This window comes from Haematobia irritans, chromosome 4 (genome assembly GCF_050003625.1).
Source record: "Haematobia irritans isolate KBUSLIRL chromosome 4, ASM5000362v1, whole genome shotgun sequence".
Taxonomy (NCBI): Eukaryota; Metazoa; Arthropoda; class Insecta; order Diptera; family Muscidae; genus Haematobia; species Haematobia irritans.
Genome location: NC_134400.1, coordinates 110,100,137 through 110,162,672, shown reverse-complemented (window position 1 = coordinate 110,162,672; position 62,536 = coordinate 110,100,137). Strand labels below are relative to the sequence as shown.

General features: G+C 33.0%; 1 long non-coding RNA gene across 2 annotated transcripts; it reads right to left on the bottom strand.

The window, feature by feature from the left end:
- Positions 1 to 11,610: 11,610 nt before the first annotated feature.
- Positions 11,611 to 37,580, bottom strand: LOC142233995 (uncharacterized). 2 transcript variants are annotated; one of them, XR_012721536.1, is made up of 3 exons: positions 37,384 to 37,580; positions 37,023 to 37,245; positions 11,611 to 11,687 (listed from the first exon to the last, which is right to left on the bottom strand). It is a non-coding gene; the product is annotated as an uncharacterized LOC142233995 (long non-coding RNA). The 2 variants fall into 2 exon arrangements; XR_012721535.1 differs by having other exon boundaries at positions 11,611 to 11,664; positions 37,384 to 37,579.
- Between the last annotated feature and the right edge of the window lie 24,956 nt (positions 37,581 to 62,536).

Here is a 62,536-nt window from a genome sequence, read left to right as displayed (position 1 = left end):
ATATATATATATATATTGGAATGCCTAATACACCGAAATAAAGTAAACTGTTTTATAGGAAGAATAAAACAAACTCGAACGAAAATTCAACTAAATTGTACTCAATCGTACGAAATGCATCATTTGCTTTAGTTCATTTTGAACTTATGTGTGCGGTCATTGAACTTTATACCCACGGTTAGTTCATAAAATGTTTGAGACATTCTTAAAAACACGAAAATTTCATTAGGCTGTGGAAAATTTCCCAAAAAATAATAAAATTTAACTACAAACAAATATTTTTTTTTTTTTGCAATATAAATAAGTTGAATTCAGCGTTAGTTTAACTACGGAAATTTTTTTCTGTGTACGAATGTTTTTTATACTTCCTGTGCAAAATTTCACGTAAATCAGAGTTAAAATTTTATCTCTGTGGTCATTTGAGTGTACATCCGTCGAAAGTTATATAGGGGTGCTATATCTAAATCTGAACGTATTTCAACCAAATTTGTCATGTATAGTAAGAATGTTAATTCTACTCCCTGTGCAAAATAAATCGGAGTGAAATTTTGGCCTCTGGGGCCACATAAGTGCATATCGGGCGAAAAATATGTATGGGAAATATATCTATTTCTGAGGCCGATTTCTTCCTAAATCAATTGGATTATATTCTGACTAGGGATGCCAGATTTTGAAGAGGCAAAAAGAGCACATTCAGTTTATAAAAAGAGCACACTTTTTCAAATAAAATAAAAACACTTAATTCCATAAAAAAGGTTCATAGCATATCATATACATAAAATAAACCACTTTCAACTCAAGCTAATTTTCTTACAATACTTTATAAGTCATTTGTTTGGTGTTTTTGTGAAAAATGTTATTGGAAGAAGTTTGTTTAGAACAGAGTACAAAGTGAAGAAGCAACATCGGCGTGCTCTTCTTCGACTCTGATATATAAAGTAAAACACTATTTAATTAGAAAATAACGGCATAGGAAAATCTCGTACCATTTATTGAATCGCGTTGGAGTAATGTATGTTGTGATTCATACAAAGAGCACAAAAAGAGTACTTAACTAAAAATAGAGCACTTTTACGTGCTCTTTTAGCTTATCTTGTTTTAAGATCACATTTTGTAAAAAGGAGCACGTCTGGCATCCCTAATTCTGACCCACAACACATACCCGTGCCAAATTTGAAGTCGATTGGACTAAATTTGCGACCTGCTCTTTGATTACAAAAATGTGTTCACAGACAGACGAATATGGCTAGATCGACTCAGGGGCTGACCCTGAGCATTATTGCCAAAGACACCATGTGTTTATCTCGTCTCCTTCTTGGTGTTGCAAACTTATGCACTAACTTATAATACCCTGTTCCACAATGTGGCGCAGGGTATAAAAAACTAACAGTTAGTGGTTTATCCTCTCGTTAAATATCAATCTGATATTAAACTCATTCACAGCAATCTTTTCCCTTTGGAGCAGTGACAGAATTGCTTTATGCTTATCACTGCACTTAACGAATTTCTAGAAGTTTACTATTGTAGGCACGGCAAGTGCAAAATTTCTGAAGAAGTTTGAAACATGTGAGCGATTTCATCAATTCGTGATAAGAGTGCAATACAATATTCATCATGTGATATTAACTTATAATAAATTACAAATACAATTTTTTTATAGTATAGAGTTCGTTTCTTCTAATTTGATAACAAGAATACTAACAAACTTCACAAAATATTTTTATTGCAAACAAAAGAGGGAACGATTTAACAATCGATCATCCCTGACCAAATCAGATATTTAGCCGCATTTCCTATCAAAATGCTTCATATTTTGTGATGATAATATTATGTCACTAATACGTAAGCAGGTTATTAGAGTGAAACTATACAGAGATGGTCCGAAATACATTTTTTTCTTATAATGTATAAAATGTAGTAAAAGTCACAAACTGATGCAAGTTCCTTCATCAATATTTAAGAATCGAACATAGTGTCCACAAAAATGCTTCTCCTGTGCATGAACAATTCCAAGTATGCAAACAATTTATGATTTTTTATGACTTGGGAAACATTTTATCGGCTGATGTGTAATTGACAAATTCAAAATTTTGCGAATTCGTAAACCAGAACCAGAACTTTTTGCGAATTCGTAAACCAGAACAGAGGAGATAACTTCTATAACGGTACATACTAATGTTCTTTCTGTCGATTACGATTAGTACATATACAAAAAATGTTCGTTGTCAATCGAGCAAAATTGTTGTTGCAATTATTAATCATTGCTAATGGAAACACGAGTTGTTTGACCACAACGAATGAGTGTCATACGTGCTTGTACCCACACCATAGAACAAACACTTTCGTATATTACTCAACAATTGCCGATTGCAAGTTGCGAAGTTACTACGAGGTAATCGGTTTCTGCTATTATTCATTAGCTACCCAGTAGGAAAAGCGTCGTGTTACAGGCGTTACAATGTACCTAATTTAGGAGCCAGTAGTGATGCCACACAAATGCAAACTCTATTTCAAAATAACATTGGGTTGTCATTGGGGGCCAAGGCCTTGCCCTCTCACTTCTTGGCACAAGTAGTTGTTATTGATGTAGGTCGGATGGTATTGCAAATGGGCCATATCGGTCCACTTTTGCGTATAGCCCCCATATAAACGGAACCCCAAATTTGGCTTGCGAGGCCTCTAAGAGAAGCAAATTTCATCCGATCTGGCTGAAATTTGGTACATGGTGTTAGTATATGCTCTCTAACAACCATGCAAAAATTGGTTCACATCGGTTCATAATTATATATAGCCCCCATATAATATATGGTATCCAACATGCACCTACCATGCAGGAATTGGTTCCTATCAGTCCATAATTATATATAGCTACCATATAAACCGATATCATCCGATCTGGTTGAAATTTGGTACGTGGTGGTAGTATATGATATTTAACAATCATGCCAAAAGTGGTCCATATTAGTCCATAATCATTTATAGCCCCCATATAAACCGATCCCGAGATTTGGTTTTGGAGCCTCTTGGGGGAGCAAATTTCATCCGAGTGAGTTGAAATTTGTGGATGACAGTCTTTCGTAGAAGTTTCTACGCAATCCATGGTGGAGGGTACATAAGATTCGGCCTGGCCGAACTTACGGCCGTATATACTTGTTAGATTTATCGTTTTTGTTTATAATGATTTCCCCAATTGCTTAATGTATATTGACATAGAATTTATTGTTATTACAATTTAATTTTACCTTTATAAAATTTCTCCTGAAAGCGGTGTCGAATTCACGACCATTGACTTCATAAGCGCACACTGTACCCTCTCGGCTACGGTCGGCTGTGCTTTGCACAGAGCTAAAGGCTATTTTAAATGTAACATACATAAACACATTATCCTACGAATTCCATGAGAGCTGTGTTAACAGGTCTGTTATTAGAGACGGCAACATAATGACTAGTGATGCTGCCTCCACCAAAGAAGCATTGTACTTCCCACGCTACAGTTTTTAGAAACCGAAAAATATTCACTACTCATGACTATCTGCATTGCAAAATCAGGAACTTTATAACGCCTAAAAACAATATATGAATTTCGAAAGCACAGACAAATGTTTTTGATCAAGTCAGTTACTAATAAGAGCGATTAGGTTAGGTTAGGTTAAAGTGGCAGCCCGATTAAGATTCAGGCTCACTTAGACTATTCAGTCCATTGTGATACCACATTAACCAAAAGTACCTATTACTATACTAAGAGCGATAGTATGATATTTATATTTATATTTATGTTTTTATATTTATATTTATTGTTATATTTATATCTATATTTATATTTGTATTTATATTTACATTAATTAATTTAATTTTTTTTTACATTTTTCTTTCTCATCAGAGATAAAAGCCTTTATGAGATCTGGTTCGCACAAATTCTTAAAAATTTTTATAGTCCATCATTAGCCTATAAATAGGGTTTAGCAATTGTTTTCTTACCAGGATTCAACTAAAAACAAGTAAGGAAAGTCTAAAGGCGGGCGGGCCGACTATAATATACCCTGCACCATTTTATAGATCCACATTTTCAATACCATATCAAATCCGTCAAATGTTTTGCGTGCTATATATAGAGGTTTTTGTACCAAATATATACATTTAAACTGACTCGATCTGGACAAATTTTTTTAGAATTCTACAAAATAGATTTAAAATTTAAGTCGTCTAATGCCTTGTAATGGAACACAATGTTTGTAAAACATATGAGAAACATTTAAACCTGAAGCAATTTTTAGGCAACTACACAAAAGTGTACACAGAAAAAAATTTCCGTAGTTAAACTAACTCTAAATTTAACTTGTTTTTATTGGAAAAAAATTTATTTGCTAGTAGTTAAATTTTATTATTTTTATCGAAGTTTTCCACAGCATAATGAAATCTTACTTTTTTTTTTCAAGTATGTCTCAAAAATTCTATGAACTCAACGTGGGTATAAAGTTCAATGACCGTACACATAAGTTCAATATGAACTAAAGTAAAAGAAGATTTTCCTACGATTCCCAAAAATAGTAAGGATGAACTACTGTATAGTTAAAATGGTCATTTTTTTCTTCTATGAGAGGATGTAATTTCGTGAACTGCAGTTAAAAAGTACAACAGGGCATTAAATTTTCCTGGTTTTAACGACTGAGAAATGGGCGAAAGACAATGGTCTTGGGGTAAATCCTGCAAAGACAGAATTAGTCATGTACTGCAAAGATCGCAAAACTCCCACGGTTAGGCCCATTTCCTTAGGGGGCATTGAAATTCCCTTTGGTGAGTGTGCAAAATACCTTGGCGTTATTTTGGACAGGAAGCTGAACTGTATAGTTAAAATGGTCATGATTTGGCGCCAATGATTTTCTTCTTTACTTTTGGTTAATTTTTCTTCTATGAGAGGATGTAATTTCGTGAACTGCAGTTAAAAAGTACAACAGGGCATTAAATTTTCCTGGTTTTAATGACTGAGAAATGGGCGAAGGACAATGGTCTTGGGGTAAATCCTGCAAAGACAGAATTAGTCATGTACTGCAAAGATCGCAAAACTCCCACGGTTAGGCCCATTTCCTTAGGGGGTATTGAACTTCCCTTTGGTGAGTGAGCAAAATACCTTGGCGTTATTTTGGACAGGAAGCTGAACTTTAAGCTTAATATTGAAGAAAGGGCGAGAAAAGCAACGGTAGCTTTGTACTCGTGCAAAAAGGCAATAGGAAAAAAGTGGGGACTAAAACCAAAAATTGTGCATTGGCTATACACGGCAGTGGTTAGACCTATAATGCTATATGGTGTTGTAGTCTGGTGGCCGGCACTTCAGAAACCGACTTGTTTAGATAAAGTTCAGCGTATGGCGTGTTTGTGTATCTCAGACGCATTCAGCAAGACAGGAACAAATTCCCTTAATGTCATGCTGCATCTATTGCCTTTAGACATTTTGGCCAAACAGTCAGCTGCAACAACGGCTGTGCGGTTGCGCGAGCTATCGCTGTGGTCGGAAAAAAGATACGGTCACAGTTCGGTCCTCAAAATAGTGCCAGATGTGCCTAACGTAGTGGATTACACTTTGGCGAGTCCACTTTTCGACAATAAAGAATATATAGATTTCTACACTGATGGCTCCAAATTGGATGGACAAGTGGGGTTCGGAGTATATTCTACTGATCTGGAACTTCGAATAGCGAAAAGATTACCTAATCACTGTAGTGTTTTTCAGGCTGAAATATTAGCAATAAGAGATGTGGCGAATTGGCTGAGAAGTAATGTTCCAAAAAAGGTGGGCATTAATATATACTCAGACAGTCAACCTGCAATAAAATCCTTGGACTCTGTGTTTCTCAACTCGAAAACGGCCATCGACTGCCGCAAATCTCTCAATGAGATAGCTGAGCAGTACAATATTCACCTAATATGGGTGCCTGGCCATAGGAACATACCGGGGAACTGCGAAGCGGATGAGGCTAGGCTAGGGACTACCTTACATATTCCAGGTGAACTAAAATCTGTTGGTATGCCCCTGGCTACCTGCAAGCTCATGCTGCGTGAGAAGGCTGTTATGATGGCAAATGTTCGATGGGAGAATTGCAAGGGTTGTAACGACACCAAGCAAATATGGCCCCATTTCAACTTAAACCGCACACTAGATATGCTAATGTTCTCGAGACGTCAGATATCACTCCTGATATCTGCTGCCTGATAGGCGATTTTGCAAAAACTATTGGCGCGAAGTATAATGAATATTGTATGAGCTGTCATGATGCGGAGGAAGAGGAATCAATTAAACACCTCTTGTGTAAGTGTCCTGCATTTTGTGTAAAGCGCAAGCAACTTTTAGGAGCATATAGCTCCAGATTACTGGCGGATCTGGAAAACATTAACTTAAGCAGTCTGCTAATGTTTTTGGAACAATCTGGTTGGTTCAACGAAGAAAAATAATCGAGAAGGTTCAGCGGTTAAAACTAGAAGTGCCTATATGTAATAGGTACTTCTAGTTAATGTGGTATCACAATGGACTGAATAGTCTAAGTGAGACTGAATCTTAATCGGACTACAGTTATAATTGTTCTCCTTGTGCAAAATTTCAACTAAATCTAGGTAAAACTATGGCTTCTGAAGCCATATAAGTGCATATCAGGCGAAAGATATATATGGGGGCTATATCTAAATCTGAACCGATTTCTTCCAATAGGGTTCTATTCTCATCCAAAACATAAACTTGTGCCAAATTTTAAGTCGATTGGACTAAAACTGCGACCTAGCCTTTGATCACCAAAATGAGTTCACAGGCAGACGGAGGGTCTGTCATTGGCATTATTGCCAAAGACACCATGTTTCTATCTCGTCTCCTTCTGTGTGTTGCAAACATATGCACTAACTTATAATACCCTTTTCCACAGTGTGGCTCAGTGTATAATAAGTGTCGATTCTTTTTTAAATAAAATAAATTGAATGAAACACAAGCCTTCTCGTGTAAGTTGAAATGTCATTAGTAGTCGTTCCGATGTGGAGCTTAAAACAGGCATTATAATAGACTTGATTTGAGAAGCTTTAGCAAATTTTTAAAAACAGAGATGTTAAAGCACCTTATCATGTAAGCTGTGTTGGTAGCTTCATTGACGCTTTTATAATGCGCATTTTCAGCTCTTATAAATGCAGGGCCCACAAATTATCCGACTGGGTAACTACAAGTACCTATGTATGTATTACCTTATCTTCGATAATGTTAACTATTGGGGATGAATTTGCCAAAAAACGGAGTAATCAACTCGTAGATCTGAGGAGTGTACGCGACTGATCTTATTGCATTTGCAATAAAAAGTTATCAGATTAAATAAAACAATTTCAGATAGCAGGGAAAATATTAAGATAAAAAAATTGAATAAATATGAATTTCATATTATAGGTTGAAAACAAGTAATGAAACAAAGGTCTCTGGAAATTTTTCAAAAAATTTTCATTTTCAGGTACAAAATTTAATGAAATGCAAATAAAAATTCTGACTCTTGTACTACGAACAAGAAACATGAATATAGGCAAGCGGGCGCCCATATCTAAATCGACTCAGCAGGTGATTCGAAATCGATCGGTATGAAATGTGGATCAATAGTAATCGATATTTATTGTTATTGGCAAATTTTTAACTTCATTCTTCCTAGAATGTCGCAACCAACCTACCTATTAGGCCTAAAACATTGAATCGGCTTCTTCAACATAGAAAACATGTCTCAGATGTGTTCGTGTGCAATAAATTGTCTACGTTAAATTAAGATAAAAGCCCAAATTAAACTGACATGTTTCGTCACATCATAACAAATCAAATGTAATGTTCTTAACTGTAATATGATATCAGAGATATCTTTTGCAGGGAAAACAAATGTCAATCGTGCTCTCAAAAAAGTTTGTTGGATCCAAAGATTTTGACCTTCCCTTTTTGGTGTTGATTCTGCACAAAAGATGGTGCTTCTCTAAAATAAAGACATATTATACACAGAACAAATATCACCAAAATATTTCCAATTAAGAAGTTGATTGAAGTTGACAATTTTTTCAATTAATAAATTAATTGATACAATAATTTTTTTAATCTAGATAGAAACATTAAGATTATTAAGTCAATGATTGAAAATTTTAAAATTTTTAATTAAAAAATTAATTGATACAATTAACTTTTTGGTCAAACTCGGAAAACTAAGTCACTTAAAAAAAGTTGTCGTTTTTCTTTTTTTTTAATTTGTAACTAAAAATGTATTTCAAACAATTTTTTAATCAAACTAAAAACACTAAGTCAGTTATAAAAGTAATTGAAAATAGTTACGTTTTTAATGAAAAAATTAATTGAGTTTTGCATTCAACATCAATTAAATTTTTAATTGAATCAATTAAAAAATTTGAAATTTGCTAATGAAATCAATGGGAGCCACCGTGGTGCAATGGTTAGCATGCCCGCCTTGCATACACAAGGTCGTGTGTTCGATTCCTGCTTCGACCGAACACCAAAAAGGTTTTTATACGGTGGATTATCCCATCTCACACTGAAAAAAAAGCATACCCGGTTCCAAAGATTTTGTCTTTACTTTAAAAAATTTGGTATTGATTCCGAGCCAAAGAAGCGGAGAATACAAGTAAGGATACTTTTAAGACACAATTCTCTTTTAAGTTTAGGTTTTGTGTACTTGCTTCTAGGAAGCAAATTTTAATTTTTCGCTTTCTCGGCTTTTTTTCTTCATATGCTATCAAAGTCCTTTAAAAACGAGTTAACGCAACTTTATTTTCCAAATTAGGACTCGAATTCCAGTAGAAATTATACTATGTTTGAAGTAAAAAACTTCTTTAAAATAAAGTTTTGAAAAACATGTCCTATATTTGAACGATTTTTTGCTTTGTATTCAAGATGCAAAAAGACAACAAATTTAAAAACAATTTAATTAAATTTAAAGAATTTTTCTGAATTATTAAAGTCAAGTTGACCTTAGCCTATACATTTTTTCTTTCATGTTAAGATACCCATTTTTAAGTCAAATCACTTAATTATAAGGACAATACGAATTCATTGAAAAGTTTATCGACTTTTGGACAAGGAAAATAACTTTATTTTAGAGAAATGCGTCTTCTATGCTAAGCAAAATTTGTATTCGTATTTTAAAGACATGAAATCTTTGACCTCACGACAATATTTTTTTCAGTGCAGTAATGCTGGTGACATTTCTGAGGGTTTCAAAGCTTCTCTAAGTGGTTTCACTGCAATGTGGAAGGAGGTCCCTTGTCATTGAGCTTAACATGGAATCGGGCAGCACTCAGTGAAAAGAGAGAAGTTCACCAATGTGGTATCTCAATGGACTGAATAGTCTAAGTGAGCCTGATTCATCGGGCTGCCACCTAACCTAACCTAATGAAATCAATTAATTTTTTATTCAAGTATTTTTTTTAATTTCCAATTAAAACGGTGATTGATACTATCATCGTGATTGAAGACATTTCAATTAAAAAATTAATTGGATCAATTAATTTCGTGATTGAATCAGAAAAAATTGTATGTAGGGAGCTATCTACACAGAAAAAAATTGATCGAAGTTGAAATTTTTTTCAATTAATAAATTAATTGATACAATGAACTGTTTTAATCAAGGTAGTTAATTATGTCAATATTTCACCATTTTTTATCCAAGAATATCTCAATTAATTTCAAGGCCACTTTTTTGAAAGTTTTTTTTTTTTGTTTATATTAAGGAAAACTTACTTCAAAAACATACGACTTTAACGAACGGACGCAAATAAATTTAAAGCAGAAACGATGAACTTTCTTTTAATTTTTTTTATGTGAAAGAAATTTGCCTTTAATATCGTGTACATTGCTTGTCCTAAAATTAAGGATGTCTTGGAACGGTTTCCTATTTTTAAATGTTTTTCACCTTTAAGGGCAAGTCTCAAAAAGTCATCACATTTAAGAACGTCTCTATTTAATAATTATTTTGGATTTACTGAAGACCAGTTTGGCTCATTCAACGAAATTTTATTTTTTATTAGTTTTCACATTGTCTTTAATGAAAAGTATATCTAATTTCGGTTAAATACAAAGTATAAATATCACAGAAATACATGTTACGAAGAAATTTCATACGAATTTGAAGGACACAAAATCTGATCTGATTACAAAAGTACTTTTTTCAGAGTGGATACAAAGTTTCCAGTGATATTTTTTCAATAATAGTTTAACTACTCTTTGTATTCCTAATTATGTAGTCCGATATCTTGTATTGTTCGTACACTTTCGTCTTTACTCTAACGTATTTGGTATTGATTCCGAGCCAAAGAAGCGGAAAATTCAAGAAAGGATACTTTTAAGACACAATTCTCTTTTAAATTTGGGTTTTGCGTATTTGTTTCTAGGAAACAAATTTTAATTTTTCGTTTTTTCAGCTTTTTCTCTTCATATGCTGTCAAACTCCTTTAAAAACGTGTTAACCACAACTTTAATTTCCTAATTCAGACTTAACTTCCAGTAGAAATTAGGCTATGTTTCAAGTAAAAACGTCTTCAAAATATAGTGTTGAAAACACGTCATATTTATGAACACTTTTTTTTTGCTTTGTAGTCAAGATGCAAAGACAACAGATTTAAAGATTTGAATTTAATTTAATTTTAAAGAATTATTAAAGTCAAGTTCACCTTAGTCAAAAAAAAATGTTATGTTATGATACCCATTTTTAAGTCGCTTAATTATAAGGACACAATGACTCCATCAGAGAAATGCGTCTTCTTTGCTAAGCAAAATTTGCATTCATATTTTAAGGACATGAAATATTTGGGCGCACGACAATATATATATATATATATATATTTTTTTTTTCAATGTACGATAGCGTGATTTTCTTCTTCTTATATTAGGTTAGGTTAGGTTATGTGGCAGCCCGATGTATCGGGCTCACTTAGACTATTCAGTCCATTGTGATACCACAGTGGTGAACTTCTCTCTTATCACTGAGTGCTGCCCGATTCCATGTTAAGCTCAATGACAAGGGACCTCCTTTTTATAGCCGAGTCCGAACGGCGTTCCACCTTCTTCTTATATTAATTTTTTACGATGATATCAGAGAGAATAAAAATACAAGAGGACGAAAATTTCTCTTCTACAAAAACAACAAATTTAATGGAATGAAAGCATTTATAAAAAAGAACATTTGTTACTACAAAGTATGTTTTACTAAATCCTATTTTCTTTACGTTTCGTAAAGTCAGCAGAGAACTGAACTGGGTGACGCCGACCCAAACTGTATGATATTTGAAAGAAGCGCCGACAAAACTGAATGATATTAGAGAAATTTTCCTCATGACTGCCACCTTCTGACGCAGTTTCGCTTCACAATTTCGTTCTCTTGTGTTTTTATTCTCTCAGATGATATTATTCCTTACGTTACCACATTTTCATGTCAGTGGAAATGACCTCTATATAATATTTTTATTCCAGCCCTAAGGTATGCAATAATTTTTAAAAACATTTTTGAATTTGATTATTTTCAGAAGCTGTTTATGAAAAGCTTTTTTGAAAGTCTTATAACATTATCCCATTCAAAATCAAATGTTAACAAAATATATTATACACTTACCGCATCTCATCGACCGCCAATGATAGGTACCATAATGCGAACATGTTTTCTAAAAAAGAAGAATACAAAAAACTACAATCAATTCAATTTCAATTTCATTTTATATTGTTTTAAATTATATGAGAAAATATTAGCTTATTAGAGGAAGACAATAATGAAGATTATGTAAACTATATAGATATGAAATTTTGCAAAAATTTTAGATATGAAATTTTCAGAAAATTTTCTATAGGAATGAAATTCTCAGAAAATATCCTATAGAACTGAAATTTTCAGAAAATTTCCTATAGAACTGAAATTTTCAGAAAATTTCCTATAGAACTGAAATTTTCAGAAAATTTCCTATAGAACTGAAATTTTCAGAAAATTTCCTATAGAAATTAAATGTTGACAAAATTTCCTATAGAAATGAAATTTTGACAAAATTTCCTATAGAAATGAAATTTTGACAAAATTTCCTATAGAAATGAAATTTTGACAAAATTTTCTATAGAAATGAAATTTTGACAAAATTTTCTATAGAAATGAAATTTCAACAAAATTTCCTATAGAAATGAAATTTTGACAAAATTTCCTATAGAAATGAAATTTTGACAAAATATCCTAAAGAAATGAAATATTGACAAAATTTCCTATAGAAATGAAATTGTGACAAAATTTTCTATAGAAATGAAATTTTGACAAAATTTTCTATAGAAATGAAATTTTGACAAAATTTCCTATAGAAATGAAATTTTGACAAAATTTCCTATAGAAATGAAATTTTGACAAAATTTCCTATAGAAATGAAATTTTGACAAAATTTCCTATAGAAATGAAATTTTAACAAAATTTCCTATAGAAATGAATTTTGTCCCATAATATTTGGTCGTGTTAAGGATAACTGGTTTGTGGTTAATCTTTCCATATAAGACATTTGTATACCCATTCACTTTTAGTTGTCAAATTTTAATAGCATTTATTTTTCTAGAAAAGGAGGTTGGGCCGATGGAATCATCCGTCACATTCATTTGCTAGCTTTTCTTTCTCATTGCCGTTAAATTGACGTAATATCATTAGTAATTGTTTTTTGTTAAGAGATTGAATGAGTTGAAAAGAAAATGTCAAATTTGTGATCTAAGGCAAATTAATATACGATACACTTGTGCTACTATACAATTATTCAAACATATATTAGAGTGAAACGGCGATTATGAATTTCGGGCGAATTTCAATATTTTCAAGATCAGTTCATATAGTGTCGTTCGACAGTCGAATGTAGAATAGATATTGGTTTTATATCAGATTCTGGATCTACAAAATACCTTCGACATCATTAACTTTTACAGATTCGAGGAACTCACAACGATTTATATGATTATAGTGGATTAAAGTGGGTCATTTTTATAATTTATGTAAAAAGGGAGACTGTAACAATTTGTGGTATGTAGCTGAAGTGTACAATAACTTAGAGTGAAAATGAGTCACCCTTGTCGAAATCATAATATCTATAACAGAAACGTTTTAAATAAATTTAAAAAGTTGCTTTTCATTATAGCCTCACATGGAACCATTTACGTTCAAACGAATGAACAAAAAACATGCTGGGTTCCAAAGATTTTGTCTTTACACTAATGGTTTTGGTATTGATTACAACCCCATGTTAAATTTATCGCTTTTGCGCCAATTTTGCACCACTTCCGGATCCAAAAGGAACATTTTCACTATTTTTTTTGGCGGCGCTTTTTTTGCTGGGGACAATATAACAACACCAAATCAATTGTGCGAGCGTGTTGATTAAAATTGATTTAAAAGAAATGAGAAAACTAAACTTTAGCCATCTAACTTAACTCGGTGTAATTAAAGTTAAATGAATTAATTTATAATTACAAAATAACGCGGATTCGTCATTCTAATAGTCAATGTTAGTCAAAGTTATTGTTGAATAATGGAATAGTGTTTTCCATTATTCGTCCAATAATAAAGAAGCAAACTCAGGAAAGTCAACTGTATAATGATAAAGGGTAATTTTTTATCTATTATCCTTTGGCAACACTTGCATAAATAGCTAATGCACGTTTCGTGTTTTATTTCACTGTCAAACATCTTCACGTTCGCCTATAATTTAACCATTACAAATTATTGAATATTAAATTATCATTTTATTTATGTTAAGAATATTCATAGCGCGCTTCTTTTCAACGGGTATGTAAATAAGTAAAATTGTCGATTGTGGTGTGAAGATCAACCAGAAGTAGTAGTAGTAGTAGTATCTTTATTTCATAATTTTCATTTATATATACATGTTATAAAATTTTTGATTTTAAATTTTAGTTACTTGTTACAAAAAATAAATAAAGCGAAACAAAGATTTACGGCTATGACATATTGTCGTCAGCCGGAATTTAATTTTAAAAATTTGTGTATGACTAGAAGGGTTGCACATATACGAATATGGTAGTAAATTAGGAATACTCTGACATAATCAGCTTCCTGTATGTAATTGACGCTGTAATATATTTGACCAAATTTCTCCAGTCATTATCCCCTCTTCCATCTAGGATTTGTACAACTTCTTGCTCGGACAAGTATGTTTTACAAAAGAGTTGTGTCCGCTGGCCTCTAAAAATTGGACAAACACGTTTGGGATATTTGGCTTCCTTTGCGAAAAACCATAATTTTGGATTTACTTGCGTTAACCACTAAATTCCATTGCAGTATTCCTCTAATTTATTAATCGTAGTTACAAGGGCACTAGGTTCTTCAGCTATTTTATACTTCTTTGAGACCTATAAAATCGCCTTTCTTACTAACAGAAGAGCTGTTTTTTGTGGGTTCAAGTCTCTATCAATTGATATAGCTGAGCCTGATAGGCCTTTTGTATTATTTAGTACTTCTCTTAAATCATTTTCTTCTTCAAATTCAACTATGACAGTCTGTGAGTTGTTTCTCTCGAAAAGAGATTTTGCCGATTTAATCTGCGGACTAATGTTCAATTTTTCAGAGCATATTTTTCTAATAACTTCTATTGCTGGCTTTCCATTTGTTTTTCTTTTGTTAGAGTTTTTTGAATTGCTTTGAAAAGTATACACTTTTATCACCAAAAAAATTCGTTTGTTATAACATTTTTAGTTTTTCAATAAAAAAAAGTTATTTTTGAACCAACAACACAGACCATTTCGTTTATATCAAACACTGTTCTTTTCTTTTCTGACTTTTGGTCTTTAATAAGACACATTTTACAGTTCATAGTAAAAATTTAATATAGTAGAATGTAATGTTGTAATGTAATTTTTTCGGAATCTTCCGACTATATCTGGAATATATGTAAAAAAAAAACCTTTAGTGGAAGCAGGGATCGAACCCACGACCCTTGACATGCAAGTCGGACGTAGCAACCACTGCTCCACGGTGCCCAACTAAATGTATTTTTCTCTTAAATAAAGTTTGTTTAATCGGTTCGTGGGCGCCGCAAGCTATGCTATATAAATATAACTTATATGGGTAATTGTCTATTGATGACAATAACGTCTACATAGCTCAGTGGATAGTGTGTTGGCTTACAAATTGCATGGTCCGCGGTTCGATTCTCCGTCCAGGCGAAAGGTAAACAAAAAATTTAAAAATGTATAAAATCGTATAATTTCTTCTACATTGTTTGTATTACAGAAAAAGGTGCTAAGAACTAAAAAAATTCGTGGAAGTGAGAAAGATGTGAGGGAAAATGTAATTAGCCAGGACAATTTTTTTTAGTTAGTCTTTATGAAATTGTTTTTACGTCCTGGAAAAGAATAAACGTTTATCACAAAAAGTATATACTTTTCTTCCAAATACACTTCCTTCCAACGAAAAGCAAATGAGAAACGAACTTTGTTTGTCTAAAATTTCGTTTGGGAGGAAAGAATTATTTTTTTGCGTGCATGCTATAGTTTGGAAGCTTTCTTCCAGTTTATTTTTCATCAGTTCCAGTTCTTGCCTCAACCAGAAGTACTGCCATAGCTACGAATGCATCCAGAAAAAAAGCAGTTTTTTTAATTTTATGGGCTGTTGGCATCATTGGACCGAACTTCTTAAAAATGATGCGAATCGTAATGTAACTAAACAAAAATGTGTTCGTGAATGTGCGTGAGTAAAATTTCTTCGAAATCAGGCTCACGAAAAAATTCACGTTCACGATTAAAATCACACACACATTAAAATTCACATTCACGAAAACATTAACGCGCACGATAGAATTCACGCACTGAAAAAAATATTGTCTGTTAATTTGTTGTCTTTTTGCATCTTGACTACAAAGCAAAAAATCGTTCGAATATAGGACATGTTTTTCAAAACTTTATTATTTAAAGAAGTATTTTACTTGAAACATAGCATAATTTCTACTGGAATTCGAGTCTTAATTTGGAAAATAAAGTTGTCGTTAACTCGTTTTTAAAGGACTTTGATAGCATATGAAGAAACAAAGCTGAGAAAGCGAAAAATTAAAATTTGCTTCCTACACTCAAAAAAAGTTTACTTGGATTCAAAGATTTCGACCTTCCTTTAAGGATTTTGGTTTTGATTCCGAGCGAAAGATGCGGGTTCTTTAAAATAAGGATTTTTTGCACCCTATCTGGCTTTGAATCTAGGATCCATAAAATTAAAATTAGGGTACAGATCTCATTTAAGGAATTTTCATTCTATTTTTCCGGTATATTAATAAAGCTATACACGTACAACAAAATGTCAGTATAAAAATTCAAATTGTGACGGATACTTTGAAGTAAAAAATATTTTCTTAATTCCAAAAAAAAACTTTAAACTAAAGATGGTAAATCCTCAAAATAAGTCTTAACCTATATTTGAAGGGTTTTTATCTTAAATATAAAGATTCAATATTTCACTTAATTTAAGGATGATTTCTTTAAATCAAAAATGTTTTCCTTTACTTTAAGGAAAATTTGCCTTAGTTTAAAGACTTGCAACTTTAACGACTTTTGCAAAATGTGTGTCCTAAATTTAATGAAAAAATTGTTGAAGCAAAGATTATAAACTTTCTTTTAATTAAAATTTCATATTTTTAAAGAAATTTGTCCCTAATAGTGTGTAAATTGCCCATCCTAAAATTGAGGTTGCGTAATCTTTAATATCGCGTAAATATTTTTTTCAGTGTAGAAGCCAATTTAAATGAGAATTGTGTCTTTAAAGCATCCTTACTTGTATTCTCCGCTTCTTTGGCTCGGAATCAATACCAAATTTTTTAAAGTAAAGACAAAGTCTTTGGAACCGGGGATGCTTTTTTCCAGTGCGAACACGATAAAATTCACGCTCACGGTAAAATATAGGCACAAAAAATCACACTCACGAACAAATTCAATTCGTGAGCGTGAGGATTTAAACATTGTATGTATAACGTGAACGTACACGCAAAAAAATAATTCTTTCCTCCCAAACGAAATTTTAGACAAACAAAGTTCGTTTCTCATTTGCTTTTCGCTGTAAGGAAGTGTATTTGGAAGAAAAGTATATACTTTTTGTGATAAACGTTTATTCTTTTCCAGGATGTAAAAACAATTTCATAAAGACTAGCTCAAAAAAAAAATATTATTTTCTTGCTAATTGCATTGTCCCTCACATCTTTCTCACATCCACGAGGATCTTTAGTTCTTAACACCTTTTCCTGTAATACCAACAATGTAGAAGAAATTATACCACTTTGTAAATTTTTAAAATTTTTTTACCTTTCGCCTGGACGGAGAATCGAACCGCGGACCATGCATATTGTAAGCCAACACACTAACCACTGAGCTATGTACCTGTTATGGTCATCAATAGATAAATATCCATATAAGTTATATTTATATAGCATAGCTTGCGGCGCCCACGAACCGAATAAACAAAGTTTATTTAACAGAAACAAACATTTAGTTTGGCACCGTGGAGCAGTGGTAGCTACGTCCGACTCTCATGCCAAGGGTCGTGGGTTCGATCCCTGCTTGGGCCAAAGTTTTTTTTTTTTTTTACATATATTCCAGATATATTCGGAAGATTCCGAAAAAATGTTCAACATTACATTGTACTATATTAAATTTTGAACTGTAAAATGTGTCTTATTAAAGACTTAAAGTCAGAAAAGAACAGTGTTTGATATAAACGAAATGGACTGTGTTGTTATTTCAAAAATAACTTTTTTTATTGAAAAAATAATAATTTTGTAACAAACGAATTTTTTTTGGTGATAAAAGTTTAAATTTTTCGAAGCAATTCAAAAAACTCTAACAAAAGAAAAACGTTTTCGGTACACGTTTTCCAAACGTTTTTTTTCTTTGCGTGTAGGTGAATGTGAATTCCTACACACATGTCGTGCGTGAATGTGCACGAGTACACGGTTTCTAAACTTTTTTTCTTTGCGTGTAGATCGTGTGATTTAACGCCTTTAGGCTATTTTTTGTGTGGGACTATGTTAAAGCTCAGTCTATACAGAAAAACTTGTTTTAATTAAACGCATTGGAAGACAATATTGAAGCATATATTCGTGAAATATTGGCCGAAATGTTGCAAAAAGTATGCGAAAATTAAACTAAGCGGATAGACCGCAATCAACATTTGTATGAAATAATCTTCAAATATTCAATTATGTTATATCGGCAAATAATTATTTCAAGCATTTTTCTAAATTTGTGTGTTTGTGTGTTTTTCTGAAAATTTTCCTATAGCTCTTAAAAAATCACCTTTTACAACTTGACTCAGTAATTCGCCAAAATTACGTAATATCGTCACATCTAGCAACCCCTTTTACAAAACATAACGCTGAGTATCACGACAGCAAATGAGTCAATTTTGTAGGCAAGTCAATGTCAAAGTCGTTTTTTATACCCTGCGCCACACTGTGGAACAGGGTATTATAAGTTAGTGCATAAGTTTGCAACACCCAGGAGACGAGATGGATACATGGTGTCTTTGGCAAAAATGCTCAGGGTGGGCTCCTGAGTCGATATAGCCATGCCCGTCTGTCCGTGAACACATTTTTGTAATCAAAGTCTAGGTCGCAGTTTTAGTCCAATCGACTTCAAATTTGGCATAAGTATGTATTTTGGCTCAGAATAGAACCTTATTGATTTTGGAAGAAATCGGTTCAGATTTAGATATAGCTCCCATAACAGGTTGGCTGATAAGTCCCCGGTCTAACAAAGAAAAACACACAGAAAATCACTGTTGATGGTTTTTCCCTTCTCAAGATAATCGATAAAAATTATTCCATGCGCATCCCAGAGGCCATTACTTTGCCAGCGGTCTTTTGAATCTTTCCACGCTTCGGAGACGGTTCACCGGTCGCTGTCCCCTGAGCCGACTGTCGATTGGACTCAGGAGTGTAGTGATGGAGCCATGTTTCATCCATTGTCACATATCAACGGAAAAACTCGGGTATATTACGAGTTAACAGCTGCAAACACCGCTCAGAATCATCAACACGTTGTTCTTTTTGGTCAAATGTGAGCTCGCGCGTCACCCATTTTGCACAGAGCTTCCGCATATCCAAATATTGATGAATGATATGACCAACACGTTCCTTTGATATCTTTAAGGCCTCTGCTATCTCGATCAACTTCATTTTAGGTCATTCAAAATCATTTTGTGGATTTTTTTGATGTTTTCGTCGGTAACCACCCCTTTCGGGCGTCCACTGCGTTCTCCGTCCTCCGTGCTCATTTCACCACGCTTGAATTTTGCATACCAATCAATTATTGTTGATTTCCCTGGGGCAGAGTCCGGAAACTCATTATCAAGCCAAGTTTTTGCTTCCACCGTATTTTTCCCTTCAGAAAACAGTATTTTATCAAAACACGAAATTCCTTTTTGCTTCACAAAAGACGCTCTATCTCACAAACTAATTGACTTACAGACGTCAAATTTTGACACGAATCATTTGATGGTTGGTACTATATAAAAATAATATGCATTTAATACTAGCGACGCCATCTATGTGTCAGACCGGGGACATATCAGCCAACCTGTTATATATATTTCGCCCGATATGGACTTATATGGCCCCAGAAGCCAGAGTTTTACCCCAATTTGGTTGAAATTTTGCACTAGGAGTACAATTAGTAGTGTAGTCAAGTGTGCCAAATTTTATTGAAATCGGTACAGATTTCTATATAGCTCCCATATATTATATCGTTCAGCCGATTTACACTCATATGACCACAGTGGCCAATCTTTTACTCCGATTTAATTGAAATTTTGCACAGGGAGTAGAATTAGCATTGTAGCTATGCGTGCCAAATTTGGTTCAGATTTAGCTATATCTCCCATATATAGCTTTCGCCCGATTTACACTCATTTGACCACAGAGGCCAATTTTTAACTCCGATTTAGTTGAAATTTTGCACAGGGAGTAGAATTAGCATTGTAGCTATGCGTGCCAAATTTGGTTGAAATCGGTTCAGATTTAGATATAGCTCCCATATATATGTTTTTCTGATTTCGACAAAAATTGTCAAAATACCAACATTTTCCTTGTAAAATCGCCACTGCTTAGTCGAAAAGTTATAAAAATGACTCTAATTTTCTTAAACTTCTAATACATATATATCGAGCGATAAATCATAAATAAAATTTTGCCCATATTTTTTACTAACATTGTGTTCCACCCTAGTACATTAGCCGACTTAAATTTTGAGTCTATAGATTTTGTAAAAGTCTATCAAATTCTGTCCCGATCGAGTGATATTTAAATGTATGTATTTGGGACAAACCTTTATATATAGCCCCCAACACATTTGACGGATGTGATATGGTATCGAAAATTTAGATCTACAAAGTGGTGCAGGGTATAATATAGTCGGCCCCGCCCGACTTTAGACTTTCCTTACTTGTTTTGTACTGCAATGTTGTAAACAGAGAGCGAGAATCAAATCACACATACAAATATCAGCCCCAAAAAATGCAACATTTAGTTAAGCTTTATTTTTGTTTGAACTATTGGAGAATATTGTTATGATGTAATTGCTGTAAATAAAAGTGTAGGACGCACACATATACATATATCTAAATACGGCTGGACCCCTTTTTATTAAATATATAAATAAATATGGATATAAAAAAAAAAAAAAAAAAAAAAGGTTGATAGAACACAAAAAAAAGATTAACTAAATATCTACATCCAAAACCTGAAAAATAGAAGATCATAGTTTTTCATGAGACCTGTTTTAAATTGACAGACTTTCAATCATAACGCTAAGTTCTTTACCACCCATCGTAGGGTTAAATTTTTTCGTTACATCAAAAATTTTACGAATTTTATTACGTTTTCTCCTTTTCATGTAAAGTAAAAAAAAATCGGCTTAGGCCTTTTTTCATACCCTAAACCACATAGTGGTCAGGGTACAATAGGTTTGATCGGCCAAAAAATGTGCCTACCAGAAATATTGATTTTAGACCCCATAAAATATATACCGATCGACTCAGAATCACCTCCTGAGTCGGTCTAGCGCTTGGTGTCCGTCTGTCCATGTATTTGTTGTTCACAGGATTCCGGTCGCATTTATTAACCGATTTTGATGAAATTTGGTACAGGGAGTTTTTTGGACACAAGGACGAACGCTATTGAATTTGGAAGAATTCGGATCAAATTTAGATATAGCTCCCATATATATGTATCGCCCGATTTCGACAAATAGGGTCACGTTGCGCGTTTTTTCAAACGGATCGTCACCAAATTTGGCAAAAGGTAATCTTTTCCATCGCCCTTCAAGTCTGCAAAATATCATCCAAATCGGTTCAGATTTAGATATAGCTCTCATATATATGTATCGCCCGATTTTCCCAAATTTGGCCACAAAACCCTTATTTATCAACCGATCTTACTCAAAGTTGGCTAAATATAATCTTCTATAGCACTAACTATATGTGCAAAAAATCATCGAAATCGGTTCAGATTTAGCTATCGATCCCATATATATGTACCGCCCGATTTTTCTAAATTTGGCCATAAAACCCTTATTTATCAACCGATCTTAGCCAAATTTGGCTAAATGTGGTCTTCTATAGCACTAACTATACGTGCAAAAAATCATCGAAATCGGTTCAGATTTAGATATAGCTCCCATATATATGTATAGCCCTATTATCCTAAATTTGGCCATAGAACCCTTATTTATTAACCGATCTTACTAAAAGTTGGCTAGATCCAGTCCTCTATAGTACTAACTATATGTGCAAAATTTCATCGAAATCGGTTCAGATGTAAATACAGCTCCCATATATGTATCACCCGATTTTGAAAAATTCGCCCCTAATAACCTTATGTTTGACCATACAGGCCTCATTTCTTAACTGATCTTCCTCAAATCTTGCACAAGGTAACCTTTTGTGGTATTAATCAAACCCGCAAAATATTATGGAATTTGGTTCAGATTTAGATATAGCTTCCATATATATGCATCGCTCGATTTTCCCAAATTTGGCCATAGTACTCTTATTTATTAACCAATGTTACTCAAATTTCACATTTTGATGTACTAGCCGATCGTACTTATACGTACTTGTAGCTCTTACATAAGAATATTGCTCGATTTTTACAAATTTGTATTTATTACCCACACTAATTTAACGACTCTCTTTTTTAATAATGGGCTCAATATTAGTGACATACTAACTCCGTAGGTGCAATATCAACACAGCCAGTGGTGCTAGAAGTAGGGGAAATTCCCTATATGTAGGGTTTTTCTAATATTTAGCGTCTTGTAGGGACGTAGGGCCACAATGTAGGACGTTTTCACTCAACACAATTTGTAATCATTTTTACATTTTGGTGGCTCTAGAGGAGGAAATTAGAAGCCGGCATGGCTTGATCTTTAACAATGTGTGGTAAACTTTATTCCTGTAGAGAATTTTGTCAACATTTTATTTCTATAGAACATTTTGTCAAAATTGTACTTCTATAGAAATTTTTTTCAAAATATTATTTCTATAAAAAATTTTCTCAAAATTTTATTTCTGTGGAATTTTTTCTCAAAATTTTATTTCTATAGAATTTATTGTCAAAATTTTATTTCTATAGAAAAATTTCTCACAAAAATTTGTTTATAGAAACTTTTTCCAAAATTTTATTTTTATAGAGATTTAACAAAAAAGATTACTAATTTGGGTAGAATTCTACCAACTGTGGCAACCGTGGTGGTAATACAAATTTATATTCTAAGTTATATACGTTGCATATTCATGTTTTAAGATAATAAAGTACTTAGAACCATTTTTGTTTTGTAAAATTTTTTCAATTTAACGAAAAATATAGTAGGGAAAATTGTTTGGGAATGTATGGGAAAGTAGGGAACTTTTTTGTCCTTGTAGGGTAAACCGAACATTTTCCGTGGCAACATTGACTATGAGCTATAGTCAGATTAACACAAAGCACCCATAGACATGTACCCCTTAATTTTCTTAAATATGCAACTGCGGTTTATCTCCCAGACCTATATGTTACCCCACAAATGCTTATGATTACTAATTCTGTAATGGTGGTTTAGGGTATGATATAGTCGGCCCCGCCCGACTTTCTACTTTACTTACTTGTTATTTTAAACCATCGATATTAGACCTCACAAAGAACCATTTCCCATGCAAGTACTGCTATTATTTTGATCACAGGTGTATATAATTTTAACGCAAATCTATAAAACATAGATACAAGTTGAAAATTGTCTTTTTATGGTTTGTGGCGTTAATGATGTTTACAAATGGTGCAAGTGTATTTTTTTCTATAGCGCTGTCATGCCTCGTCATTCAATTGTACCAGCTATTCAATAAAAAAGATTGCCAGCCAATAAAAAAAAATAAAAGGAATTTCAATCGAAATTAAACGACAGACGTCCAACATTCATTTGGCAGGCTGAAAGGCAAGTTGTTGTCATTCTTAAGAATTTCGCCACAAATAATTTCGGCACACTGAAGCAAAAATATTTTGACTCTACGTGTTACAATCTAAAAATATCGGCTTATTGCAAATGAAACGCATTTTTTGCTTGATTTTCAAATTCATTTTTCACTCTTCTCTTCGTTTAATTTTGGTCGGTGTTGTATTTGCTCTCGTAATTGTATAGCAAATATTTCACACAAAAAAAATGAAATAAGATAATCTTGTTTGTTTTTATTTTTGTTTGCCGTTGTATTCTACCGGCAAATATTTGTTTGTGTGATAATTTGTATAGGGATTTGTTGAGAGTTTCACCTAGCGACGTTCTTTCTTTAAGTTATTATGGCTAGAAACATAGTCCATGAGTACTGGAGTCGGTTGGAATACCTTTAGAGAAAGCTATTAGAATGAAGAATGAATGAATAAAAGAACTGCATTGATTGCGAAGACACGTAGAATATGTTACTTCACTAAAGGTGTACACGTGAATAATTTTGTACTCACTTTCATAAAAAACAAGTAAGTAAAATAGAAAGTCGGGCGGGGCCGACTATATCATACCCTAAACCACCCTTACTGAATTAGTAATCATAAGCATTTGTAGGGTAACATTGATATAGGTCTGGGAGATAAATCGCAGTTGCATATTTAAGAAAATTAAGGGGTACTTGTTTATGGGAGCTTTGTCTCAATCTGACTATAGCTCATAGTCAGTGTTGCCATGGAAAATGTTCGGTTTACCCTACAAGAACAAAAAAAGTTCCCTACTTTCCCATACATTCCCAAACAATTTTCCCTACAATATTTTTGTTAAATTTAAACAAATTTTGAAAAAACAAAAATCCATAGAAATAACATTATGAAAAACTTTTTTATAGAAATAATATTTTGAAAAAAATTTCTATAGAAATACAATTTTGACAAAATTTTCTATAGAAAGAAAATGTTGACAACATTTTCTACAGGAATAAAGTGTTGATAAAAATTTCTATAGATTTGTGGTAATCTTAAAATTTTGTTAGATTTTTCTTTGGCTGTTGTTACCAGCCAGTAACGGTTAGTAAAAAAGTGCCACGTGACCCCATTTGTCGAAATCGGGCGATACATATATATGGGAGCTACACAGTCTCACACAAGTTTACATACGGTTAAAGAATTTATATTTTCATATATATATATATATATATATATATATATATATATATATATATATATATATATATATATATATATATATATATATATATATATATATATATATATATATATATATATATATATATATATATATATATATATATATATATATATATATATATATATATATATATATATATATATATATATATATATATATATATATATATATATATATATATATATATATATATAGTGTGTTGGCTTACAATGTGCATGGTCCGCGGTTCGATTCTCCGTCCAGGCGAAAGGTAAAAAAAAAATAAAAATTTATAAAATCGTATAATTTCTTCTACATTGTTGGTATTACAGGAAAAGGTGTTAAGAACTAAAAAATCTCGTGGATGTGAGAAAGATGTGAGGGAAAATGCAATTAGCAAGAAAACAATGTTTTTTTTTTTGAGTTAGTCTTTATGAAATTGTTTTTACATCCTGGAAAAGAATAAATGTTTATCACAAAAAGTACATACTTTTCTTCCAAATACACTTCCTTAAAGCGAAAAGCAAATGAGAAAAGAACTTTGTTTGTCTAAAATTTCGTTTGGGAGGAAAGAATTATTTTTTGCGTGTACATGGACAGACGGACGGACACCAAGCGCTAGATGGACTCAGAAGGTGTTTCTGAGTCGATTGGTATATATTTTATGGGGTCTAAAATCAATATTTCTGGTAGGCACATTTTTTGGCAGATCAAACTTATTATACCCTGACCACTATGTGGTTTAGGGTATAAAAATGGTCACCTCGCTTATAGTAACTCAACACTGAATAGCATCTTATGTTTGAAATTTATCTTTTAAGAGTGCGTAGATGCGAAAAAGAATTAAATACCGTCACCTGACGAGAATAAAGTGGTAGTCGTTAACATCATATACAGAAAAAAGTCCGTAGTTAAACTAACTTATTTTTTAAGTATGTCTCAAACATAGGGTTTTCTTTTTCCCGGACTTTTTCCATTCCCGGGAAAACGGGAATTTTTTTTCGAATTTCCCGGGATCCCGGTCAAAGGGAAATCTGCTTCGATGTGGCATATATTTGGACTTTTGAATAAATTAGAAATCGCCTAAAGCTACAGTTATAAGGCGCTGTGTGGGCCACTGACAATGTATTATTATGTTAATCGTTTATATCAGCCATAAATCATACTAAAATAAAATATCTTGTAATACACAAAAAACAAAAAACTTTTACAATAGTTACAATGGTCAGTCTCATCCGATATATTGGGATTTTTTACATTTCAAAAATTGTATGGAAATGATAGAAACTTTTTTCGATGTCACCATCATAAAACAGAGTCACTATACTTCACTATATGCAAATTTTCGATCAATATTCCCAAAAGAAATACACCATCTATATTTGATATTAGAGTAACTATCATAATAAATGTTGCCATTTTTATAAACACATCCTTGCCATAATTATGAAAATATTTTAAAATTATGCATTTGCAAAAGTGGCTATATAACATAAGGTAAAATGACCCATTGTTCATAAAGTTTCAATTAGTGTACCAGTCTATTGGAATGTCGGTTTACAGAAATATGACGATAATAAATTAGGAAGAGCAACCTTCTTTTAAACAATTGGGAGGCCTGGGCTAGAACCCACGACTATGTGTTTCGCACAAGGCAACTATTACTAATTGGTACCTAATTCAAATAGAAGAATGCAATTTCCAAAGTAATTGAACATCTAAACAAAAATATCAAAAACAATTAAATTATTTTGTATATTCCTCTATACTTAGTCTAAATTATACCCCATTCACATTAGACTCAAAATCTACTAAAAATGGATTTGAAATCCCTTATTTACAAAGAAAAATACAGTTAAAAATTGTTAAAGTAGATTTTGGAAGTGTAATGAGTATGATGATTTACCAAATGGTACTACAAATAATGTTTTTTTGTAGTATTTATCCCTCCATTTTATACAAAATGTTGTAAAGAAAAAATCGCGGAAATTCCCGTACTTAATTCCCAGGAAATCTGGAGCGAAAAAATAGCGACTTCCCGGGATCCCGTTCCCGGGGAAACCCCTACTCAAACACTTTATGAACGAAACGAGAGCATAAAGTTCAATGAACGCACACCTACATTTATATGAACGAAAGCAGAAGAAAAATTTCGTTCGATTCCCCAAAAAAATAAGAAACTACTGAGGGGTTAATATGATAATGATTTGGCTCCGATTATTATTTCTTTATCTTTAGTTTATTTTTGCCTTCATGAGAAGGAAGAATGGTAGTTAAAAATTAATAAAAACAAACTCAGGAAATTCTCGTTATTTTAACAACGCATTACAGCAACCTCACAAAATGGAATACATTTTAGTTCAATTTTTCGCACGCGGTAGTTCATTATTCCCATAAAACAGTTCACTTTTTTCTGTGTAAGGGAATTCATCCCATGAGCGTGATTATGTTCGTGAGTGCGCAGTTTGGTCTTAATGCATCTTGAACCGAAATTCCATTAAACTTTTTATTGAATTGTATTGAATTGAAATGTATTGAAGTGAAATGTGTTGAACTCAATGTATATTTCTATAAAAATTAGATCTAGTTTGTAAAGCAATGAATTAAGAACAATACAACACTGAATTAAGATTTTTGTAATGACGAGTGGCAACTCCTTTTATCTTTTTTATCCGCTCTTATTTTATGAGAAGGTTCCTGTCATGTAAAACAGGAAATATCCTTCTTATTGCAGCTTGAGTGTCGTCAACCAGATCACATCGTTGCCTCTCGTCGCCCATAGGAATCTCTCCCGTCAACCATAATAAATGTAAGTGACACGAAATCACACCTGTTTTAATTTGGGTTGCCGAGAGTATTTCGTCGAAGCAACTGGGGGTATTTGCTAGAGTTCCCAACTCTAACTTTTGTTATTTATTGGAACCTACACGCAAAAAAATAATTCTTTCCTCCCAAACGAAATTTTAGACAAATAAAGTTCGTTTCTCATTTGCTTTTCGCTGTAAGGAAGTGTATTTGGAAGAAAAGTATATACTTTTTGTGATAAACGTTTATCCTTTTCCAGGATGTAAAAAAAAATTCATAAAGACAAACTCAAAAAAAAAAACACATTGTTTTCTTACTAATTGCATTTTCCCTCACATCTTTCTCACATCCACGAGGTTTTTTTGTTCTTAACACCTTTTCCTGTAATGCCAACAATGTAGAAGAAATTATACGATTTTATAAATTTTAAAATTTTTTTTACCTTTCGCCTGGACGGAGAATCGAACCGCGGACCATGCACTTTGTAAGCCAACACACTAACCACAGAGCTATGTACCTGTTATGGTCATCAATAGATAAATATCCATATAAATTATATTTATATAGCATAGCTTGCGGCGCCCACGAACCGAATAAACAAAGTTTATTTACCAGAAACAAACATTTAGTTTGGCACCGTGGAGCAGTGGTTGCTACGTCCGACTTGCATGCCAAGGGTCGTGGGTTCGATCCCTGCTTCGACCAAAGTTTTTTTTTTTTTTTTTTTTTTAACATATATTCCAGATATGTTCGGAAGATTCCGAAAAAATGTTCAACATTACATTGTAGTATATAAAATTTTGAACTGTAAAATGTGTCGTATTAAAGACCTAAAGTCAGAAAAGAACAGTGTTTGATATAAACGAAATGGACTGTGTTGTTGTTTCAAAAATATCTTTTTTATTGAAAAAATAAAAATTTTGTAACAAACGAATTTTTTTGGTGATAAAAGTTTAAAATTTTCGAAGCAATTCAAAAAACTAACAAAAGAAAAACGTTTTCGGTACACGTTTTCGAAACGTTTTTTTTCTTTGCGTGTAAGTTCCACTCAACAACCAAGCACTGGTGTATTCACGAACCTAAGTTCATTGTTGTTGCAATACATTCGATGTCTTGACGAACCTAAGTTCACCTCTAAATCTCGCCAATAGGCATACTACACAAAGATAAGTAAGCTCTTCAGTTACTCACACATGATTAACAAAAAAATTTCGTTTTACGTGAAGGACAAGAAATACTGGGTAGTCGAAAAAGTCTCTACATATTTCTACTCAAACTTCAACTCATTTGTTTATATTAATAATTAACTTTATGTTCAATATTGTTCTACTATCTTTTGCCACTTGCCCGCTAGAAATATTACTCTATCAGTGTAAAACTTTTTGGTAGAAATTTTCTGTACCATAGTAAAACCAAGTAAGGAAAGTCTAAAGTCGGGCGGGGCCGACTATATTATACCCTGCACCACTTTGTAGATCTAAATTTTCGATACCATATCACATCCGTCAAATGTGTTGGGGGCTATATATAAAGGTTTGTCCCAAATACATACATTTAAATATCACTCGATCTGGACAGAATTTGATAGACTTCTACAAAATCTATAGACTCAAAATTTAAGTCAGCTAATGCACAAGGGTGGAACACAATGTTAGTAAAAAATATGGGAAACATTTAAATCTGAAGCAATTTTAAGGAAACTGCGCAAAAGTTTATTTTTGATTTATCGCTCGATATATATGTATTAGAAGTTTAGGAAAATTAGAGACATTTTTACAACTTTTCGACTAAGCAGTGGCGATTTTACATGGAAAATGTTGGTATTTTGACCATTTTTGTCGAGATCTGAAAAACATATATATGGGAGCTATATCTAAATCTTAACCGATTTCAACCAAATTTGGAACGCATAGCTACAATCCTAATTCTACTCCCTGTGCAAAATTTCAACTAAATCGGAGCAAAAAATTGGCCTCTGTGGTCATATGAGTGTAAATCGGGCGAAAGCTATATATGGGAGCTATATCTAAATCTGAACCGATTTCAACCAAATTTGGCACGCATAGCTACAATGCTAATTCTACTCCCTGTGCAAAATGGATGTTGCAAACATATGCACTAACTTATAATACCCTGTTCCACAGTGTGGCGCAGGGTATAAAACTAACTTATTGGAGGTAATGACCAAATCATGAACATTTGAACTACCATTTAGGAAAACATTAATTAATTTTTATAAAATTGAACTGACTTGTGAAAGACATTTTCTAATATGTGTAATTAAAATTTTCGTTACTAGAACGAAAAACTTTTATAGAATAGAAGTTACGATTAAATTAATGGTTTAATGTGGGTGTATTTAGTGAAGTCACCAATTTTTCCCTGTATATTAACAATGAAATTTATTTCTTCTTTGAAAGATTATTCACTGTGTAACCAGTACCGCTCTCATTCATTTAAACAATTCGAAATGGCGCCGTTTCAAAATAGTTGACCGCAACAAATGGCCAAACGTATAAACGGAATCATAAAATGGCATGAAAATTGTTTATTTCGTATATCATATGCAATGACCAATTGAAAATTGCAATGTTGAAAAGCACCAAAAAAGAAAACTTGAACAGATGTGAAAACATAAAGCCAATTCTCTTTTAGAATTTTGGCTACATAGAAACCATACAAAATAACAAAGCCAATTTGATTGAGAAGATATAATACACCACATCAAATATGTCACTCATGATTGGCATCTTTAAATTAAAGATATTTTGATCGATTTAAACCTCCATAAATTTTTATTTCAGAAAATACAAAATTCTACAAATAATTCTTAGCATATTTGTGAGGCTTTTTATTTGTAATGCAAATATTGAAGATCTCAAATAATTTCAATGATGAATTTACATCTTTATCTTAAGGACAAGTTGCCATATTTCATAGGTACACGATTTTAATGGAAAGGCGAAACGAGATTTCAAAACGATTTAGTGAACAAAACAAATTTACTTTTAAATAAATTTTCTTTATTTTAAAGAAATTTTGACTTAATATTGTGTATTTTATCTCTTAAAATGTATGTTACATAAATTTTAAGTCAATATTTCCTTCCTTGTTTTAAGTCAATATTTCCTTCAATGCTGTCAAGGTTCAATTGATGCATGGTCATAATACGGATAAAATTATAATCTCTACTATATAAAAATAAGTCGGGTTTTCCTTCCTGACGCTTTAACTCCAGAACGCATGAACCGAACTACAGAACGCATGAACCGAACGGAACGGTTTTGCATTCGTTGGAAAGGTTTCGGGCTCCCTAAGGTTTATAGCAAAGAAAAGTTTCGACGGAAAAGCGGGAAAATCTTTTTTTATATACAGCGCGATCTCGGATGCAACTTCACCGAACCGATTTCCACGGTTTTGCGTTCGTTGGAAAGATCTCGGGCTCTGTGAAGTTTATAACAAAGAAAATTCAAGAAATGTTTCAACGGAAAAATCTTTGTTTACATAAAGCGCACATTACAAAAATTTATATTTTGAATTCATCGCAGTTGCTTTTGTTATAAAATAATTTTATTTGTTTCACATGAAAAATGTGGTGAAAATAGGGTACCTCATTTTTTGATATCTGCTGGGGGAGGGGGACAACCCCCTTACCCGACTTTTTCAAAATTGGGCCAAAGTTCTCCGATTTGGATGAAATTTCCAAGGAAGGTTAGGGGTGATGTCTAGACAGAGACCCGCTACTTTATTTTGCGATATTTGGTCGCGGAGAAGGACCACCCCTCTATATGACTTTTGTTTAAAGTACAGTAAAAAAAACCAAAATTCTCCGATTTATTTGAGATTTACAGAGAACACGCCGTAAGGTTATGAATTTATTATGGGGTACCAAAATTTTTTAATATTTGGACGGTAAGGGGGACCTCCCCCTTGCCCGACTTTTTGAAAATTGGGACAAAATTATCCGATTTGCTTGAAATTTTCAGGGAAGGTTGAAGGGGGCGTCTAGGCAAAGAACGGTTAATTTATTTTTCGATATTTGGATGGTGAGGGGGGGGGGCTGGGTTCCCCTTTGTCCGACTTTTTTTTAAAGTACAGTGAAAACACTAAAATTTGTAGACTAACTGAAATTTTACGGAGAACTTGGGGAGATTATGAGGTATACGTTTTTTAAATATTTGGTCGGGGAAACTAAAAAGGCACAGGGAGACCTCATTTCTCCGCAAGTACGCACCGTAAAACAATTAAACTTTTCCAATTTACTTGAAATTTACAGAGGATGTGGGTTAGGTTATATTATTATAATGGATATCTGATTTTGTGATATTCGGAAGGGAAGAGGGGCCTCCCCTTGCTCCGCTGTTTAAAAATTGGGCTTATAATTTGATTAAGATTTTCTGGGACGTCTACACAATATACGCTATTTTTCGATATCGGGACAGGGAGGGAGACCTCCTCTAAAACTGAAAAAACGAGAATTCTCAAATTTACAAAGACCGCAGGGGAAGGTTATGAAATCAATATAGTGTACATGATTTTTGGGTATTTGGACGGGAATCTTCTCCTTGCCCCACACTATGTAACTTGAAGGAAAGTTTACAGATTTTCTTGAAATTTGCAGAGAAAGTGACGTCCCTTTTAAAAAAATAGAGCAAAATCTAACCTTCTCTGATTTACTTGAAATTGGGAGAAGATGATTAAATTTATACAGGGTACATGGTTTTTCGATGTCTGGTTGGAGAAGGGGAAAAGTGAAGTTGGGTAGTTTATGAAATGAATATAGGGTACGTAAATTTACGATATCTGGTCCGGGAGGAGCGAAGGAGGGGGGTTCCCTTTTGCCCGATTTTTTGAAAATAGAAAGTAGAGGATTGTCGATAAATGGGAACTCGGTACACAATTTAATGATTTTTCCACAGACTTCTACCAGACCTTTTTAAGTAAACAACTTAAATTTACATAAAGTAAATTTAAGGGAGCCACCGTGGTGCAATGGTTTGCATGCCCGTCTTGCATACGCAATGTCGTGGGTTCGATTCCTGCTTCGACCGAACACCAAAAAGTTTTTTAGCGGTGGATTATCCCACCTCAGTAATGCTGGTGACATTTCTGAGGGTTTCAAAGCTTCTCTAAGTGATTTCACTGCAATGTGGAACGCCGTTCGGACTCGGCTATAAAAAGGAGGTCCCTTGTCATTGAGCTTAACATGGAATCGGGCTGCACTCAGTGATAAGAGAGAAGTTCACCAATGTGGTATCACAATGGACTGAATAGTCTAAGTGAGCCTGATACATCGGGCTGCCACCTACATAAAGTTGACAGGCAACAGGACAGGAAAGGCAAGTTCTCCGTGTCCAACACTTTAACAAATGTTAATATGGTAAATTTTTTAAGTACTTTTTCCGATTTATTAGACGGTATGTTGTTTGTCCCCTTGACAAACCACGCTTGAAATTCACAGGAAATGTAGAAGATTGTCCAACGATTTGAATACAGAACAATTAATAAACAAAAAAATGGTTGAATGTAATGTACGGGGCACGTGTGTTGAAACCATGCACTGAAAAAAAACATGCCCGGTTCCAAAGATTTTGTCTTTACTTTAAAAAAGTTGGTATTGATTCCGAGCCAAAGAAGCGGAGAATACAAGTAAGGATACTTTTAAGACACAATTCTCTTTTAAATTTGGGTTTTGTGTACTTGCTTCTAGGAAGCAAATTTTAATTTTTCGCTTTCTCAGCTTATTTTCTTCATATGCTATCAAAGTCCTTTAAAAACGAGTTAAGGACAACTTTATTTTCCAAATTAAGACTCGACTTCTAGTACAAATTATGCTATGTTTCAAGTAAAAAACATCTTTAAAATAAAGTTTTGAAAAACATGTCCTAAATTTGAACGATTTTTTGCTTTATAGTCAAGGCGCAAAAAGGCAACAAATTTAAAGACAAATTCATTAAATTTAAAGAATTTTTCTGAATTATTAAAGTCAAGTTGACCTTAGCCCAAACATTTTTTCTTTCATGTTATGATACCCATTTTTAAGTCAAATCACTTAATTATAAGGACATTACGACTTCATTGAAAAGTTTATCGAATTTCGGACAAGGAAAAAAACTTTATATTAGAGAAATGCGTCTTCTATGCTAAGCAAAATTTGCATTCGTATTTTAAGCCATGAAATCTTTGACTTCACGACAATATTTTTTCAGTGTGGAGTGAATAATCAGTACTTCAGTTTTTGTGCCAGTCTTCCCCTGACCTACTCTTTAAAAGAGTTCAAATCTTTTCGAATTTGTTTTCAGGTCGAAGGATATGGTTGACTAAGTTAACGAAAATATGCTTCGGGAGGCGCAGCGAAGCGGGCAGGGTTACGCTAGTACAGTATAAAATTATTCATTAAAATTAGGCTAATGAATTTCGAAATGTATTTTCTTCTATTAATGTCGTATTCTTAATGAACAAAGAAAAAATAATTGAAAAAATCTCATTACGTTAATTTTGAGTTATATTTTTAGCATGTTTATTGATTATCCTAACAAAGCTAATCATATGGCATACACTAATAGAAAACGCGACATTCCAAAATCTTGAACAGACTTTCATGTTTTTATGAACGAAGTTCTTTAATGTACAGTCTAGAAATAATCGTAAGTCGTTATGGCAACGCCATCGATGGTGCAATGTACTAAGGCGATTGTTAACGCATATGGAACAGACAACCCAATTTTCATTTGTTATGTAAATTAAGTGCAAAAATGGAAAAGTGTAAATTAGTATTCATAGTATAGCATTTAAAATTGATTTTCCCAGATATAATAATAAATAAATAAAATATTAATATAATAATAATAAAAAAAATATCCGATTCGTGATTCGAACACGGGTCATCACTGCCTGATTATAAATTCGTAAACATTAGTTTTTAAAATCATGAACGCTAGTTGTTGTTTTGATAACGCGTGGTGTCCCTTTTTTGGTTTTATTTTTCTGATTTAGTCATGAAATTAATTGATCCAATTAATTTTGTATTGAATTTGCATCAGGAAAAATATTCATGATTGAAAAATGAGATAATCAATTATTTATTGTATTATTATTTATAATTATTTTACCTTTAAATGAAAAAAAATCTTGTAATTTTTCTTACGATTAAAGGTTTTTTATGAATTTTCTGATTATAATTATATATTTTGCATGTTAGCCAAAATTTAATGATTCTAGCACATACTCGTACATAGAAACTAATTTTTATTTGGGAATATTTTTAATATAATTAAAATATTAATTTAGATAATTAATATTTTAAATAAAAACGTAAACACTCTCAAACATTTTCTTAACTAACTTAATTTTTCTAATTTGATTACTAATTTAATTGTATCAGTAAATTTTTTAAGTGCTTCAACGAATTTATTAATTCGATATTTTAGTGATAATTTTTTCTGTGTTGTCACAGTGCGGTAAAAAGAATTTCGAACTTCTTCTTACACACAAAAAATTTTGTTTCTGATTCAATCATGAAATTAATTGATCCAATTATTTTTTAATTGAAATGTCTTCAATCACAGAAATGATAGTATCAATGAAAAAATTAATTGATTCATTTAAAAAATTAATTGATACTATTCATTTTTGTGATTGGTTTTTTGTTTCAATTAAAATATTTGTTGAATCAATTAAATTTTTAATTGAATATTTTTTAAAACTCAATTGAAAGTTTAATTGGAAAAATTTTCGTAAAATTTTTTTCTGTGTAAAGAAGGCAATTTTAATCTGTATTTCGCCTTGTAATAAGTACGAGCTACTGCACCCAAAGAGAAAATACTTTCCCCGTAACGAAATATTAGGCAAACGAAATTCCTCTTTCTTATAAGTTATTTTCTTTTAGAACAAATTAGCCAGAATTTATGATAAGCGACTCAATGATTTTTTATTTGTTTTTAAAAAAGAATTTTTAACGTCAAAAGCTCTCTAAATTTTCGTCCCTCAGAAGATCCTTCTTTCAGTGCACGTATTAAAAAGATGATAGTTCGTTTGAGCGTACGTCTAAGATGAACTCTAGCAAAATCGAAAAATGTGCTTTATTTTAAATATAGCGAAATCCAAGCGTGTGAAAAATGTCAATAGTGTTTATTATACTGTAACAGATTTCCTTCCAATACATTCGACGTTAAAGATACACCCCGCACTGGAAGGCCAATTGTTGGAAATGCCGATAAAATCATGGACAGCTACACACAAAAAAAAAAAGTTTGGAAAACGGATATCGGAAAAGTTGCAAACTTTATCACAAAAAAAATCCAAAATCTGACTTTAAGAGTAATTTACCTTAGGGATATGTCTGAAGACACGAACATGATTAAAATCGAGAGCGTTATTTAACGTTTAACATCTCAGGTCTCACTAAAATTGTAAATGGATTCAACTCGTAAGCGTTTTATGTCCGTGGGCGGGATTATTTTCGTGAGCGTATTTTTCCGAATTTCGTACGCACACTCACGAAGAAATTATTTTCGTGACTCACACTCACGCACGACATTTGGTTTGTTAATCACACTCACGCCGTGGCCATCAGCGTGAGTCACGGAAATTTTCGTGAGTCACGACAGTTTCGTGTCACGTGCACACCTCTACTATAAAGTGGTGAAAGATATAATATACTCAGCCCCTCCCGACTTTAAACTATTCTTACTTATTTTTGTTTTGTGTTTACATTATGATTTCAACGTAAATTTAAGAGAACCACTCTAATATACCGGCAAATCATTTGCAAAAATAAACAATAACAAAAAATATTACTCATACGTTAAGAAGGGGTAGAGGAGTATATGCATACGTAGATATGTCAAAATGTTTCATAGAAAAGTGGTGATAGTACATAGATATTTTGGCTTTTAGGAAAGAAAATATTTCTATAGATATTCAAATGGATAGAAAAGATAAAACACACATCGTTATGTTATTAGCACCATACTGAGAATGACCAATATATGAACATGCATACATATGAAAGCCATGGACAAACAGCATCTCTGGTGTATTAGACGACTATGACTACGAATATGATGAAATGCAAGTAGCATTTGATGTAAGTAGAAAATCTATAACATGTGCCCAATTTTAATTTATTGTTTTCTTTGCATTGTCTTTTTCCCATTCACTCTAATTCGTTTTTGAACAAAAAGCACAGTATAAAAGAACAAAGTATATCAAAGGGGAATGTCCTTATGTATAAACAAAAAATAAGAAAATATATCCCGTTACGTCACCTTTAGGTATAGAGAGAATTTGTCATAGGAAAACGTAACAAAAGCAAACATTTTTCTTTAGGTCATTGTTTTTTATTTTTACTTTTTTACGATACTACATAACTCGTGATGCGTTTTCGTATACACGTTTCTTTCGAACTAATATACAAACACGAATATCTACTTTTGTGGGACACTTCAACATTTCCATTCAATAGACAGCTTATGTTGATATTATTAATCACTTTTGTCGCTCTCCTCGACTTTTGCAAATTTGCAACATGTGAATAAGTGTTACTCACCTTTTGTTTGTTCTGCTTAGTTATTTCTCCCTCACAAATGCTGTGTTAGTGGTGGTGGGGCTTGTGTTATGTTATTTTTGTTTTGTAATGCAAAAATATAAACTTTTTCGTTGATTTTATTTTTCTTGGCTTCTGGTGAGTCGGTGTATTAGTTATTTGGTTGTCGTAAAAACAGTTTGAAGCGTTAACTTTCGTTTGTAGCACTTTGGGTAGAAATGGTAATCTATAGGTTTGTTGTCGTATGTACCATAAAGGGGGTTAGTCACATTGCACATACATTTTAGAAGATGAAAAATATTGTTGAATAAAATTAAAAATTCTATTAATAGTCGTCCTCTGTTATATTATAGAAATTATTTACCCAACTATTTTAGCTTTGAATTCTTTACTTTCTTCACAATCAGTAGCCTTCAGGAGTGAGCCTTCGATTCGTTTGCTTATAATCTCTAACAGAAATTACAAAAATTCGTTTGTTATATTCCTTTTAGCTTTAGCACACACAACACCAGTAGAACACCACTGAATTTCGTTCTCTTTATACAACTGAATGACTGGTGTGCAATTTGTCAGCTACCCCCGGCTAGAGGAAAACCAAATGTCAAATTGTGTTGTTTTTGCTCTCATTCTATCCATATGCCATAAATGCAGAAGTGTTGGTGTGTTTGTGTACTATTGCTAAACCTTTATTTTTTTCTCTTTTGTGCTCTCATATCTCTTTTTAGTAAGTGAGTAAGTGAAGAATCTCTTTATTATATTATTTGTGTATTTGGGGTGTGTAGTAAGTTGAGTGGGGTAGCCAAAGCTTCTTTGATATTTTTGGAGTTTTCTTCTTCTATATAAAAGACAAGCTTTCTTTTCCAAGTCTAGCGTGGCGTATACTTTTTGTAACAATTGTGTGTATGAATTTAACATACATATCTGTATACGCCCCATGGTTCGGCTCGCAAATATGTAATCAGCGTTGCCAGAATTGTTTCACAAAAAACCGCTAGATTTGTCCAAAAAACTAGCCAAAAAAAGCTAAAAAATTTTAAAAAATAGCTAGAAAAAAAGCTAAAATTTTTTGTATCAAAAGTCACATTTTTGATTGAAATTTAACAAACTTAAAGGCTTTATTTCACTTAAAATGCATATTATTTTAATTATATTCATTTTAATTCAATTTCTGTGAGACTGTAAGAAAATTTAAGTCATATTATCTCTGTTTGCGTGCTCGATACATTTTGATTACTATCACAAATTTTTACTGGAAGTCCTTCGTTTATATTTCCTAGTAAAAACATTTTTCCCAGTAAACTTGCAATTGCCAGCTGGTTAATCATCAACAAGTCCAATGTGCGATATATTGCATAATGTCACATAGAACTGCATTAGAAAATATCAATATATTTCGTTTTAACTGAATTAATGATAAATTCGTGAACGTGAACACTTCTCCTAATTTTACCCAAGAGAATAAAGCCCATTCTAACTGTCTTGCAAGTTTATATTGAATAACTTTTATTCGAAAATTTCCCATACAAACCTATTGTTGTCCAATTTTCGTAAATATAAATCCATTCAATTAATATATAGCAGATTTGTTTTGATCCTATCACTACGATTTTTTTCATTGCATTTTTTGATGTTAAAAAAATAATACCACATTCAAAATTTTATTTCCTAAATTATTTCTATATTCGGTTCCAAAGATTTTTTTTCTTCATGAGCTATCACAGTGCTTTAAAAACGTGCTAACGACAACTTAAATTTCCAAATTCAGACTCGACTTTAAGTAGAAATTATTCTATGTATACGTTTTTAAAATAAAATGTTGAAAAACCTCTTCTATTTTTGAACGCTATTTTGGTTTGTGGTCAAGATACAAAAACTCCACAAATTTAAAGACTATTTCATTAATTTTAAGAATTTTTTAGAATTGACCCTAGCCTTCTTTCATGAAAAGATACCCATTTTTAAGTTGAATCACTTAACTATAAGGACAAAAAGAATTTATCGGCTATTGGACAAGGAAAACAGTTTATATAAGATAAATTCACAAATGCTATTATAACCAAAATTCGCGTTCGTATTTTAAGGAAATGAAATCTTTGGCTTCACCACAATATTTTTTCAATGTACAAAGCAATTCACATCTACTATTTTAATTTAGTAATATCATAATAACTTTAGAATATTATAATAACATAAAAAGGATAAACGAGTCAAATGCTAATATTCCTAATAATTTACTGACAGTTTATATAAGGAATTGAAATATGTGGAAAACCTTATTCTGACAGCAAGGCTTAGATAAAAACGAAGTTTTATCCATATTTCAATAGGAACATGTCGAAAATAAAAAAAGCCAAAAATAGCTAAAAGGCTCATGAAAAAAAACCAAAAAAAAGCTAAAAGCTAAATGCATTTTTTTCCCGCTAAACGTCTTCAAAAAAAAGCCAAATCTAGCGGGAAAAAAGCTAAATTGGCAACGCTGTATGTAATCCAAATGTTTGAATAGGTTTTTATAATAAAATCTATATTGAATAAATAGTATATTAAATAATTATAATGAATCATTTATTTTTCATTTTGTTGTTTCATGGAAAATTAGTAAATAATCTATAAAAATTTGACTATTTTTTATAAATAACACTAGTTTACACTGAAAATGTACATTTGATGAGAGGTGACCTTTCTTATGTATTTTGATCTGCTGAAAAATTAAAAATTTTTTTATTGAACAGTTTTTGAGATATTCTGTTATTTTTAGTTTTTCGCTCGTTTTTCACTAAACAAATTATATATCGAGTTAGAAATGTCCGATTATATTGTTGTTGGTACTTAGGTTAGGTTATGTGGTAGCCCGATGTATCAGGCTCACTTAGACTATTCAGTCCATTGTGATACCACAGTGGTGAACTTCTCTCTTATCACTGAGTGCTGCCCGATTCCATGTTAAGCTCAATGACAAGGGACCTCCTTTTTATAGCCGAGTCCGAACGGCGTTCCACATTCCAGTGAAACCACTTAGAGAAGCTTTGAAACCCTCAGAAATGTCACCTGCATTACTGAGGTGGGATAATCCACCGCTGAAAAACTTTTTGGTGTTCGGTCGTAGCAGGAATCGAACCCACGACCTTGTGTATGCAAGGCGGGCATGCTAACCATTGCACCACGGTGGCTCCTTGTTGGTACTTAAATGAGAGGTATTGAGATGACGAATAATCGTGTATAATTGGATCTGGATGAGTTAAGTGGTTCAAAAAATATCGATGCAAAAATGGCAAATCTAAGACATGTGTGTTTGCAGGTCTATTTTAGAACCACAATTTAATTCGTATTTTCACTGCTCAAGAAGTAAAAAATGCAATGTAAAGTTAACTATTTAAAAAATTATGTGATGGGTTTATTTTGCTCACAGAGTAGTGTAGGGGATGACAAACAATTCATTACTTTCGTGGGTAGAATCAATCTTGACATACCGAGTATCTTAAAATGATTAAAAATTATCGAATATAAATTTTGGATGTGGGCTTTATTAGCACAAATCAATATTGTCTGGTATATAATTTTTGTTTTTAGACATATATTGTCGCAATGGTATGAAATAGCCGTATTCAATTCGCCGGCTCAAATACAAGCGATTTCAATTCGGCCAAATTTTGCGTATTCGACTGGCCAGAATAAGCCAAAAAGGCAATTAGCAAAATTTTTGCGAATGCGTTTGCCAGAAAAAACCTATTTATGAACTAAACGATGACTGTACAAAAATCTAACGTCGCCATAATCGTAAAAGTAGATAGCCGAATTTTACAACATTAAAAAAGTCCAATAATTGGAAAAGTCGACGTCTGCAAAAGTTTTGTAGTCTATAGTCGTCTTTTTCAAATAAAAAAAAAAAAATAATAAAAACAATTATATACGGCCAAAATGTCGGATCTTATTTCCCTTTCACCATAAATTGCGTACAAAATTCTACTAAAGACTGTCAGTCACAATCGAATTACTTTGGTTGTGGTAGCAACAGCCGATGTATGTTAAAAATTTTTAACATTGTCTTCTAAAGGCTGGTACTATGTTCGGTTCTCCAGTTGAAAATCGCTTTATTTTCGGGATTACATTTTCTGAAATAATAAACATTATACATGAACATAAACATATTCCTGTTAAATCTTAATGAAATCTCGGCGACGAAAAAAGTGCGTATCAATGGAGTCTGCTTTAAATGAAACCGCGCACTGAAAAAATATTGTCGTGAGGTCAAAGATTTCCTGTCTTTAAAATACGAATGCAAATTTTGCTTAGACGCATTTCTCCAATATAAAGTTGTTTTCCTTGTCCAAAAGTCGATAAACTTTTCAATGAAGTCATATTATCCTTATAATTAAGTGATTTCACTTAAAAATGGGTATCATAACATGAAAGAAAAAATTTTTTGGGCTAAGGTCAACTTGACTTTAATAATACAGAAAAATTCTTTAAATTTAATGAAATTGTCTTTAAATTTGTTGTCTTTTTGCATCTTGACTACAAAGCAAAAAATCGTTCAAATTTAGGACATGTTTTTCAACACTTTATTTTAAAGACGTTTTTTACTCGAAACATAGCATAATTTGTACTAAAGGGTGATTCTTTTGAGGTTAGGATTTTCATGCATTAGTATTTGACAGATCACGTGGGATTTCAGACATGGTGTCAAAGAGAAAGATGCTCAGTATGGTTTGACATTTCATCATGAATAGACTTACTAACGAGCCACAACGTCGAATTTTCAGTGAATGGGCCCTAGAAAAGTTGGCAGAAAATCCGCTTTTTTATCGACAAATTTTGTTCAGCGATGAGGCTCATTTCTGGTTGAATGGCTACGTAAATAAGCAAAATTGCCGCATTTGGAGTGAAGAGCAACCAGAAGCCGTTCAAGAACTGCCCATGCATCCCGAAAAATGCACTGTTTGGTGTGGTTTGTACGCTGGTGGAATCATTGGACCGTATTTTTTCAAAGATGCTGTTGGACGCAACGTTACGGTGAATGGCGATCGCTATCGTTCGATGCTAACAAACTTTTTGTTGCCAAAAATGGAAGAACTGAACTTGGTTGACATGTGGTTTCAACAAGATGGCGCTACATGCCACACAGCTCGCGATTCTATGGCCATTTTGAGGGAAAACTTCGGAGAACAATTCATCTCAAGAAATGGACCGGTAAGTTGGCCACCAAGATCATGCGATTTGACGCCTTTAGACTATTTTTTGTGGGGCTACGTCAAGTCTAAAGTCTACAGAAATAAGCCAGCAACTATTCCAGCTTTGGAAGACAACATTTCCGAAGAAATTCGGGCTATTCCGGCCGAAATGCTCGAAAAAGTTGCCCAAAATTGGACTTTCCGAATGGACCACCTAAGACGCAGCCGCGGTCAACATTTAAATGAAATTATCTTCAAAAAGTAAATGTCATGGACCAATCTAACGTTTCAAATAAAGAACCGATGAGATTTTGCAAATTTTATGCGTTTTTTTTTTAAAAAAAAGTTATCAAGCTCTTAACAAATCACCCTTTAGAAGTCGAGTCTTAATTTGGAAAATAAAGTTGTCGTTAACTCGTTTTTAAAGGTCTTTGATAGCATATGAAGAAAAAAAGCTGGAAAAGCGAAAAATTTAAATTTGCTTCCTAGAAGCAAGTACACAAAACCCAAATTTAAAAGGGAATTGTGTCTTAAAAGTATCTTTACTTGTATTCTCCGCTTCTTTGGCTCGGAATCAATAACAAAAATTTTAAAGTAAAGACAAAATCTTTGGAACCGGGCATGCTTTTTTTCAGTGCGAACAAGTACCTGCCTTAAATTGTAAGTTTGTCCATATATGGAGTCTGTGTTAAATAAAAAGACAGATTAGTTAGATGCAGAGCTTTAAAGAGAATATTAAGGAACCGATATGAACCAATTTTCGCATGGTAATTAGGAGGCCAAATTTCAACCATATCGGATAAAATTTCTTCCTCATGGACGCTATAGAAATCAAACCTTGGAGGTCGGTTTATATGGCGGCTGCGTATAATTTTGTATAATTCTTATAAAGCATATACCGCCTATCAAATTTCAACCGGATCTGATGAAAAATGGTCCGGGAGTCAAAACTGGGGATCGATATATATGGGGACCGATATAGACCAAAGTTTGCATGGTTGTTAGACATATACTGACATCACGTACCAAATTCCAACCAGATGGGATGAAATTTGCTCTTCCAAGAGGCTCCGGAATTAAACTTGGGGTTCGTTTTATATAGGGTCTATACCTAAAAATGGTCCGATATGGCCCATTTGCAAAACCTGCATCAATAACACCTACGTGTGCCAAGTTTCAAGTCGATAGCTTGTTTTGTTCGCAAGTTAGCGTGATGTCAACAGACGGACGGACATTGCTAGATCGATTCAGAATTGTACCAATATCCAGAATATACCATACATACTTTATTGGGTCTGAGACCAATATTTCGATTTGTTACAAACGGAGTGGCAAGATAGTATATCCATCCAATGGTGTTACCCTCCACTCAAAAAAAGTTTACTTGGATCCAAAGGTTTTGGCTTTCTCTTATTGATTTCGAGCTAAATATGCGGCATCTTTAAAATAAAGAAATTTGTTGGCGACTTATCGAGCTTGAAATCTATGATCAAGTATAACATTTAACGAATTAGAGTGCTTCAATGTAATTTTTTTATTAAGTAAAAAAAAAAAATTTAATCCAAATGTGCAAAATCCTCAAAATAAGTCTTAGCCTACACACAAAAAAAAATTTCTGGTTCAATCACGAAATTAATTGATCCAATTAATTTGTTAATTGAAATGTCTTCAATCACAGAAATGATAGTATCAATTAAAAAATTAATTGAAGGTCAATTAAAAATTAATTGATCCAATTAAAAAATTAATTGATACTATTAATTTTTGTGATTGATTTTTGTTTCAATTAAAAAATTTGTTGATTCAATTAAATTTTTAATTGAATATTTTTTTAAAACTCAATTAAAATTTTAATTGGAAATTTTTTCGTGAAATTTTTTTCTGTGTATATTTGGGAAAATTTCCTTAGAGCAAAGGCGGTATGACATTAACGAAGGGACCCAAATTTCAAAGATTCGTGTCCTAAATTTGTCCTTAATATTAATTCTGTTTCTCGAGACATACACACCACTAGATTTAAACAGCCAAATTGGGTTTTTTTGTGTTGCTGGCTCATTTGGGCTCCAAATTTGGGTCTTTTGGGCCATTTTTTGAGGTTTTCCTCTTTTTTAAGTGACGAAAGAAAACAAAAGAAAGTATAAGACGAAAGTTGGTATAATTTTTAGCACATTAGTTTTAAGTGCAAGCATATAATGTTCCTAACCAGTTTAAAATGTTTGGGACATTTATGTTATTATATTAGAACATATTATGTTCTAGGGAGCCACTGCGGTGCAATGGTTAGCATGCCCGCCTTGCATACACAAGGTCGTGGGTTCGATTCCTGATTCGACCGAACACCAAAAAGTTTTTCAGCGGTGGATTATCCCACCTCAGTAATGCTGGTGACATTTCTGAGGGTTTCAAAGCTTCTCTAAGTGGTTGCACTGCAATGTGGAACGCCGTTCGGACTCGGCTATAAAAAGGAGGTCCCTTGTCATTGAGCTTAACATGGAATCGGGCAGCACTCAGTGATAAGAGAGAAGTTCACCAATGTGGTATCACAATATAATGTCTCTGCACGCAGAGAAGAAACATGATTGTCACAATCATATTCGAAGAGCAAAATAATATGATAGGAGCTATTTTCACCTGCAACCATGTTGGCCAGTGAACATGGTTCTAAGAAAAATAAATTTGTCCTAATCTAAAATGTTATTATATTGACAAAAAGAATTTTGTTTCCTTTAAAAGACAATGGTCACGACCTAAAATATTATGGTATTCGTCAAAAATGTTTTTCTTCCAGTTAAAAGAACATGGTCACAACCTAAAATATTTTGATCTTTATGAAAAAACTTTTTTCGTCGTCGAAAAAAGGACGCCACTTGAGAAAATAAAACACAAAATTAACTTTATTTATTTGTTTTACTTATTTATAAATTAATTCATTGTTTATTTGTATTTTTAATGTCGTGCAAGCAAACTTCACATATTTTTACACATTCCGTTTTGGTTCAATTTCAACAATAAGTAATCATTTCATATTTACTTCGTGTCCATCAAATGTACCAACGCAGACATTATGTAACTGCAAATAGAAATAAATGATACCATATATCAAAATGCAGAACAAAAATCAGGTACATTTTTTTCAATTACACTTTCCTTTTTTGTGTTCACATAAAACCACGTGCCACTTCTGAATAAATACATTAACACAATAATTCCGTATTCTCCGTCCGTTCCAAGAAACAATCAATACACGACTGACGCTCAAAATGAAAATCGTGTGTACCTGCTCAATGTTTTTATAAAATTCTTTTCGCTGCAAAAAAGTTAAAAAATGAAATGGTCACGAAAAAAATGTAAATGGTCTTTATGGCCATGTAATGGTTCTAGACATGTCTATACTTAACCTATAAAAATATTTTTTTCCCTGTAAAAAAGTAAAAAAAATGAATGTTCAGGTACATGATTTTCCATTTAATGGTCTCAAATTCTATCATTTAATGATAGAACATATTTACGGTATTTGAGAATCATTCAAATGCTTATTGCCACCATACATTTTTCTCCGCTCGAAAACTATTATTACAAAGACAAAATACATGGTTTTCGCGGCAATTACATGTTCTAGTTAAGCATTAAATGGATGCGGCAACCATGTCCAAACATGGTTTTTCTGTGCGTGCATGTTTTGGTATAGCCCCCATATGATCGGTCTATATTTTTTTTCTTGGACTTGTAGATTTTATTTTCTTGGACTTGTAGAAACCGTAGTTTTCATCCAATTTGCCTGAAATTGGAAATCTAGAGGTATTTTCGGACCATAAAGGTGAGTATCGGTGCATGTTTTAGTATAGCCCCCATAAGAACGATCTCCTTGGGTTTCTAGAAACCGTAGTTTTTATCCGATTTGCCGGAAATTGTAAATATTCTGGTATTTTAGGCTCACAAAAACGTGCATCGGATTAAGTTTTATCGGTCCATTTGGTAAGGCCTCCATATTGACCGATTTCACTTCTTGAGGGTATAGAAGGCGCACTGATCATGAAAATTGCTTGAAGCTCAATGTTAAATTTCCAGATTTTACTTCTCGGGTGAAAATCTACAGATTTAAGATTTCAAATCAAGACGTTATTTTATAATTTACTTGCACACTTACAAGAGATGTTAATGATTCCTCTAGAACTATGGTTCTTATAAATCCAGAATCTGATATAGTCTTCAAATTTATCTTCGGGAAGTGTACTGGTTGAACTGCTCTGCTTGCTCTGTCATCAAACCCCCCTGAAATTTCAAAGGAAACTATAATAATTTAGTTCATGGTGGTGGGTATTTAAGATTCGGCCCGGCCGAACTAAATGCTGTATATACTTGTTTTGTGCACAGCTGGTTCCGCATTTTTGCATTTAACTCAAAGGGAAGTGAACTTGGAGAACGCAATCCCATAGAGACGGGACCGTTTGGCGGGATTCGCCAAACTGTATCACGTGGAACAGTGCAACTGTCGGAGGGGCGACGAAACTTCTAAATTGTCACCAACATTGTTGTCAGGGGATAGACCACCGCAGAAAAACTTTGAACCCATCTAAATTATCTATCACGATGAATATACCTGTAACAATTACACCGAAAAAATAAAATATTTTATAGGAAGAATAAACTAACTCGTTCGAAAATTTAACTAAATTGTACTCCATATTTTGAGATTTCCAGAAAACGTTGTTAAAACCAGGAACATTTAATGGCCTCTTGTACTTTTAAACTGCAGTTTACGAAATTACACCCTCTCATAGAAAAAAAAATTAACTAAAAGTAAAGAAGAACATCATTGGCGCCAAATCGTGACCATTTTAACCATACAATAGTTCATTCTTACTATTTTTGGGAATCGTACGAAAATTTTCATTTGCTTTAGTTCATAAAATGTTTGAGACATAATTAAAAAAACGAAGACTTCATTTGTCTGTGGAAATTGTCGTAAAAAATAATAAAATTTAACTACAATAATAATTAATTTTTTGCAATAAAAATAAGTTAAATTTAGTGTTAGTTTAACTATGGATTTTTTTTTTTGTACAACCCAGATAGGATTCTCTAACGATATAGGATTCTTTAACGAAATGGGCGCCACCATGGCGCAATGGTTAGCGTGGGTTCAAACCCAGTTTCGACCAAACAGCAAACACCAAAAAGTTTTTCAGCGGTGGATTATCCCACCTCAGTAGTGCTGGTGACATTTCTGAGTGTTTCAAAGCTTCTCTAAGCGGATTCACTGCAATGTGGAACGCCGTTCGGCTATAAAAAGGACGTCCCTTGTCATTGAGCTTAACATAGAATCGGGCTGCACTCAGTGAAAAGATTGAAATTCAGCACTGTGGTATCAAAATGGACTGAATAGTCTAAGTAAGCCTGAAATATCGGGCTGCCACTATACTTAACCTAACCTTACCTAACGATATAGGCCAAGGATCAACTCGAATCTTCTCTTACATCTTGTGCTTCTTCTGCACCTCGAATTATATCAAACCCAGTGTTTAAATCTCCATCATTCGTCTCCAAGTGTCCTAGTAGTCTTAGTAGTAACAACAAGTAGTCTTAGTAGTAACAACAAGTGCAGGGTATAATATAGTCGGGTGGGGCCGACTATATTATACCCTGCACCACTTTGTAGATTTAAATTTTCGATACCATATCACATCTGTCAAATGTGTTGGATGCTATATATAAAGGTTTGTCCCAAATACATACATTTAAATAACGCTCGATCTGGACAGAATATTATAGACTTCTACAAAATCTATAGACTCAAAATTTAAGTCGGATAATGCACTAGGTTGGAACACGATGTTAGTAAAAAAATATGGGAAACATTTAAATCTGAAGCAATTTTAAGGAAACTTCGCAAAAGTTTATTTATAATTTATCGCTCGATATATATGTATTAGAAGTTTAGGAAAATTAGAGTCATTTTTACAACTTTTCGACTAAGCAGTGGCGATTTTACAAGGAAAATGTTGGTATTTTGACCATTTTTGTCAAAATCAGAAAAACATATATATGGGAGCTATATCTAAATCTGAACCGGTTTGAACCAAATTTGGCACGCATAGCTACAATGCTAATTCTACTCCCTGTGCAAAATTTCAACTAAATCGGAGTTAAAAATTGACCTCTGTGGTCATATGAGTGTAAATCGGGCGAAAGCTATATATATGGGAGCTATATCTAAATCTGAACCGATTTCAACCAAATTTGGCACGCATAGCTACAATGCTAATTCTACTCCCTGTGCATCGGAGTAAAAGATTAAATCGGAGTAAAAGATTTGCTACTGTGGTCATATGAGTGTAAATCGGGCGAACGATATATATGGGAGCTATATCTAAATCTGAACCGATTTCAACCAAATTTGGCACGCATAGCTGCAATGCTAATTCTACTCCCTGTGCAAAATTTCAATTAAATCGGAGTAAAAGATTGGCTACTGTGGTCATATGAGTGTAAATCGGGCGAACGATATATATGGGAGCTATATCTAAATCTGAACCCATTTCAATAAAATTTAGCACACTTGACTACACTACTAATTGTACTCCTAGTGCAAAATTTCAACCAAATTGGGGTAAAACTCTGGGCTTCTGGGACCGTATTAGTCCATATCGGGCGAAAGATATATATGGGAGCTATATCTAAATCTGAACCGATTTCAATAAAATTGGGCACACTTGACTATAGTACTAATTGTTCTTCTTGTGCAAAATTTTAAGCAAATTAGGGTAAAACTCTGGCTTCTGGGGCCATATAAGTCCATATTGGGCGAAATATATATATGGGAGCTATATCTAAATCTGAACCGATTTCTTCCAAAAGCAATAGGGTTCTATACTGAGCCAAAACACATACTTGTGCCAAATTTGAAATCGATTGGACTAAAACTTTGATTACAAAAATATGTTCACGGACAGACGGACATGGCTATATCGACTCAGGAGCCCACCCGGAGCATTTTTGCCAAAGACACCATGTGTCTATCTCGTCTCCTTCTGGGTGTTGCAAACATATGCACTAACTTATAATACTCTGTTCCACATTGTGGCGCAGGGTATAAAAATGGATTGAATGCATGACATTGCACATATGCAATTATAACATCCCAGCAAAAAAAATTGGAAGTTCTTCCAAAGGCACAACTTTAAAAGCACTTCCAGAAGATGCACTCCCATTGATCTTCTTTATTTTAACTACCCAGGAAGTTCTTTTAATTCAATTTTTTATAACTTGATTTGTTCATACTTTTAATGGGTAATTTTAACTTTTTTTGTTTCAAATAGGTTAAAAACAGAGTAAGAATTCATAAAATGGTACAAATCATTTAATTTCATTTGTCGAAAAAATGCTAAATTCAATCTAAAAAAATTGTGAATTTTTGAAAATATTTGAGGTCAAACGTTTCCAATAAGCGTTAGATACCATTAAAAATTATAAAAAAATATAAAAATTATTTATTTGACAAAATATAACAGAATTTTTTAATTTAATTCGCATTACACTAAAGAAGTGATGCAAATTCAGTGCAACGGCTGTTGAAATGGAGGACTTCCGTCCTATGACAGGCCCATGTTAAATTCATCGCTTCTGCGTCAATTATGCACCACTTCCGGATCCAAAAAGAACATTATCATTACTTTTTTGGCGACGCTTTTTTGCTGGGATATGGTATATTTGCAATGACAGCTCCTATCGGCTAAAACGTATGAAATTGAAGATATGATATGATTCATCGTAGAGCATTTGTAAATACACGCAAAAAAATAATTCTTTCCTCCCAAACGAAATTTTAGACAAACAAAGTTCGTTTCTCATTTGCTTTTCGCTGTAAGGAAGTGTATTTTGAAGAAAAGTATGTACTTTTTGTGATAAACGTTTATTCTTTTCCAGGATGTAAAAACAATTTCATAAAGACTAACTCAAAAAAATTTTTTCTTGCTAATTGCATTTTCCCTCACATCTTTCTCACATCCACGAGGTTTTTTAGTTCTTAACACCTTTTCCTGTAATACCAACAATGTAGAAGAAATTATACGATTTTATAAATTTAATTTTTCTTTTTACCTTCCGCCTGGACGGAGAATCGAACCGCGGACAATGCACTTTGTAAGCCAACACACTAACCACTGAGCTATGTACCTGTTATGGTCATCAATAGATAATTATCCATATAAGTTATATTTATATAGCATAGCTTGCGGCGCCCACGAGCCGAATAAACAAAGTTTATTTAACAGAAACAAACAGTTAGATTGGCACCGTGGAGCAGTGGTTGCTACGTCTGACTTGCATGCAAAGGGTCGTGGGTTCGATCCCTGCTTCGACCGAAGTTTTGTTTTTTGTTTTTTTTTTTTTTATTTTACATATATTCCAGATATGTTCGGAAGATTCCGAAAAAATGTTGAACATTACTATATAAATTTTGAACTGTAAAATGTGTCTTATTAAAGACCTAAAGTCACAAAAGAACAGTGTTTGATATAAACGAAATGGACTGTGTTGTTGTTTCAAAAATATTTTTTTTTTATTGGAAAAAATAAAAATTTTGTAACAAACGAATTTTTTTGGTGATAAAAGTTTAAAATTTTCGAAGCAATTCAAAAAACTCTAACAAAAGAAAAACGTTTTCGGTACACGTTTTCCAAACGTTTTTTTTTTTCTTTGCGTGTATAATTTGTATTACAAAACTAATACGTAGCGTTTAGAATAGAGTAAACCTTTCATTTTATATTTACATTTTAACAAATTTTAAGAAAGTTCCATAATATTACAACAAAGAAATTAAATTTTTCGAGGAACTCAAAATACTTATACTTATTTTAATTTCGCTTTATTTAAATGAAATTGTTACAATACTGGATAAAATCCTTATCAAATATAATCTGCGGCTTCCAAAATGTCCATAAGAAGAGAAATTATGGTAAAATATATAAAAGAATAGGAGCTAGACAGGCAAGAAACTAACATTGCATGTATGCAATGTCTTGCAAAGAAGGGTTAACTTCCAATTAATTCTGTAACTGATACTATAATTTTCGTGATTGAATCAGAATAAAATTTCGGTATAACTTACGGTACGGTCACACTGGCAAATATTTGACAGAAATCAAAAGAGAATTCGTCATCGCAGTCAAACCTGCAAACATTATTAGTTCATATTGGATATACATATAACATAATGAGAAGAGTGTTTTCCAAAAACGGTATCCAGATGTTTCGAAAATGCTCCTGGAAAAAAGTTTGACACTCATTTCGGTAAAATATTTACCTAGTGTAACCGTACCCTAAATTATAAATATTCAAACGACGTGTATAGAGTTACCGTAATAAAGAAGAGGTACCACAATGTCTGGGATTGCTTTCATAAACTTTTCACTATTGACAAAACAGCATGAGCAGTCTGCCAAATAGTCTCATAAGCATCCATAAAAACAATTCTTATTGTTTACCATCGCCGTCACCACGTGATATGGGATATTTTCACATATTTTTTGTCGTCTCCCTATCTCTACTATCCAACATAATTTAAGGGACGGTAAATGTATAGTCTTTCACAATTATGTAATTTCAATGTAAACAGAGAGAGAGAGAGAGAGAGAGAGGGAGAACGAGAAAGAGAGTACAACATACAAATGTGCTCTTATTGCGGGAACTATAATTTTATAGGAGCTTTTGGAAAAGTCCTTGAACCATTGACCTTGCCTTTACGGTACACAAATACATACGTTTTTACGTCGTTGAAGGAAGTAAACGAGCTACGCGTTATATTAACTTATGTAATGCGTCGAACAATAACAGAGGCAGGAGGTCAGTAATGTGAACTTACGTCAGAGTAAAAATAACCATAATCTGCATAACTTTATTGCACCAACAGAAGAAGGGATTTATTGAAATTGTAATTTAGTAGGTTCCATTGCACATATTGCTTGCTTTAGTAATCTCTCCAAGCCTATGTATATTAGTGAAGGTCGTACAAACATCGTTGGTCTATAATTTCGCGTGGGAGAAAAGTATTCGGGTATGTTCTTGGTTTCACGTGAAAAACTGGTGGGAAAATTGTCCCCTCATGGTAATATTGCAAGCTACTTTTCGCCCCGCAGATGGAAAATCTACTCACCTCAATTTTTACCTGGAAAGCAAAGGAAATCTTTTGTTCTTGATTTTATGTTCGTCATCATAAAAACATGATACCAAAATAAATCTTTTATTTTATTATTTGCTTGATAAAGATATACTCCAAATTTTCCAAGACTTACCTTTCATTTATTGATAAAAATTTGGGATCGATTAAAGGCAACTAATTCTATTCATGTTCGATACGGCAGTGTTGCAAGATTTGCAAAAATAAAACAAATAGTTGTTATTAGCATAAACCACTAAAATTATTTGCAATTTGAAAAACAATTTTGAAAAAGAATCTTACATATCATGATTAAAAATTATCAAACCACTTATATTGTAGATCGACTCCTGATGAAGCAATTCAATGTAATTGCGAAATATTGAAAAATAAAAAAACCAATACATACAAAAAACGATCTCAAGCTTGATTAATTATTTTCTATTGCAAAAATTTATGTTATGTCTTATTGGTATTAAGTTCGAGTTTAGCCGCTAAAAACTAAAATAAATCAGTAAAGACAGTATAAATGTATACCTCTTTGATGAAAATTTTATTAACTTGATGGGGAATACCTCAAATCAACTTTTCACAAAGTTTATATTCTTTATAATGGATTATTAGAGAATCAAGGAATCACACACATCGAGGAATTTTATGAATTGTGTTCACAAAAAATTTCCAATCACGATGCAAATTGTATCACTGTTAGAAAAATATGTTTTTCATATGTTCCGATATAAACAAAATGTGTTTCGGACACGATTTTAAACCACAATATATTTAAGTGCGAACATGTAATGTTCCTAAACTAACACTAAATGTTTGGGACATCTATGTTAATATGTTAGAATATATTATGTTTGGGGCATGAATGTTTCATAAAAATCATATGTGTGAATACAAACACATATAAATTTACAAATTTCGACTAAACATACATATGTTGTGATATTTTATTCAAAGCGACAGAGAGAGTATAGAGAGAAATAGAGATGGAAACCGGGAGAGTTGACGAAAGATATCAATATAACACAGCAAAAGAGTCAAAAGAGAACTATTTCTGTGAAACCGCTTGTATGTTGTTTCGGAAAACTGTTTTATGATAAGGCCAAAAATTTGATATGCTTAAGTCTAAATATTATTTAATTTGAATAAAGAGAATAGACATTCGGAACCAAGAGAATAGACATTTGAAAAACAAACAGCATATGTTTTCGCCTTGAGAGCAGCATTTTATGTATGTGTGGACATGTGTTTTGTTTATCATTTTGGCATTATGGGCGCAATTTTTTTCTTGGTTCGTTAAAAGAAATCAGGGGTCTTCATAAAAATAGCGAAAGGGCATTATACACTTTTTAGAGTTGGGACAGTAAAATGAAATAAGGAGGAAATAGTGAAAAATTACACAGTAAAATGTAAAAAAAAAACAAACTTTAGTTCCTCTTTAGTAGTCCACGAGGAGTTGACGGACACCATCAAATATAAAAGCGGGCATTAAGTTCGAGTTTTACAGCTAAAACAATTTAAAAAGTTTATTTTCTTTAAAATGAATTATTAAAGAAAAATAAAAGGAATTTTAGAGCGATGGTGTTAAATGCTAGTAAAAAACTGTTCACTCCTAAATAAATGTATGTTTATATTATAAAATTATGTATGTATGTTTATACTCGATTCCACGTTCTTCTTTTGTTAGTTTTTGAATACCTTCCAAATTTTAAAGTTTTGTCCAAAAACAGTTTTTTATTACAATATTGTTATTTTTGCAATAAAAAATAATATTTTATCCAAAAATCAGTCAATTTCGTTTATATCAAGCACTGTTACTGACTATAAATCTTTAATAACGCACATTTCGAAGTTTCATTTAAAAAAATTTAATATAGTATAAATATAAATGTGTAAATTAAAAAAAAAAAAAATGTTCGGTCGGAGCAGGGATTGAACCCACGACCCTTTGCATGCAAGGCAGACATGCTAACCACTGCTCCACGTGGCAAACAAATGTATGTTTCTGTTAAATAATGTAATGTTTGCATGGGCTCGTGGGCGCTGCAAACTATGCTACATAAATGTAACTTAAAACGATAATTATCTACTGGTGACTATAACAGCTACGTAGCCCAGTGGATAGTGTGTTGGCTTACAAACTGTATGGTCCTCGGTTCGATTCTCCGTGCAGGCGAAAGGTAAAATTTTAAAAATTTATAAAAGTGAATAATTTCTTCAACATTATTTGTATTACAGAAAAAGGTGCCAATAACTAAAAAATTTGAAAATTACGAGTATGTTAGGGAATGAGCACAATCGTGTTTGGGAAAAATTCTTCCAAGCATATAATATTTTTGGCTCAAAATGCTTCCAAACATATAATATGTTCACATAAAACAGACATATTAATGTTTCGGCAGTATGCAATAATATATGTGCTTCCTGCAAAATATGTTTGGAACATATGTTAAAGAAGCGATTTTTTTTGAGGGTGATTGTATTTTACTTTATTTATAAGCATGAAAAATACAGTAATCCCTCGATTTACGTCGTGATTGGTTCCGGAATTTGACGACGTTAATCGAAACGACGTAAATCGAATTAAAAATTGCTCATACTTACTCCTAAGTCCATTTCATTATGTATGAATGTGCGTGTACATAATAAATAACTTCAAACGTCTTTTATTCGTAAAGAATAAATATATAAATAAAGCAGACATATAAACAAACAAAAAATAACAATTCATTATTCGAATATATCAGGGTTTAAAAATTAAGTTCATAAACAAACTCGGAAGAGTAAGTCAATTAATAAAAAGTGATAGAAATTTTTTTAATTTTGCCATAGTCTCACAAAAGTTCAATTAAAATGAATATAATTTAGATTTTTTAAGTAAATAAAGCTTTTACTTTTTAAATTTCAATACAAAATGTTACTTTTCAAAAAAATTTAGCTTTTTGCTGGCCTTTTTATACCCACCACCATAGAATGGTGATGGGAGTATAAAAAGTTTGTCATACCGTGTGTAACACATCGAAATATCGATTTCCGACTATATAAAGTATATGTATATAACAGGTTGGCTGATAAGTCCCCGGTCTAACAAAGAAAAACACATTTTTTTGTCAAAATTCGTTTTTATTATTCAACATAGTTCCCTTCAAGAGCGATACAACGATTATAACGACCTTCCAAATTTTTGATACCATTTTGTTAGTACTCATTCGGTTTTGCCTCAAAATAGGCCTCAGTTTCGACGATCACCTCTTCATTGCAGCCAAATTTTTTCCCTGCGAGCATCCTTTTGAGGTCTGAGAACAAGAAAAAGTCGCTGAGGGCCAGATCTGGAGAATACGGTGGGTGGGGAAGAAATTCAAAGCCCAATTAATGAATTTTTGCCATCGTTCTCAATGACTTGTGGCACGGTGCGTTTTTGCTTCCAACGTATTTTTTCCCTTCAGAAAACAGTATTTTATCAAAAACACGAAATTCCTTTTTTTCCATTTTTTTTACAATAACAAAAGTTGGTTCACAAAAGACGCTCTATCTCACAAACTAATTGACTTACAGGCGTCAAATTTTGATACGGACCATTTGAAGGTTGGTACTATATAAAAATAATATGCATTTAATACTAGCGACGCCATCTATGTGTCAGACCAGGTACTTATCAGCCAACCTGTTATTCCTGATATTCCGTCTGTCTGTTGTAATCACGCTACAGCCTTCAATAATGGCGCTATAGTCCTGAAATTTGGCACAGATTCGTCTTTTGTTTGCAGGCAGGTCAAATTCGAAGATGGGCTATATAAATATACTTTTAAAAACCATAGTTTTTATCCAATTTGCCTGAAATTAAAAATCTAGAGGTATTTTAGGATCATAAAGAGGTGTGTCGAAAATGGTGTCATTTCGACACACCTCTTTATGTCAGGTGTCAGTGAAACCTGGTGGACAGAATGCGGCGTTTTTAAATCCCAAAATGTATCAGTATATCACTCTGGAAATATGGAAGGAATACACAGAAGAGGTGTAGGAATTATTGTTCAAAATCACATTGCAGCATGTGTGATTGGATCTTATCCAATGTCAGAAAGATCTATGATGATAAAAATTTCAGCAAAGCCCCTCAATATAAACATCATATAAATATATGCTCCTTCATGTGATCGAAACAGCGACGAGGTTGAGCATTTCTACGAAGAAATATCCACCCACCGTATTCTCCAGATCTGGCCCCAGCGACTTTTTCTTGTTCTCAGACCTCGCAGGGAAAAAATTTGGCTGCAATGAAGAGGTGATCGCCGAAACTGAGGCCTATTTTGAGGCAAAACCGAAGGAGTACTACCAAAATGGTATCAAAAAATTGGAAGGTCGTCGTGGTCGTTGTATCGCTCTTGAAGGGAACTATGTTGAATAATAAAAACGAATTTTGACAAAAAACGTGTTTTTCTTTGTTAGACCAGGGACTTATCAGCCAACCTGTTAAAGGAGTCAGGCAAGGATCCATATTATCACCGCTCCTCTTTAATATTTACTCCCAGAAAATATTTCAGGAATCATTAGAGGGAGAAAGAATTGGTATAAAGGTGCAAGGCAAAATTTTAAATAACATACGTTATGCAGATGATACCACAATCATTGCTAGTAGTATATCTGGTCTACAAAAACTTCTAGACAAACTCACACATACAAGTGAATCATATGGCCTCAAAATAAATATCAGAAAGACAAAATACATGGTTGTAAGTCAAAAACAGCGTATAAACGAAACAACATTGAAAACCAAAGGTGAAATGGTCCAACGGGTCAAAAACTTTAAATACCTTGGAGTTCTATTAAACGACCAATGGAACACAAGTAACGAAATTAAGCGCCGCGTGGAGATGGCCAGAAACGCATTCTGTAAATACAAAAAGGCACTCACAAACCACGAACTAAATCTCGCAACGTAAATACGATTCGTTAAATGCTATATATGGTATGTACTACTTATTCAGTGGAGACCTGGACCATCAAAAGTGCAGACGAGAAAAAAATTAAGGCATTTGAAATGTGGATTTATCGACGAATCTTGAAAATACCCTATACTTCCCACACTACAAACCAGGAAGTTCTGAAACGAATACATACCGACAGACAACTACTAAACACGGTCAAGAGAAGGAAAGTCGCATATTTGGGTCATCTAATGAGAAATGACAAATACAAATTTGTGCAATCTATATTAAAAAGTAATATTGAAGGACGCCGAAGCAGAGGCAGAAGAGAAATGTACTGGCTTAAAAACATTCAATATTGGACAGGATACAGGGATGAAACAAATACAATACATGCTGCTAAGAATCGAGAGCTGACACAATTACTATAAGAAAACAAGTAAGTAAAGTAGAAAGTCGGGCGGGGCCGACTATATCATACCCTAAACCACCCTTACTGAATTAGTAATCATAAACATTTGTGTGATAACATTGATATAGGTCTGGGAGATAAACCGAAGTTGCATATTTAAGAAAATTAAGGGGTACATGTTTATGGGTGCTTTGTCTCAACCTGACTATAGATCATAGTCAATGTTGCCAGGGAAAATGTTCGGTTTACCCTACAAGGACAAAAAAGGTCCCTACTTTGCCATACAATTTTCCCTACAATATTTTTCGTTAAATTTAAAAAATTTTACAAAACAAAAATGGTTCTAAGTACTTTATTATCTTAAAACATGAATATGCAACGTATATAACTTTGAATATAAATTTGTATTACCACCACGGTTGCCACAGTTGGTAGGTTAGGTTAGGTTAGGTTATGTGGCAGCCCGAGGTATCAGGCTCACTTAGACTATTCAGTCCATTGTGATACCACAGTGGTGAACTTCTCTCTTATCACTGAGTGCTGCCCAATTCCATGTTAAGCTCAATGACAAGGGACCTCCTTTTTGTAGCCGAGTCCGAACGGCGTTCCACATTCCAGTGAAACCACTTAGAGAAGCTTTGAAACCCTCAGAAATGTCACCAGCATTACTGAGGTGGGATAATCCACCGCTGAAAAACTTTTTGGTGTTCGGTCGTAGCAGGAATCGAACCCACGACCTTGTGTATGCAAGGCGGGCATGCTAACCATTGCACCACGGTGGCTCCCTGCAACAGTTGGTAGAATTCTACCCAAAATAGTAATCTTTTCTTGTTAAATCTCTATAGAAATAAAATTTTGACAATAAATTCTATAGAAATAAAATTTTGAGAAAAAATTCCATAGAAATAAAATTTTGAGAAAATTTTTTATAGAAATAATATTTTGAAAAAAATTTCTATAGAAATACAATTTTGACAAAATTTTCTATAGAAATAAAATGTTGACAAAATTTTCTACAGGAATAAAGTTTTGACAAAAATTTCTATAGAAATATTTGTTTGGTAGATTTGTGGTAATCTTCAAATTTTATTAGATTTTTTTTTTTGGCACGAGTGGTAACTGTTGTTACCACACATAGTTAAAGATCAAGCCTTGCCGGCTTCTAATTTCCTCCTCTAGAGCCACCAAAATGTAAAAATTATTACAAATTGTGTTGAGTGAAAATGTCCCTACATTGTGGCCCTACGTCCCTATAAGACGCTAAATATTAGAAAAACAGTACATATAGGGAATTTCCCCTACTTCTAGCAACACTGGCTATATTGATATTGCACCTACGGAGTTAGTATGCCACTAATATTGAGCCCATTATTAAAAAAGAGAAAATCGTTCAATTAGTGTGGGTAATAAATCAAAATTTGTAAAAATCGAGCAATATTCTTATGTAAGAGCTACAAGTGCGTATAAATAGGATCGGCTAGTACATCAAAATTTGAAATTTGAGTAACATTGGTTAATAAATAAGAGTATTATGGCCAAATTTGGGAAAATAGAGCGATGCATATATATATGGAAGCTATATCTAAATCTAAACCGATTTCGATGTTTTTTGCACATATAGTAAGTGCTATAGAAGATTACACTTAGCCAACTTTGAGTAAGATCGTTTGATAAATAAGGGTTTTATGGCCAAATTTAGAAAAATCGGGCGATACATATATATGGGAGCTATAGCTAAATCTGAACCGATTTCGATGATTTTTTGCACATATAGTTAGTGCTATAGAAGATTACACTCAGCCAACTTTGAGTAAGATGGGTTGATAAATAAGGGTTTTATGGCCAAATTTAGAAAAATCGGGCGATACATATATATGAGAGCTATATCTAAATCTGAACCGATTTCTTCCAAATTCAATAGCGTTCGTCCTTGTGCCCCTAAAACTCCCTGTACCAAATTTCTTCAAAATCGGTTAATAATTGCGACCGGAATCCTGTGAACAACAAATACATGGACAGACGGACGGACGGACACCAAGCGCTAGATCGACTCAGGAGGTGATTCTGAGTCGATAGTTATATATTTTATGGGGTATAAAATCAATATTTCTGGTAGGCACATTTTTTGGCAGATCAAACTATTATACCCTAACCACTACCCTGCCAACATTTTTTGAATTTGGGGGCGCTTCTGAGAAACTCCACTACGTCAAAAACCGTCGTATACGATATCCAAAACTCCTCGGAAAAGCGCCGTCACTATTGAGAAGTTGTACCACGCCAAGTTACTACAAAAAAGTATCGCATGAGTGCAATTATTAGGTGCCCTTCTGGATACATTTAGAAAGACGCCAATAAGAGCCCCTTCAAACAATCAGACAAAGTGCATTTTAAGATAGTTGTAAAAGAATCATTGTGGTCAAGTAAAACACGATTGTTTAGATGTTTATTATTTTTATTAAACATTTGTAAATTCTCATAAATATAACATTTATACGACTATCACATCACATTTAACATATTTTTGTGCATTAATAAAATATTGATGTTGAGTTACAAGTTGCAAGTTACATGTTGTAGCGTCTATCAGCAATTGCTTTTATTCCCAATGGAGGCAGCGTGTCTGGAAAAATATTTGAAAAACTATCACTTTATTCCATTTGGAAAGTCAAAAATTGTTCACCAATATACTTTTCACAATTTTAAACGAAATAACTATGTTTTCACCACTTCATTATCGTTTTTATTTAAATAAATTATAAGAAGCTAGTTGTGCTTGGTGTTTCACAAAATATAAAATGCCCCTTGTAACAATAGTGATGGCAAAATACTTTCATGCGAATAGTGATGACAAAATACTATCACATTTGACGATTGTTGCAGTGTCACTTACGAGTCTGTGGTAGCGATGAGGATGAAATGGATCTTTGAAATGCTGGCAGGGTATGTGGTTTAGGGTATAATGAGAATTGAAACAAGTAAGGAAAGTCTAAAGTCGGGCGGGGCCGACTATATTATACCCTGCACCACTTTGTAGATCTAAATTTTCGATACCATATCACATCCGTCAAATGTGTTGGGTGCTATATATAAAGGTTTGTCCTAAATACATACATTTAAATATCACTCGATCTGGACAGAATTTTATAGACTTCAACAAAATTTATAGCCTCAAAATTTAAGTCGGCTAATGCACTAGGGTGGAACACAATGTTTGTAAAAAGCTATATATGGGAGATATATCTAAATCAGAACCGATTTCAACCAAATTTGGCACGCATAGCTACAATGCTAATTCTACTCCCTGTGCAAAATTTCAATTAAATCGGAGTAAAAGATTGGCCACTGTGGTCATATGAGTGTAAATCGGGCGAACGATATATATGGGAGCTATATCTAAATCTGAACCGATTTCAATAAAATTTGGCACGCATAGCTACAATGCTAATTCTACTCCCTGTGCTAAATTTCAATTAAATCGGAGTAAAAGATTGGCCACTGTGGTCATATGAGTGTAAATTCGGCGAAAGATATATGTATATGGGAGCTATATCTAAATCTGAACCGATTTCAATAAAATTTGGCACACTTGACTACACTACTAATTGTACTCCTAGTGCAAAATTTCAACCAAATTGGGGTAAAACTCTGGCTTCTGGGACCGTATTAGTCCATATCGGGCGAAAGATATATATGGGAGCTATATCTAAATCTGAACCGATTTCAATAAAATTTGGCACACTTGACTATAGTACTAATTGTTCTTTTTGTGCAAAATTTTAAGCAAATTAGGGTAAAACTCTGGCTTCTGGGGCCATATAAGTCCATATCGGGCGAAATATATATATGGGAGCTATATCTAAATCTGAACCGATTTCTTCCAAAATCAATAGGGATCTATTCTGAGCCAAAACACATACTTGTGCCAAATTTGAAGTCGATTGGTCTAAAACTGCGACCTAGACTTTGATTACAAAAATGTGTTCACGGACAGACGGACATCGCTATATCGCACCCTGAGCATTTTTGCCAAAGACACCAAAAAAATGGGTGTTGCAAACATATGCACTAACTTATAATACCCTGTTCCACAGTGTGGCGCAGGGTATAATGAATGAGCAATGAAATTCCAAAATGTGCAAGAGCTCAATTATGAACAAGTATATACGGTCAAACGTTTCGGACAAGCGTTAAAATCCATTAAAAATTATAAAAATTATTTATTTGACAAAATATCACAGAATATTTTAATTTACATCCAAAACATTGAATTCGGATAACACCTAAAGAAGTGATGCAAATTCAGTGCAACGGCTGTTGAAAGGAGGACTTCCGTCCTATGACAAGCCCATGTTAAATTCATCGCCTCTGCGTCAATTTTGCACCACTTCCGGATGCAAAAAGAACATTTTCATTACATTTTTGGCGACGCTTTTTTTGCTGGGCAGTTTTTTATGGTGTGTGAAAATTTAAAAATGTTGTCCACAATGGTTTTCATATTTCCACATCCTCATCAGTTCCCTTTTTTGGACGATCTACACGCAAAAAAATAATTCTTTCCTCCCAAACGAAATTTTAGACAAACAAAGTTCGTTTCTCATTTGCTTTTCGCTGTAAGAAAGTGTATTTGGAAGAAAAGTATATTATTTTTGTGATAAACGTATAGTCTTTTCCAGGATGTAAAAACAATGTCATAAAGACTAACTCAAAAAAAAACATTGTTTTTTTGCTAATTGCATTTTCCGTCACATCTTTCTCACATCCACGAGGTTTTTAGTTCTTAACACCTTTTCCTGTAATAGCAACAATGTAGAAGAAATTTTACGATTTTATAAATTTAATTTTTT